At 37.7% G+C, this 72,089-nt stretch overlaps 3 protein-coding genes across 7 annotated transcripts; 2 read left to right on the top strand and 1 right to left on the bottom strand.

The window, feature by feature from the left end:
* The first annotated feature begins 15,994 nt into the window (after window positions 1-15,994).
* LOC104249935 (uncharacterized) lies at window positions 15,995-21,404 on the top strand. 5 transcript variants are annotated; one of them, XM_009806467.2, is made up of 8 exons: window positions 15,995-16,382; window positions 17,708-17,768; window positions 17,990-18,207; window positions 18,302-18,495; window positions 18,659-18,766; window positions 18,869-20,664; window positions 20,892-20,964; window positions 21,116-21,404. In XM_009806467.2, the coding sequence occupies exons 3-8, from the start codon at window positions 18,081-18,083 to the stop codon at window positions 21,200-21,202; spliced, it is 2,385 nt and encodes a 794-aa protein (XP_009804769.1). In that variant the 5' UTR covers window positions 15,995-16,382; window positions 17,708-17,768; window positions 17,990-18,080; the 3' UTR covers window positions 21,203-21,404. The 5 variants fall into 5 exon arrangements, with proteins under 5 accessions (XP_009804769.1, XP_070021379.1, XP_070021378.1 ...); XM_070165278.1 differs by having other exon boundaries at window positions 18,034-18,207; window positions 21,150-21,404; XM_070165277.1 differs by having other exon boundaries at window positions 15,996-16,382; window positions 21,150-21,404.
* A 908-nt stretch (window positions 21,405-22,312) lies between these two features.
* LOC104249936 (dehydration-responsive element-binding protein 2F) lies at window positions 22,313-25,077 on the top strand. Its single transcript, XM_009806469.2, has 2 exons — window positions 22,313-22,366; window positions 24,071-25,077. Exon 2 carries the CDS (start codon window positions 24,165-24,167, stop codon window positions 25,026-25,028), a length of 864 nt encoding a protein of 287 aa, XP_009804771.1. The 5' UTR covers window positions 22,313-22,366; window positions 24,071-24,164; the 3' UTR covers window positions 25,029-25,077.
* A 963-nt stretch (window positions 25,078-26,040) lies between these two features.
* Window positions 26,041-29,565, bottom strand: LOC104249937 (adenylosuccinate synthetase, chloroplastic). The gene is made up of 4 exons (XM_009806470.2): window positions 29,137-29,565; window positions 27,697-28,389; window positions 27,197-27,508; window positions 26,041-26,691 (listed from the first exon to the last, which is right to left on the bottom strand). Exons 1-4 carry the CDS (start codon window positions 29,473-29,475, stop codon window positions 26,521-26,523), a joined length of 1,515 nt encoding a protein of 504 aa, XP_009804772.1. The 5' UTR covers window positions 29,476-29,565; the 3' UTR covers window positions 26,041-26,520.
* Between the last annotated feature and the right edge of the window lie 42,524 nt (window positions 29,566-72,089).

The raw sequence follows: 72,089 nt of genomic DNA on the forward strand, positions 1-72,089 counted from the left end.
TGGATAAGTTTTCACAAGTCTTTCTAAGACTTAACTTTAAGTCATTATTAAGTTATTCATAGGTAGCAACCTAGAATTATGATTACTTAGTCATTTTCTAGGCTTTGTGGCTTCTTGCCACGTTTAGGGGGGATTAATTTATTAATTATTTATTTACTTATTAGTTAACTGGGTAATGTCCTGTTACCCAGTAATTAATCAATGACCCGCATAATTTAAAAATTACCACAAATTACTTAAAATTATATTTATTTTTAAAATACTTCATATATACTTTATATATTATACTACCATGGTTATATGGTACCTTGCATGGTACTAGTTCATAATCATCGGATTTTATCGCTCTGCCCGTATTTTATTCCAAATTGGCCACTTTAAACGAAACTCGTTTTCTTAATCCGTGTACCCCTTTCACCCTTCATAACACTTATTTATCGCTTGTTATAAATAGCGTAAGTACGTTAACGTCAAGATGATCTCATCCCCGAGTCTACGTCGGTTAACAAAAAATAAAATTTTAACATACGAAAATGCGAGATGTAACAATTGTCGATAGGTTGACCAAGTCGGCACACTTCAGTCCGGTGGTGACTACGTACTATTCAGAGAGATTGGCCCAGATTTACATTCATGAGATTGTTCGATTGCATGGTATGCCTGTTTTGATCATATCAGATATAGGCCCTCAATTTACTTCGCATTTTTTAGGGGCAGTACAGAGTGAGATGGGGACTCAGGTAGAGCTCAGCATAGCCTTTCATCCGTAGACCGATGGGCAGTCGGAGCGGACGGTTCAGATCTTGGAGGATATGCTCAGAGCATGTGTGATAAACTTCGGAGGGCAGTGGGATCAATTCTTTCCTTTGGCCGAGTTTGCGTATAACAAAAGTTATCAGTCCAGCATCGAGATGGCTCCATTTGAGGCTTTGTATGGTCGGCGATGACGTTCGCCCATCGGGTGGTTTGAGCCCGGTGAGGCTAAGTTATATGGTACTGATTTGGTGAGAGATGCTTTGGAAAAGGTAAAGTTGATGCTGGAGCGACTTCGCACAGCATAGTCCAGACAGAAGAGTTACGTGGAACAGAAGGCACGTGATTTATCATTTATGGTGGGCAAGAAGGTTCTCTTGAAAGTCTCGTAAGTGAAGGGAATCATGAGGTTCGGGAAGAAGGGCAAGTTGAGCCCAAGGTTCATAGATCCATTTGAAGTGTTGAGGCGAGTTGGGGAGGTTGCTTATGAGCATGATTTGCCTTCCACTCTATCGAGAGTTCATCCGGTTTTTCATGTGTCTATGCTCCGGAAGTATCATGCCAACAGGTCGTATATGTTAGAATATAGCACGGTTCAGCTAGATGAGAGCCTGGGTTATAAGGAGGAGTTGTCATTGTTGACAGGCAGGTTTGCCAGTTGAGGTCCAAGAAGATTTCTGTAGTAAAGGTTCAGTAGAGGGGTCAACCAGTCTAGGAGGTGACTTGGGAAACTGAGGAGGACATGCAAAGCAGATATCCACACCTATTCAGCACTCCAGGTATGATTCTTGACCCGTTCGAGGATGAACATTTGTTTAAAAGGTGGAAAATGTAATGACCCGACCAGTCGTTTTGCTTTCTAGATCTCTGTTACCCTAATTAAGACTCCTCGTATGTGCTTTTACTGTTTTATGACCTGCGGGAATGATTAGTTCGGGTTGAAATCAGAATACTTAGTTCCTTAATATTGGCTTAAAATGGTTAAGTTTGACTTGAGTCAACATTTTGAGTAAACGACTTCGGAATCGAGAATTGACGGTCCCAAGAGGTTCGTATGATGATTTTGGACTTGGACGTATGTTCGGATTGGGTTTCGGATGGCCCGGGAGTGTTTTAGCGCTTAATATCGAAAGTTGGAGCATTGAAGGTTTTCAAGTTCTTTAAGTTTGGTTTGGAGCAGGTTTTGGTATTATCAAGGTCTGTTTGGAATTTCGAGCTTTGGAATAGTTCCGTATGGTGATTTAAGACTTGCACGCAAAATTTAGCATCATTCCGAGTAGTCTAAGTATGTTTCGGCGCGTTCGAAGCTAGTTGAGAAGTTTGAAGTTCATAACTTAATTCTATTTGATTTTGCGGTGCGATTCTTAGTTTTGATGTTGTTTTACACATTTCGAGAGTTCGAGCAGGTTTGTATTATATTTTTGGACTTGTTGGTGCATTTGGATGGGGTCTCGGGTGGCTCGGGAGAGTTTCAAACTGCCCGGAGCTAAGTCCAAAATGATATCACTGCTGGTTCTAGTTTCCTTCTTCGCAATCGCGAGGGAGGAGCCGCATTCGCGAAGGAGGAAATGGGGGACTGGAAATTTGTGCTACGCGTTCGTGATAGCCAGTCCACGTTCGCGAAGGTCTGGGACCTATGGCCTTTGCGTTCGCGTGAATGGACCCGCGTTAGCGTAGAGAAGGCTGGAGCTGGGTGGCACACTGTGTCTCTTCGTGTTCGTGAATGAAGCCCTCGCGTTCGCTTAGGGAAGGTCAGGAGAGTCTTCACGTTCGTGATGGTCAAAATTTTCTGGGCCTGGGATGTTGTCTTCACGATCGCGAGACCTCTTCCGCGATCGCGAAGAAGGAATACCTAGGTAGAGACTTGTTTTAGAAATGGGACTTAGGCTATTTTCTCTCATTTTTCATTTCCTTGGCCAATTTTGAAGCTTCTTGGAGATGGTTTTTTACCTAGCTATTGAAGGTAAGTAATTCCCACCCAATGTAAGTTAAATACATAGATTATGGGTAGATTTTAACATGTAAAATGTAAAAATTATAGGAGATTGTTGAAAAACTTAGGCTTTGATAAAAATGGGATTTAACCATGAAAATGATTATGGAATTGGGTGAAAATTATATATTTGAGTTGGTGAGGTTATGGATAATATTTATCTTTGAAAATTTCTGGAATCCGAGTACGTGGGCATGGGGGTGAATTTTAAGAATCTTCCAATTTGGGGTTGGGTAATTACTCTAATAGCTAAATTATGAACTTGTGAGTGTATATTGATTAATTTATATAATATTTGGCTAGCTTCGGATTGTTCGGCACCAAGTTAAGACTTTAGAATGAATTCGTGGGCCAAAAAGTGAACTTTGATACGAGGTAAGTCTTTTGCCAAACCTTGTAAGAGGGAACTCATCCCATAGGTATTTTAAATTACTATTTGCTTCTAATTGTGGGGGCTACGCACGTACGAGGTGACTAGAGTCCATGCGTAGCTACTAATCATGCTTAAGTCTGGTTAGTTTTAGGACCCAAATCATGAAATTCTTGTATTGTTTTCACTCTACTTGTTAGTTTAAGTGCTTAAATTATATTGAAACTTGATAAAGGATTCGCAAAGATCGAATTTCACTTACTTCGAGATAATTTTGTATCCAACTATATAAAGGTGGGTGTGGATCTATGAATAGGAGACATTGTACTAGTATCTACAAGCCCTAAATTAACAATAGGCTCTCCGAGCACGGTAAAAATTCGTCCCGGAGTCGCTCCCCTGACCGGCTACTTGACCGTTAATAGAAATTGTGCTTCCTTGTGTATTAGTCTTGTGATAGCTTTTAAATCGGATGTTCATAAAGTATTCTCTCTTCTTATGGAGCAGACCGAACACCTCGGCAGTACAATAGATGCATCTATAGTTCATGACGCTCGACCCTTGGTAGTGTACAAATTATTCTGGATCGGATCGTACGACCTCAGCATAAATCGTGCATGAATATGATTGGAGCCTGATTGCAGTTGATATTATATTTATGACTTGACAGGTAATAATTTTTTTATTGGCCCGAAATTGTTGGAGTTAGTATGTGTTAGTTGGAGATCTTTAAATTGACTGTTAGTTAAAGAATCGTTCATTCACTACTTGCTATTGTGTTATTATTATTCGCATATTCCATGCCTATTTAGAATTTTTGTATTTTATTTGTTGGCTCATCGTAAGTGTCGATGTCGACCCATTGTCACTACTTCTTCTATGTTAGACTGGATACTTACTAGGTACATGTTGTTTATGTACTCACACTATACTTCTACTCTAATCATGCAGGATCTAAGGCAGGTTCATCTAGTAGTCATCCATGCGCGCACCCCCGTTACCCCGAGGCATAGTGGTGAGCTGCTTTCTGGGTCCGTTCTGCAGCACCCACAGTCTCTCTTTTGTATTTATTTTTTGTCTATCTTATTTCGGACAGTAGCATAGGTGTTTTGTATATTTTACTAGTTGCTTATACACTTGTGACACCGGATCTTGATTATATGCTAGAAGACACTTTATGATTTTGGGTATTTATTTCTTGTATCTTTTTCTTTCATAGGTTCACGCTTTACTTTACTATAGTATTTCACTTCTCATTCACTTAGTAAATTAAAATCAACTACTTTGAAATTATTAAAAAGAATAAATACATAGTTAATTCACTGTTGGCTTGCCTAGCGGCAATGTTGGGTGCCATCACGGACTATAGGAAAAATTGGACCGTGAAAATAGATAATATTCAAAATTACAAAAGTATAAGATATTATTACATTGTTTATATTAATATCGTCATTGTTCGAAACAATTCCTATATAATAGATGAAATCTGAATCTGCATGCACTTTGCTATACAATTTCTCATGTAATGCTACAAACATTAAAATTATTTAAACTCATGTGCTTTGCTGATTATTTGTCACAAAAAAGTTGTTGCAAACAAATCTGTCATTTAAAAATTTGAAGGGTCATTTTTTAAAGTTTTATATAATATTCTATTATTATTACTACCATGATCTGTTGTCTCACAACTGTAATTAAATTTAGAAAGAAGTATTTAACAAAATAGGTACAAATTAGTAGACTTTATTCAAAAACAAGTTCTTACTTTTCATTATGCTCAAACCTAATAAAATTGAAAAAAGAAAAAGAAAACTCAGATTCTAAGATTAAATAAATCCTATAAAAAAGTTCTTCTCTAAAATCCCAAGAGAAAAGTAGTACAACAGAGAGCCTAAAATCATGATATCCTTTTAACTAGTAAATCACATTTTTTTTTGTGTAGATGGAAAATCGGATCTGAAATTGAAACACTCAAAGTAAAAGGAAAAAACTGATAAAGTAGTTCTTGGGGGAGAAGAGGGGGAGAAATTCGATCTGAAATTGGAACATTCAAGGTAGATGGAAAAAATTGATGAAGTAGTTCTTGGAAGAAGTTTAAATGAACAATAACGACACGTACAAAAAAATTTATCATGAAATCGGAAATTTTGAAAAGAGATGGAAAGGAGATGAAGGAAAAATTTACCAACCTAGTTGAGTAGATGAATCAAACTTACAAAAATCCTTCAAAATTATGCTGTTAAATAGAAGTAAAGGAGATAAAAGTGACTAGGAGCAAAGGAGATGAAAGTGACATAAAGGTCTAGAGTGTTGGGGCTTCATATGGATGCAAGGAAATAAAAGTGACAGTTTTAGAATAGTATATATATATATATATATATATATATATATATATATATATATATATATATATATATATATATAAAATGCTAGGGTATAATGCCAAGTATACCCTTGATCGACCAACTTCTCATTTCTATATAATAGATTTTTTTTTCAAAAATATGTTCTTACTTTTTTATTGTGCTCAAACATAATAAAATTAAAAAAAAACTCAGATTCTAAGATAAAATAAACCCAATAATAAAGTTCTACCCTAAAATATCAAGAGAAAAGTAGTACAACAGAGAGCCTAAAATCATGATATACCTTTAACAAGTAGCATATCACACTTTCTGCATTGAGTAGACGGAAAATTGGATCTGAAATTGGAACACTCAAAGTAAATGAAAATAACTGATAAAGTAGTTCTTGGGGAAAAAAAGTGGGAGAAATTCGGATCTGAAATTGGAACATTTAAAGTAGATGAAAAAACTGATAAATTAATTCTTGAAAGAAGTTTAAATGAATAATAACGGCACATACGAAGATTTTCATCATGAAATCGGAAATTTTGAAAAGAGTTGGAAAGGTAAGAACATATTTTTAAAATTGCATCTGAAATTGGAACACTCAAAGTAAATGAAAAAAACTGATAAAGTAGTTTTGGGGGGAAATATGTGACGGCCCGACTAGTTGTTTTGAGTATCTGCACTTCGCTTGGTATATAAAAGGGCTCGAGTATCTCCTCATGTTGTATTATGACTTGCATAAATCGTTGGTATTGGTTTTCAAGTTATCCGGAAGCAATTTGGAAGAATGAACTTCAAGATTTAAGTTCTACGTTGGAAGAGTTGACCGAATTTGACTTTTTAGCATTTGACCTCGGAATGGAGTTTCGTCAGTTTCGTTAGCTTCGTTGGGTGATTTTGGACTTAGTAACGTATCCGGATTGTGATTTGAAGGTTCACAGCCGAATATGACTCGAAATGGCGAAAATTGGATTTTTGGGAAGTTTGACCGGGAGTGGACTTTTTGATATCGGGGTCAAATTCCGATTCTGAAAGTTAGAACAGGTTCGTAATGTCAAATGTGACTTGTGTGCAAATTTTGAGGTCAATCGGAGGTGATTTGATAGGTTTCGGCATCGGTTGTGGAAGTTGAAGTTCAAAGTTCATTAATTTCGGCTTGAGGTGTGATTCATCATTTTGAGGTTGCCGTGTGTGATTTGAAGCTTCGAGTAGGTTTGTCTTTTCATATAGAACTTGTCTACAAAGTTTGGTGCCATTCAGAGTTGATTTGATAGGGTTCAGATACTCGATTGTGATTCTAGAAGTTCTTCAAGTTTAAGTTTGACTTTCAAGCGTTTTGGCATCCGATTCGTGGTTTTAGAAGTTATTTTGATGATTTGAGCGCGTGAGCAAGTTCGTGTTGTATTTTTAGACTTGTGTGTATATTTGGTTTGGAGCCCCGAGGGCTCGAGTGAGTTTCAGATTGGTTTCGGAATAATTTTTCATAGTTTTTGATAGCTGGTACTGGTATCATCGCATTTGCGATGTATTGGTCGCAAATGCGACAACCGCAATTGCGAAGCAGCCATCACATTTGCGAAGTTTGGGTTGCTGGGCAGAGTTTGCATTTGCGAAGGACTCCGCCGCATTTGCGAAACTCCTTCCTTTGCATTTGCGATGATTTTGTCGCAAATGCGACCTTAGCTGGAATCTGTCATGTTCGCAATTGCGATAGTTTTCCCGCATTTGCGAACTCCCTGTCGCAAATGCGACATCTCCAGCCTGTTAAGTGCTGAGGATTCCGGGTTTTTGCTTCATTCTTCATATTTTTGAACCCTAGCTTCGAGGTGAGGCGATTTTGAGAGGGGATTTTCATGCCAAATCATTGAGTGAGTATCTTTAATCAATTTTCAATTAAATCTCATGATTTTATACAAGATTTAGCATCAAATTCATGGGGAAACTATAGAAAAATTTGGGGATTTTGTCAAAGTTTTGAAAAATAAAAATTTGAGATTTAGGAGTCGTATAAGACTCGGATTTGAAAAAAAAAATATATATTTGGACTCGTGGGGCTATGGGTAGTCAAGACCTACCTTTGGACCCGGGTTTTGACCAAGCTGGTCGGGGGTTTGACTTTTGTTGACTTTTTAGAAATTGAATGAAAATCATAGCTTTATTAATTGGAATTATTTTTTCTTGCATTGTGTGGTATATTCAAGTCGTCATTGGCTAGATTGAATTGAGCGGAGGCGAATTTGTAGAGGAAAAGGCTAAGGTGAGTGTTGAGTTAGCCGAACCGAGGTAAGTGTTTTGCCTAGCTTTGTTGAGAAAATTTTCCTCCTATTTGCCATTGTTTGCTACATGCGGGGGTGATACATATATGAGATGACGAGCGTATATGTATGTGCCAGGGTTAATCATGCTCGGGGGGTCGATTATGCTATATTTGTGTTTGTAGAATTTTGTGACATTCTGTTAAATGCCTTACTTGACTCTTAGGTATTAAGGACATAATATTAAGTGGTAAGTATCAAGACTTAGTTTGTTGTAACTTGATAAAACTTGATGGAAATTGTAAGAATGCATTAATGTGTCTAATCCGGCCATCTCTATGCGAAATCATTACTACATAGTAATAAGTGATATTTTTGAGATGCTAGACTCTATATTTGTGTTGCGGATTATTTATGAGATTTGTGAAAGTATTTGAATAATAAGGTTCTTAAGGGTTGTTGAACCATTGTTGACTTGGAAAGTTGTTATTGAGAATTGTTTGGAATATCCGTTAAAACACTCCCCTTGATATTATTTATGCTTTCTACCTTGCTTGTCCTTGTTTTATATATGCTTGGTAAGGAAGAGTGTAAAGCACGAAGGGTGATGCCGTTCCATTATTTATATATTATCATGTGAGGGAGAGTGTAAAGCGCGAAGGATGATGCCGTGCCACATTATTGAGAGTAAAAGCACGAAGGGTGATGTCGTGCCATATTATTGAGAGTAAAAGCACGAAGGGTGATGCCGTGGTACATTATTGAGAGTAAAAGCATGAAGGGTGATGCCGACCATATTATTGAGAGCAAAACACGAAGGGTGATGTCGTGCCACATCATTGAGAGTAAAAACACGAAGGGTGATGTCGTACCATATTATTGAGAGTAAAAGCACGGCGGTTGATGTCGTTCCATATCATTTGAGAGTAAAACATGAAGGGTGATGTCGTGCCATTTCATTTATATTATTATGCTTGTATGTTATGGTGAGGTCATGGCATGAAGGGTGTTTCCGCGCAAGGACGAGGGACATGCATTATGATGTGATATCTGTTTTCCATGTATACATTTGTGCCCTTACCTTGAGCTGCTATTATTGTATTTACGTGTTTTGTGTAACTTGTTGTTATTGTCCTTTACTTGACCTTTATCTCAATTGTTGTTGCACTGTCCATGTCTTTTACTTGCTTAACTTGCGAATGTTGTGTCTACTTCCTAATTTTATAATTATACTCATGTTATATCTATTCTGTTGCGCTTTAGTCTAAGTTTTTCACCATGCTAGCCATTCATGCCCTCACTTGTTAACTTACGAAGATCATGTGAGTCCGTCTTAATTGTTATAATTGTACTTAGGCCTCCAATATGCTAGTCAATTGAAGTTGATATTCCTTACTTTCCAGTTGTTGTTATTACTCATGTGCCCTCCGTTTAGTTCTTTATTTGTTGCTCACACGTATATCCTTATCCACTGTTGTTACTTGCGTATTCCCTACTTTGTAATTCCTGTTATTTTGTTTATGTCATATGGTTGGTTCTATTATATGTTTATTTGGAAGGATGAGTTGAACACACGAAGGGTGTTGCCGTGCTAGTTGAATTGTTACATAAAAAACTTATTTATACATGGTAAGGATGAGATACAAGCACGAAGGGTGTTATCGTGCCACGTGCCTTAATATTTTTGGATATACTTCTCGTACTAGGAAATATCGTAAATATTCTACTATGACTCCTTTTTGTAATTGTGGATTATTTCGCCGAGTTGTATGTGATATTCTTATCTTTTATGCTTTGAACTGTTTTTACTGTTAAACTAATGTACAGGTTATAATAATAAGCATCTTTTAACTCAAAACCTCGTCACTACTTTGACGAGGTTAGACAAAATACTTACCAGTATATGGGGTTGGTTGTACTGATACTTCACTTCTGCACGTCCCATGCAGATTTCGGAGCGGAACTGCTAGTGATATCGGGTGCTGATTCAGAAGATGTTCGTGCGTTTGGGTATAGCTGCCACTTATCCTTGGTAGTTTAGATTATTGTTAATCTATTTATATAATCTCCAAACAGAACGTGTATTTATTTATATCAGTTTTAAAATTCCAAATCTTAGGAGCTCATAACTTGTACTACCAGTTCTTGGATAAATTTGTGAAAGTTCAAATAAATTCTAACTTCCTTTTTTTTATAAGTTATTTGGTTTGTTTCTTTTGGTTAATTGGATAACCTAGCGGGTCAAGTTAGGTGCCATCACAACCAGAGATTTTTGGGTCGTGACAAGGTGGTATCAGAGCACTAGGTTTGTAGGTTCTACGAGTCATGAGCAAGTGTCTAGTAGAGTCCTGCGGATCAGTATGATGACGTCCATATCTATCCTCGGGAGGCTACAGGGCATTTAGGAAAAATTTCCCTTCCTTCTTTTCTTATTGTGCTGCTTTTCTTCAGCTTGAAATCTATGACTTTGACTCTTCCCGATCGCTTATATGTGATGTCGTGCGCTCAGTATTCGCTATGTGACGGCGATCGGTGATGTTGTATAAGGATTATGATGGGCTATGGCTGCTTGATTATCATCGCAATGTGCTGCCCGGCCTCAGAAGCAGATGCAATGTTAAATCTTCTAGTCGTTCGTTTGTGGTAGGAGGCAGGTTTATATGTCTGGTTGGTGAGCACAGATTTGGATAGACTGGTTGGTGGATAGGCTATTGTGATTAGGGTGAGTTCATGACCAGGTGTCGATTTGAGTATAATCGGTGGGCCATCTTCTGCATGATTAGCTTGGATCGTGTTGTCTTGTATGAAGTTTCCATTCAGTGGGGTGCATAGGTCATCATTTCAGAGCATTTGGGGAATGTTGCTTGGCTATTGCAATAATGAGTAAGCGTGTGGGCAGAATCTTCGGTGTGTTCTATGGCTTCAAGCTAAGTGGTGGAGGATGCTAATGACAATCAGATTGTAGGATCATGGGCCGTATCAGTTTTCGGACCGAGAGCTTTCATGGTTATTTCTTTGAATGGGCACCTGCTGGTGAAGCATGGGTTGCTCAATGAATATTAGCTGCATATTGGAGATTAGAATAAGATGAGTGGATTTAAGGACTTTTGAAATTGTCTACGGAGCAGTGAATGGTAATCAGATTCGCGATATTTCCTTGTCAAGAAAGGTCTACAAGTCAATGTTGGGGTGATGCAAGAAATGGCTTCGGATTTCCAGGAGGTTCCCTCAGGGCGGGCCTATTTGATTGAGTTGTTTTCGGGTTGGCAGTCTGCGTAACTCAGTTGAGTTAGAGGCGATTGGTTCTTATTCCTCGATTATGTGTTAATGAGTTCCAAAGAATTTATCATGGTTATGACCACGGTCGGAGCTGATGTTTTCTACAGGTATAGAGACTATATTGCATGTTGTGGTGTCTTCCTGGATTGAGTTAAATGAAAGATTCCCGGTTGATGAGGTGTTCAATTTGCTTATGGTTTAGTGTTGACTATGAGATTTTCGTAGTATTGCGAGTAGCATGTTATAGGCGATGCGCCATGAGGGGTTGAAATTTGCAGGTGTAAGGTTGCAAATAGTTTCGGAGGGAAGGATATGAGTTCTCGATGGCACCAACGATTTCGGGTGTTTAAGGTTTTGCTGGCATTATGTGTTCTTATCAGAGTAGAGTTCGCTTGTTGGCAGGTGCCATGTGTTTTGGTTTACGGGTGTTTCTCCGTGAGTTGATGGAGTATGAATTACGCGTCAACTATTTGAGTAGTAGTGTTGATATTGGGTGTGAAAATTCTAGTATTCATGAGGCTCAGAGGTTGAATGTTCTTGTTGGCGGACTATCCCTTGATTGCGAGTTATGAAGGAATGAATAAGATTGGTTGATTAATAGTAGGTGTTATAGAATGGTTGCAACAGAATTTTGGAAGGTTTACTACATGTTAGAGGAAAATCGAAATTTGGTTTGGGGATTATTTTGAGCCTAATGAGAGTGTGTACTTTGTATCGGATCAGACCTATTTGTTTTGCGCAGTTGTTACCATGTGTATATCATCAGATGGAATGGATGTCATTCGTGCCTTGGTTTATGTCGTGTGTTTCTCTCTCATACTATGATGTGTTCTGAGGTTTACATGATTCTTCGCACGTATATTATGATTCAGTTTAGACTTCATGGAGATATGGGCGAGGTGGCCTTTGTGATGTTGATTTGCATATTGCACCATAGTTTTGCTTGTCCTTCTCAGTATTGTTTGTTCCTAATGATTTTCCCCATAGTTATATTTTTATGCACTCTATTGTGCTTGATGCTGATGCACATGTGATTAGTGAGCCGAGTATTATGGCTCGAAGGGTAACCTATGTGGATTGATATGATGGGATAGGGTTGCACGCCGCAACGGTAACGTGATGAAAAAATGACTCCTTATTTCTATTTGGTGTATTTTGCTTTCACTTTGTTGAGGATAGTTCATAGTAAAATGTTAAAATTTCCTTGCCTGCTTAACTTGCTTAGTAGTTTTCTTATTTATTTCTCTTACTGTTATTTGTTTTGTCTGAATTATTACTTGTTAGTATTCGGAACCGGGTTGTGTGTTGCTCCATATGTTTATTGTTGATACTTGTCGGTGTGACTGCTTGTATTGGCTAAGATGAGGTTTCTAGACCTGAGGTTTGCGCTGTTGTATTGGGACAAGGAAGGTTTGGAAGAATAACACTATGATTTGTTGAGGATTTGGACAATGGCCCTGGTCGGGCAAGCGAATTTCTTGGCTTATTAATCAAATGAGTGGTTAAGCGGTTATGCATTTTTCTTTCGTCAGCAGTAGGGGTATGAGGGTTTTGAACGAGGTTCTAATTAGTATGAGGTTTTCTACCGGCACCGGACTCGTGTTTGGGCAGTATTAGTGGTCATCAGTTCTTGTGGTAAGTGTCTAAGTGATAGGGTATATCATGTGATTACATCTTGTGTTATGATTGAGACTTGATACGGCTTGTTCAGACTTATACAGTGTGTGGCTGTGGGATTCGGGTCTTGCAATGAATTCTGAGTAGTAGAGATGGAGTTCTAAGATTTTAGGACCAAAGTTGAAATAAGGATCTCTAATGGTGTTGTGTTGGCGGGCTTATGTGGAGCAGGGTGACTTGGGATCACCCTCGGGTTTAAGCTTAGTAAGGTTACACCGCGATTGGATGGCTTTGGAATGACTCCTACACGTTCAAGGACGAACGTGAGTTTAAGTGGTGGAGGATGTGATGACCCGACTGGTCGTTTTGAGTATCTGCACTTCGCTTGGCATTTAAAAGGGCTCGAGTATCTCCACATGATGTATTATGACTTGCATAAATCGTCGGTATTGGTTTTCAAATTATCCGAAAGCAATTTGGAAGAATGAACTTCAAGATTTAAGTTCTAAGTTGGAAGAGTTGATCAAGTTTGACTTTTTAGCATTTGACCTCGGAATGGAGTTTCGTCAGTTCCGTTAGCTTCGTTGGGTATTTTGGACTTAGGAGCATGTCCGGATTGTGATTTGAAGGTTTGTAGTTGAATTTGACTCGCAATGGCGAAAGTTGGATTTTTGGGAAGTTTGACCGGGAGTGGACTTTTTGATATTGGGATCGGATTCTGATTTCGGAAGTTTTAATAGGTCCATAATGTCAAATGTGACTTGTGTGCGAATTTTGAGGTCAATCGGAGGTGATTTGATAGGTTTTGGCATCGATTGTGGAAGTTGAAGATTAAAAGTTCATTGATTTCGACTTAAGGTGTGATTCATCGTTTCGAGGTTGCCATGTGTGATTTGAAGCTCTGAGTAGGTTCGTCTTGTCATATGGAACTTGTCTGCAAAGTTTGGCGCTATTCGGAGTTGATTTGGTAGGGTTCGGATGCTCGGTTGTGATTCTAGAAGTTCTTGAAGTTTAAGTTTGATTTTCATGCATTTTGGCATCCGATTCCTGGTTTTAGAAGTTATTTTGATGATTTGAGCGCACGAGCGAGTTCGTGTTATGTTTTTAGACTTGTGTGTATATTTGGTTTGGAGCCCCGAGGGCTCGGGGTGAGTTTTGGATTGGTTTCGAAATGATTATTCATAGTTTTTGATAGTTGGTACTGGTATCATCGCATTTGCGATGTATTGGTCGCAAATGCGATAGCCGCAATTGCGAAGCAGCCATCGCATTTGTGAAGTCTGGGCTGCTGGGCAGAGTTCGCATTTGCGAAGGACTCCGCCACATTTGCGAAACTCCTTCCTTCGTATTTGCGATGATTTTGTCGCAAATTTGACCTTAGCAGGAATCTGTCATGTTCACAATTGCGATAGTTTTCCCGCATTTGCGAACCCCCTATCTCAAATGCGACATCTGTAGCCTGTTAAGTGTTGAGAATTCCCGGCTTTTGCTTCATTCTTCATATTTTTGAACCCTAGCTTCGAGGTGAGGCGATTTTGAGAGGAGATTTTCATGCCAAATCATTGGGTAAGTATCTTTAATCAATTTTCAATTAAATTTTATGATTTTATACAAGATTTAGCATCAAATTCATGGGAAAACTATGGAAAAATTTGGAGATTTTGTCTAAGTTTTGAAAAATAAAAATTTGAGATTTAAGAGTCGAATAAGATTCGGATTTGAAAACAAAATACATATTTGGACTCGTGGGGCTATGGTTAGTCAAGACCTACCTTTGGACCCGGGTTTTGACCGAGCGGGCCCGGGGTTTGACTTTTGTTAACTTTTTAGAAATTGAATGAAAATCATAGCTTAACTTGCGAATGTCGTGTCTACTTCCTGCTTTTATAATTATACTCATGTTATATCTATTCTATTGCGCTTTAGTCTAAGTCTTTCACCATGCTAGTCATTCATGCCCTTACTTGTTAACTTGCGAAGATCATGTGAGTCCGTCTTAATTGTTATAATTGTACTTAGGCCTCCAATATGCTAGTCAATTGAAGTTGATATTCCTTGCTTTCCAGTTGTTGTTATTACTCATGTGCCCTCCGTTTAGTTCTTTATTTGTTGCCCACACGTATATCCTTGTCCACTGTTGTTACTTGCGTATTCTCTACTTTGTAATTTATGTTATTTTGTTTCTGTCATATGGTTGGTTCTATTGTACGTTTATTTGGAAGAATGAGTTGAACGCACGAAGGGTATTGCCGTGCTAGTTGAATTGTTACATAAAACTTATTTATACATGGTGAGGATGAGATAGAAGCACGAAGGGTGTTACCGTGCCACGTGACTTGATATTTTGGATATACTTCTCGTACCAGGAAATATCGTACATCTTCTACTATGGTTCCTTTTTGTAATTGTGGATTGTTTCGCCGAGTTGTATGTGATATTCTTATCTGTTATGCTTTGAACTGCTTTTACTGTTAAACTAATGTACAAGTTATAATAATAAGCATCTTTTAACTCAAAACTCCATCACTACTTCGACGAGGTTAGACAAAATATTTACCAGTACATGGGGTAGGTTGTACTGATACTGCACTTCTGCACGTCCCGTGCAGATTTTGGAGCGGAGCTGCTGCTGATGTCGGGTGCTGATTTAGAAGATGTTCGTGTGTTTGGATATAGCTGCCACTTGTCCTTGGTAGTTTAGATTATTGTTAATCTGTTTATGTAACCTCCAAACAGAACGTGTATTTATTTGTATCAGTTTTAAAATTTCAAATCTTAGGAGCTCATGACTTGTACTACCAGTTTTTGGGTAAATTTGTAAAAGTTCAAATAAATTCTAACTTCCTTTTTCTATAAGTTATTTGGCTTGTTTCTTTTGGTTAATTGGCTTACATAGCAGGTCAAGTTAGGTGACATCACGACCAGTGGTTTTTGAATTGTGACAAAATAAGTGGGAGAAATAACATCAAAGTAGATGGAAAAGCTGATAAAGTAGTTCTTGGAAAAAGTTTAAATAAACAATAACAACACCTACGAAGATTTTTAGTATGAAATTGGAAAATTTGAAAAGAGATGGAAAGGAGAAGGGAAAAATTTATCAACCTAGTTGAGTAGATGTATCAAACTTACAGAAATCTTTCAAAATTATGTTGTTAAAGGGGAGTAAAGGAGATGAAAGTGAGTGGGAGCAAAGGGATGAAAGTGACGGAAAATTCTAGGGTGTTGGAAATGAAAATGACAGTTTTAGAATAGTGTAGATATGTATGTATAAAATAAGAAAAAAAAATAACAGAGTATAATGGCAAGTATACATTTGGTCGACCAACTTCTCATTTCTATATAATAGAAAAAATTAGCTTAGGACCAAAAATTTCCCTTTTTTACAAACATGAAGGATAGCTTATGTTCAGTGTCATACATTAATGGCCAAAATGCATTTTGCCCAATACATTAGGGACTATTTTTTTTCTTTTAATTTTAAAATTTAATTTATGAATGCAATCAACTGGTTGCCGTAGCCGATCGGTTATTACCCCTTTGAAACTTGGGAACGAGGATCCGACCCAACGACCCGAAGCCCACTTCTCTCCCAAATGTTTCTTTTTTCTTTTTTCAGTTTAATACTTTTCCTTCTCGTTTTTATTTTCCTGCTTCGGTAATTTGGAAAGATTTGAACGCTTGAATGGGAGCACTGCAACTTTGGAACAAAGTGAGCATCCGATTTTGCCCCTCTCGCGGCACAGAGACACTAATTGAAACTGAAGGTTGTGAAAAAATCTAATCTTTTGTTCTTTCTATTTGTATTTCAATTTTATACTATTGCAATTTGAATCAATTGACAAACTGGGGAAATGAACTTGAGTAGCTTCAATTTTTATATTAGGCTATCGTTAAATTCATTTCAAATTAATTTTTCCAGAATATCTCTGCGTGTATCTGTCTGCATGTGCGTATACATTTTGAAATTGAAACAGTAAAGCATTTAAGTAATTAGTTCTTCAGCGTTTTACAGAAGCAGCTTATGGTATGGATTTTGTGTAGCGACAACTGAGATGTGTCTTACTATTTCTATCTGAGTTCTTATGTTATTTATATTGCTAAACATGAAATGATCCAGCTTTATTTACTTTCATACTCTTCCAAGCTAAATGTTCATATACTCATGTTCCTTTCTTTTGTTGTCCCAATTAATTTTTGCCTTCCCGAGAGGGGTTTGAGAACTTTTTATGACGGTAGCTTCCGGTTCAACTTGCATGTACCTCGACTATTCCACCCGATACCTGCTATCTCCCACCAGTATAGGTACCGAGTAACTCTGCCCATCGAGGCTTGGTCAAGTGGGAAGATATCACCTAGTATTTTTCGCTTCAGCTAGGATTTGAACCCATGACCTCATGGTTTTCCTCCCACTTCACTGACCAGGCCACTACCTTGGGTGCTTGAGAACATATTATTTTGAACTTTTTTCCGTTTGAATGTTATCTTTTTCTTTGTTCAATATGTACTTGAATGTTTTTTGCATATAACTATAATGGATAATCCATTGCAATCTGGCTTGACTTAGACAAGCAGAGTAGGATCTTATGCTATGGTGAGGGGTGACCGGCATTTCTATCTAGTATCTAGTGCTACGACTAGTATGTTAGAGACAGTCACAATTTATTTCTACATCTACCCTAATAATATTCCTTGATTTAATATTAAAAAGATGTATCCAGTTCTGATTTTCAGTGGTCATACTAAATTAAAGCACGAACTTCAGTTTTGAGAAGAAAGGACTAGTGGAGAAGTATGATTTAATCAACATAATGTCATTTTCTAATGCTTCTTTCTTTCTTTCCCTAAAGCTCATAATTCACTGATTACAAGGTTGATGCAACTTATAGAGGTGAGTATTTACTATTTATCGAGTGAAAGGAAGCTATTGAAAAAGTAGCACCGGTAGGACGAGGAGGAAATCTTCGACCCAAGAAGTTGTAGAATTATGTATTGTATCATTGCTTTGATTTTAACCTATTGGCCAGCTCGAATTGTTAGGTTTGAGTTTTCTAGTAAATACTCACTGACTTACACAATTTTATGTTACCAGTTTCAGATTTTGAATAGGCTTTGTTGGGGGAGCTGGCATCTAAAGTCTAAAGAAATCAAGAGTAAGTGTTTATATCCTATTTTCGCTTGCTCAAGGAATTCTTTGATTAAGTTTACCTGTTATGTTTGCCTTTCCTCAACGAAGCCCCCATGTATTTTGGCCTTGTTTGAGGCCTTTAGATTAAGTTTTATTATTATCCATTTGAAAAAAATTACGAATGGATGTCATTTGGATATTAAGTTAATGGGTGCGAGCATCTAATATAATTGTTACTTTTGTCAGTTATGAACTCATCGCACTGTCATCCTCTATCTCATGTCAAACAGCTTCATGAGCAAAGTATGAGGTAGCTGGGAATTGATGTAGCGAATTTATGGTCTCTGAAGCACTGCAACAGTCTTTCATGGCTACCAAACGTTCCTGTACATCATCTCTACCCTGGATTTGGGTGATTGAAGCACTAGCAAGCTTCAATGAAATAGATACATCTTTACTCATCAGTATGTGTGAATTTACAATTGCTTTATTTTGTGGAAGCCGTTGTTAAATTGTGGGCATCAGAATTTTTTGACACTAATAGTTCATGCATAACAGATTTGGTTAAGAGGACTCCTGACATTTCCGATCTGGGGAGAAATGCTAAGGAAATGGTTTCCTTGAGAGTTTTAGAGAGCTTATTTGTCCAAAGAAACCCGAATGCAAATAATGTTGCTTCAGTTCCAGGTGCCGAAATTGAACTTGATCCATCAAAGAGCTGTGAAGATGTCCTTCACCGAATATTGTTGGAGGTAATGAATTCTGTCTTTTACTTATCTATGGTGGACTATTGATTCAGTTATTTGAAAGATCTAAGCAAGGGACCCATTTACAAGGGAAATGGTCTCCTTAAGCGTTTTAAGTTCTCCTGATTTACACATGCTTAGTTGTGTATTTGCATGTAAATATTACTAGATTTCTGCATCAGATATAAAAACAGCAGCGCCTGAGATGTTGAAATGGGATGTTCGGTCATTCATTATGAAAAAGAGATCTCTCCTGCCGAAGTGTCTTTTGAAACAAGTAAGCTAGTTTTAATAATGTTTTGAATTTGAGAAGTTGGAACATATTGAAAATTCTCTGTCTTATTATCTGGAATTTACTTTATTTTCTGTTGATAAACAGCTTAAAGATAACATTGTAGATTCTACCAGTCCTCTTTCTGGATCCTTGAAAGAAAGAAGTCGATTGGAGTTCGGGAATCACTCCAGAGATAGTGATCCTGTTGATGCTGTTGATTCTGATGGCTTTAAGCAGGGACATGAAGTAGGAGGCACAAATACCCAACATGTTGCACCAACTAGGAACTCGGATGCTTTTACCCAGGCCGATAAAAATACAACATACCCAGTATATTCCCACAGTGTGGGGTCTGGGAAGGGTAGTATGTACGCTGACCTTACCGATAAAAATGGCAAGACAAAAAGTCAGCTTGGAAGAGCTCTGGTGCGTGCTAAGCGGAGTATCGATGCCTCCACTGCTCATGAAGTAGAAGTCAATGAAACTGAAGCCATATCAGAGAACAGTTCTGATCCTTGTGCTAAGGCTGCCAAGAAGTTGAAGCAGTTTGTCTTTAGTCCCATTCGAAACACAGTTCCTGATTTGCTATTGTCTGGGAGAGATGCATTCCCAGCAGAATCATCTGGAGGAAGTCAACCTATTGTTCAAAATGGGAACTCGAAAGATGAAGCTCAAGTTGGGGCCTTCGAAGCAAATGGAGGCCTGAACGATGGTTGTGCTGAGCATGCTGCATCAAGAAGTGGTTTACATGGAAGTGACTCTAATCACAATGAGTTCTTGCCTCAAAGAATGAGCACAGACAACAAGTTCCAAAATATTGGACGTAGCAGCAATGGTTGTACTGAACTTGGAACATCCAGTGGCTCTGGCTCATGCCAGGTGGTGATGCAACAAGATTCTCGCACTCATGGATCCAAACATGACCTGGAGTTTAATCTTCCACAAGATTTGCAACATGGTGAGCCTTCAAAAGTAGCCAAAGAGAATATTGAGCAAAGTCATGAATTTGAGTTCTCTAATGATACTGATGAGTATCACGATGAGAGCACTGCTCTTGCTTCACGGAAGAATGATTTCTTGAGCTCGCAATATGCTCAGGGTGAAGATTTTTTGGCAGCTGCTGATTGTAATGAGCTTAATCTTTGTGTGAAGTGTAATGTAGGGGGGAAATTATTTGTCTGTAGTTCTGACACCTGCCCATTAATGCTTCATGAAAGTTGCTTGGGTTCTGTACCCAACTTTGATTACAAAGGGAACTTCTACTGCCCCTTTTGTGCATATTCTCGAGCAATTTCTGAATACCTGGACGGTAAGAAGAAGGTCTCACTTGCTAGGAAACATTTGGCTGCATTTATTGGCTTGGGAGCTGGACAACAATCAAAGAAGTTGCTACCTAAATCACAAGGAATGAAGCCGCATCAATCTCGAGAGGATAAGAATGAGCAATTATGCCACAATGAGAATGGGAGGAGTTCCTTGAATGAGGTTACAGAAGCAGGAAGTGCTCCAGTCGACAGGAATTCCGTTGGAGTTCAAATCATGCAGACGGGTTCACCTCAACCAGAGGCTTCTGCACCTGAACAATGCTTGGTAGCTGGTCAACAACCTGAAGGATCAGAACTTGGATGTCATAGATCTAAGCAGAATCAGTCCAGAGAGGAAGAAGAGTTGTGTCATAATGGGAATGGAAACAAGAATTCTTTGAAGAAGGCTGATGAAGCGGGAAGTGGTCCTGTTAATATAAATTCTACGAATGCTGAACTCATGCAGATGTATCCACCTCAACCACCTGTTTCTCATGAACCTGTGTGTCAAGGAAGTTCTTCTATAGAAGAAAATTCTGAAGAAGATGATATTGGTTCCAGATATCGTGTACAATTTAGGAATCCAGAGAAGAAGCAGTAAGTCTGATGCACTTCCCAAAGAATGCAAATCATATGGTCACTCCACGCTTTCTTTCAAATGTGCCATGCATTTTACGTATATTTTCCAGTTTCTGCATTTTTGGTTTTCCTATCTCTTTTTGCATTGAATCAAAGCATTTTGTTAATCATTATTATCAGGCAGTTGATTGTGTTTTGGTTATAACTTCTATCTCTGATTTTTTGCTGTTCATTTTTATTTGCAGTACCTTTCCCATAACACCTCAATTGAGGAGGAGGAAGGTCCAATGGACAAAGATAGAGGAGGAAACGTTAAAGGTAGACGCATCTTCTTTCTGTCTAAATTTTGCTTGTTTTCTGCTCATGCTAGTTTTCTCGTTGAAAAACTGGTAAGAAGGCACCCCAGTTATTTTCTAATATAAGGGGGATTCACCCCCCACCCCCACCCTCTCTCTCTCTCTCTGTGTAGTCATACTTTGCCCTTGGCTATCTTCTGGTACTAGTCTTTGCCATTGCTGCTGCAGGAGGGAGTACAACGATTCTCACATTTTCCTGATAGATGGAAGCAGATTTTGGAATTTGGATGTGATGTTTTCCTGAAAGGTCGGACCACTGGGGACCTTAAAGATAAGTGGAGGAACATGAGCAGAGCAAAGGAGAGAGCAACGTAAAGGTTTCTTTCTTAAATGGACTCTGTATATGTGTACAGTTGTCTAATATTTTCGGCTACTTATATTGAACAGCGGACGTTTTTCATAGCTCTGTTATTGCTTAGCTACAGCCATGCCACAACAATGCTTGCTAATTAACCTCATTATCTACCTTGAGTGGAAGGGGGGGGGGGGCAGATTTAAGCTTAGACTTTGATGCTTGTTGAGTTTCTTTAGATGAAGCCAAAATGATTTTCTCTTTATATGAATATGATGCTAAGCTGAAGGGGTGAAAGTAAGAGACACTCAATAGTATCTGTGTTGGGGGCTAAGAATAGCTCGTTGTTCAATTGTTGTAATCCTTTTTGGTGTAAATTGGACGGATAGATGACTGTAAAACCCTGTTACGGTTCATTTGTATCTTTTGTATCGATAGCTAGGGTCTTTTCTGTTGTTTTGCTCTCTCTTTGGATGTAATCACAACACTTTGTTTTTGACATCAATAATGCTTCCGAAAAAATACTTAAACATTGTGCTCGTAAATTTCTGTAGCTGTTATTACAACCTTGTTTAGCAAGTTCAACAATATTTTAACTGGTCTGTATACCACTATTCTATGAAATTAAATATTCACTTAATTTCTTTGAATTACGAATATGGACATTGACCGATTAAGAACTCAACTAGTAGCGATCATGTGTAGTGAAATTAAAAACAGAGTCACGGTTACCATGAAGTTTGAACGCGATAATTACTATAAGAAGTTAGTTATAAGTTCAATTCAAAGGCAGAAGACCAGAAAGAATAAATACAGTGAAAAAGAATAACACAATTGTATCCTAGAGGTGCCCTTGTCATATCTAATAAAGACTTTTAATTTAACAGAATTGTCAGCACAACCAAGTCGAATTTGTAAGTCTATATTTGTCGTATTCTTATATATCATCTGCAGTTTCTTTTACACGTATCTACTACATGGTGATGACGAATAGCAGTCTCACACTGTCATGAAATGCCGAGAATGCAAAGGGGAACATAAGCCCGTGTTTCTCCTTTTATTACTCTCACAGGTAAACTACTACTACATGTTACTACTATTCTACTTCAACTAGTTCTTTTTCTGTCTACCGTTGTCAGCTTGTCGTCCATTTACTGGATCAGATCAATTCCTTGCCCTTTCCTTCTCTATGAGAACAGTGGCAAAAGCCAAATTTTTTTAATAAAGATTAAAAAATGTACGAGAGTCCTCCTTCCTCTCCGAACCAGCCATGAATCCTGACAAAAAGAAAAAACAAGAATAGCACGCCAAAGATTCAAACCTCAAATCTACCTAAAATAATTTTTGAGCTATTTTTTGCCACTATATTAGAAGCGTCCTTATATTAAGTAGATTCAAATTTATATATGTAAAACAAAATAACTTGCATTATCGACGAAAGAAATTCAATTGAACCCCTTTAGTATCGTGCAACTCCGCCCCGTCCCAAAGTCCAACCCTCTTTGCAGCTGCCTGCACAATTGGTAGAGTTGGATTTTCACAGTGTGTTTCAATTCCCAGCAGTATACACACTATCAAGTTGTGTACGTATGCATTGCATGGGATAAAGATGAAGACAAAAAGTCTCGAGAATCAGGCCTTTATGTCAGGAAAACATGTGAATTAGAGGGCTCGTGATTGTCAAAAAATTTTGTGAGGTGCTTTTCTTAATTGCTTAGTGACTCGATCACTGGCTAGTCTTTCTTCTTCTTCTACATCTTCGATCTGTGAATGTCTGTGACTATATGAGAGTAGACCATTAATAGAGAATCCAAGGAAGTGAGGTGTCATTCTGCATTCAAAGCAATTTGTTTTCATGTCTTCAATTCCATGTGCTAATCTTAGTTTAAAAGATCATATATACTAGTTGCAGAGGCGGATCCAGAATTTCAAGTTTATAAGTTGTTGCAGGGACCTCAAGTTAATAAAATAATATAATTGAGTTCAGGGTCAACTATTTATAGAGTTTGGATAGAAGCTACTGATTTCACGTGAACTCTTAGCTTACATGGTCTCAATGGGGCGGAGCTAGAGTACAACTTACGGGTTCGGCCTAACTCAATGACTTTGGTCCAAACTTTGTATTTGTCTAAAATTCATTGATTATGTATAAATTATTAATTTAGAACCCAATAACTTAAGATGACTAAAAAAATTGACTGATAAACTTAAAATTCTAGCTCCGCCTCTTAACTCAATACCAAGAGAGCCTATAAAAGTGTATATGCAAATCTTGATTTCATCTTCTAATAAATGCATGCATGCATATGGTGCATTACACAAACCACTGGCTTATACATCATATGTTGCTAGCTCCATATAATGTTAGAAAAATTGAAGAAACAAAGCAGCAGTAGAGTAGTAGCAGCAGCAGCAGCTACAAATAAAAGAATGGAAAGGGAAAATAAATTAAACAATGGAAGCATTTAGAACTAAGAATAATGTGACTTGACATTATATTCAGCGTACACTATTAGACCAACGGTCACATGAGCTCTTATAAGACTTTCTACAAACGTGAAAACATTTAAATCAAACTACAAATTCTACCTATACATATCCCCCGCGCCTTTCACTCTCTCCTCACACTCAACACTAAGCAAAAATACACTCTTCACTTCTCTTCACTAAGCTGCCTCTCTCTTTATTGGTGACTCTTCCCCATGACACCATGCTAGCTTTCTTGTAATTGTCACTCTTACTAATAGAAGTCGTGATCTTGACATTGGCCTTCCAGTACGGCACGGATAATCCAGAGTCTAGCACACTAAGTGGGCTTTTGGTTGGCAGAAAGTAATCACACAGACGTCAGTTGCGCTTTGCATCCTGACATGGACAACTACAAAAGAAATCCACTAAAACCATGGAAGAAGGGCCCAGCAAGAGGAAAAGGGGGCCCACAAAATGCATTATGCGAATACCGAGGCGTTCGACAAAGAACATGGGGAAAATGGGTAGCAGAAATCAGAGAGCCTAAGAAGAGAACTAGACTCTGGTTAGGATCTTTTGCAACAGCTGAAGAAGCTGCTATGGCTTATGATGAAGCAGCTCGGAGATTATATGGTCCTGATGCTTACCTTAATTTACCACACATGAGAGCTAATTTCAATCCATTAAACAAATCACAAAAGTTCAAATGGTTTTCCTCAACCAACTTTGTTTCATCATTCCCTAATTGTACTACTGGTTTGCTCAACTTAAGTGCTCAACCTAATGTTCATGTAATTCACCAAAGACTTCAAGAACTCAAGAAAATAGAGGCATCGTCTTCAAGTTCATCAATCAGTGATCCCAAGAATGAAATATACAACTTTAGTAAACAACCCCACTTGACAATTCCACAAGTCAAGGAAAAGGAAGTTGAATTTTCATCACAAAATAAATCAGTAGTTCAAGAAAAGCCTCAGATTGATCTGAATGAATTTCTTCAACAACTTGGAATACTGAAAAGAGACGATGATAAGGCGGATAAAAGTCATGATCATAGCATCAGTTGTTTCACTGAGTCAGAAGTTTCATTGAAAGATGACAGTTCAGTTGCTAATTTCTTTGCTGATGCAAGTTACAATTGGGATACATTGGGTGCAATAACAGGGATAGATGATCATGATCAGGCAGAAGAGACTAGTAGCTTTATTGATGCTTATAATGTGAATGATGAGCTTATGTTTCCTTCTTCAATATGGAACTTCTGAAAAAAATTGAGTTATTTTTGCAGACACCAGGGAAATCTCCTTTTCTGTATGGGTGCATGGGATTGAGAAGACTAATGTATAATGGATTAAGAGGATATTGTCTGATGTTAGTAGAAATAGGTATAGACATATTGCACTAATATTATTATACCTACTAAAACTCTCCTTGACAGTAATTTTTATAAGATTTTATATTATATACATGGATAGTATAAAAAACTTTTTTACATGATCAGTGTTATTTAATCGATTATAAACAGTTATTTATTGAACTTCTAGGTTATTAAATTCACTTACTTATGGACAGTTTGGTGCGCAAAGTGTTTCGTATTTACGCAGGGTCGGCGGAAGGGCCACACTCCAGAAGGTGTGATGTAGGCAGCTTACCCTAATGCAAGCATGAGTGGCTGATTCTACGGCTCGAACCCGTGACCTATAGGTCACACGAAAATAACATTATTAACTTCGCTTACTATAAAGAATTATAAGTTATTGCATGTTATCTTAACCTAACGATAAAATAATAGGGGATAAAAGTATAGAAGTTAAATTCTTTTGAAATGGATCCTGCCCACAGGTCTGTAAAACAATTGCTAACGCATGAAGAAAGAGAAGCAATGGAAGTCCTCATGGGTGCAATCAATGTGAGCCAATTATAAACCGAGATGACATAATTTTAGTTTATTATTTTCTGTCTACTATAAAATAAATTGCCAGATCAAAGAATTCTCAACAAAAAGACCTTTGTTATTGTATTTCAAACAAATAGGGCAGAAAACCAACACAAGTAGTTCAAAATAGAGCGCCCCTTATCACGTGGAACTCAAATTAAATTTCTCTTTTATGGGAATCAAGTTCAAATGTTCAATTAACTTCATGTTCATTCGACTGTTTGAATGATGCTCCATCCATCTCAAAAAAGAACGATACTATCCACGATAATCAGTCACAAATGAACGCAACAACCCAGTGGCATCACAGTTTTTGCAATATGAATTCAAGAATCATGAAATATGGAAGACCAAGACATGAATATTGCAATACTGAAGGGTTGACTAAGTGATGTTCGTCAACATACAGAACAAGAAGAGGAAAGAAAGCTCAACTTTCATGAATTTAATAAGTTACAGTACTGGAATATGCAGCAACAGGCAGAGTTGAAGCTAAAATGGAACTTGACCATATAAGCACAGAACTGTTGCATCCAACTGAAATTAAAATCTTGATCATCGTTGCAGACTTGCAGCTAATCCTCTTATTTGAGGAGGCATGAAACCCAAGCAACCCGGTGCCAATTCAATTCTTACCTGATTTTTCCTTCCGAGGCTCAAACAAAATCCCGAAAGGGCCAAAAAAGGGGTGGGGTGATATCTAGTTTTACATTAGGCAATGACATCAGATTGATAATCCTGGATGTTACTACAAGCTTAGCCTAAGGTTTACCAGCAATTTGAAGAATAGGATTACAACAATATGACGAAAAAAACTAAAATCACTTGTAGATAAGGGCGTCACGACCAGGCCCAACACCAATGTAATGGACAGGTACCCCAACAAGCTCCTCTATCCTTTCAACATATTCACGCGCAGCCTTGGGCAAGTCCGAATACTTTCTGACAGAAGAAATATCACTTTGCCACCCGGGCATAACTTCATATTCCACCTATGTAGATTGAATGAACCAAATAAATTCAGAATACAAGAAAGTACAAAATGGTAATAAGAAACATGCAACCGGGGGATAAAGAAGATTCAATGTGCGTACTGAAGGTCTCGGGGATATGAACAGCCAATAGGGAAAAATCATGAAATATTAGAGAAAAAGACAAAAACGGAAGGAAACAAAGTATAATAAAACCCAGAAAATTCATTTTCTACCACCTTCCAATCATAGGGTAGAGGAAACCAAACTGGAGTTAATTCCTCACTAAAAACAAATCTTTCATGAAAAAGATTTTAGCGAATTCAATGTGTTAACATGACTCCATTTCCCTAAAACATTCACATGAAAGTTGGAACTAATAATCTAGGATTCCAAACACCAAGAAATATAGAGAAAAAAGGCCTAATGTGTCCAGACAGTCTTTGAGTAGTTGCACTCACTTCACTTCTGGCCCACAAAATCATCACACAAAAGGATGTCGAAGAAGAAAAAGAGAAGAACTTACCTTTATTTGCTCAAGAAGACGAAGATCAGAAGGAAAAGAGTTTAATGTTGAACCATCAGGATGCCGGTAAGTAACACCCAACTGAATTTCTGATAGATCTGACAGAACATCTAGTTTTGTTAGGTTTAGAAAAGCAAATCCATTTATCTGACAGCAGAATCTCAGTGCAACTATGTCTAGCCAACCACAGCGACGCGGGCGTCCAGTAGTTGTGCCAAACTCCTGCCCAGCAAAACGAAGAAGGTCACCACCTTTGCCCATAATTTCTGTTGGGAATGGACCAGAACCAACTCTTGTGGTATATGCCTTAACCTGCAGGAAAAGCATAAGTTAAAAATGCACAATATTTGGCTGCTCTGCGCTTAAAACACAATAAAGGGAGATTGAAGGACCATGCAGTGAATTGGTTCCTAAGAGCTAGTTGAACATCCATGAGAATGATTCATTCTTCAGTATAAAAGGAGAAAAAAAATATTTTAAGAAAAATCAAGTTTGCTTACCACACCAACAAGATCACCGACAACTCTAGGAGCAATGCCAAGACCTGTGCAGATTCCACCGGCTGATGGACTCGATGAAGTCACAAAAGGGTATGTTCCAAAATCGATATCCAACATTGTTGCCTGACCCCCTTCAACCAAAATCTTCTTTTTCTGAGATATAGCATCATTCATGAAGTGCACAGTATCTGTAATAAAGGGTTCCAACCTCTCAGCAAATTTCTTGTAGCGTTCCACTTCTTCCCTGAGCATGTCAGGGCCATAGTTAAAGCCTTGGAACCTTGAAGCTGCATCTGATAGTAAAAGATCAAGCTGCTGGGGGAATGTATCCATATGTCTTAGATCACTTACCCTTATACCATTTCGAATAACCTTGCTTGAATAGCAAGGCCCGATGCCTCTCTTGGTTGTGCCAATAAAGGATTTAGCTAGCTCAGCTTCTCTAAGCCCATCTACTTCTTGGTGAAAATCAAATAACAAGTGAGCACGATCAGACACCAAGATCCTTCCTTGGCAAGAGACTCCATTAGATTCAAGATTATCAATTTCTTTAAATAGTCCTGGTAGATGCACCACGACTCCGCTACCAATAACACATACCGTTTCCTCATTGAGAATCCCTGAAGGGACAAGGTGCAGAGCAAACTTCTTCCCCTCAGAATTGTAAATAGTGTGCCCAGCATTGGCTCCTCCCTAACAGCAAGAAACATATTGAAGAGCTCAGCTAGTTAACAAGTTTATCTATCCCAGGCAATAATCTGAAGTGGAATGATAGGATGGTCACAAAAACAAAAGCAAATACCAAGTTTAAGACCAATTGGAATTGGAAAAAAATACATAAACATTCTACAAAAATATTTGATCTAAATATTAATGAAAATTCCATAATAATGGAGAGACTCTAGAATCAAAATATAGAATTTGAAACAGCTCTACAGAAACTACGATTAAGTTTCAGTATGCATCTTTTGGAGACCTCCTGTATCCTAATTCACCCACTTACTGAAACAAAATATATCTCATGGAAATTCCAATCAAGCACTGTTCTTGATATGGCCTAAAAATCACTCCAAGACTTTAGCTTTACAGACTAAAGTCTCAGTGTTACTCAACCAGCTATAACAGTAACTCTTTAGGAACATAAACTCAAATTCCCTATGTCCTCTCCTTTTGAGTATGCTCCAAAAAGAATGATACCTTGTTATATTTAGAAACAATTTAATTTTAAAATTTAGATTTTGCCATTTATGAGATAATTTAAGGTCACACAAATGTTACGACTTGTTTTAGAGCCAAGTTTCAAAAATCTTTCTTTTAATATGTTCAAAAAAAAAAATGGCACCTTTTTAAATATAAAAATAAGTTAACTTTAAAATTTGGATTTTGCAATGATTTATAGTCACGGTGAAACTAGGCAAACAAGCTCACATAAATATATACCTGACAACGAGCAACAATATCGAAATGCTTAGCCAAAATATCAACTAGCTTTCCTTTTCCTTCATCGCCCCATTGGCAACCCAAGACGCCTGATACCTGACTCAGTGACTCAATTCGAGTCAACCCCGAGTCGCTGACTCCCTGATGCTCCACTACCGAAGCAAGCGGCTTTGTTGAACAAACTATAATTGAAGGAGCCTTATTCTTTTTCTGAAGCTGAAGGAGCCTACAGCTGTAGCTCCCACTGTAACCGAGGGCCCCACTCCGGTGAGTTGACTTCGTCGAGGTGGTGATTGGGTTGGAGTCGAGCCTCAGGGTTGAGATGTTCATGGTGGTCATGGCTGCGGCGGCGGCGTACGGTGGCGCTGTGCTCGGAAAAAACGAATATATGCGGAGAGACGGAAGGAGGAGGAAAAGAAGCTTTTCAAGGGTTTAAGAAAAAAAAAAAGTTGAGAATATTTTAGGTGGGACCAATTGTTGTAAGTCGCATCAGATACGTCGCATGAGTAAAATTTACAAGGAGAATGATAATAATGGTCCTTAATAGGAAGAGTCCCTAAAATATGTAAAACGGAAATTGGAAAAGGTTTAAAAATATCATTCTGTTATGAAATAAAAGCAATTTAGTAAAACATGAACAAGAAATAAAAGCAATTTAGTAAAACATGAACAAGAAATAAAAGCAATTTAGTAAAACATGAACAAGAAATAGAGATAGAGAGAAGGAAGAGATTTTCTTCTTCAATTGTGTGTATTTTCCTATCTATTACAAGGCCTTTATATAGGCATGAAAAGTGAAGAAAATATGTCATGGAATATGTCATTGAACATAGAAAATATGTCATTGAATATGTCATTAACCATTTGAGAGAAAGATCATGGAGGAAGAGTAGACATCCACCATATTTTGATTTTTATCATAACACTCCCCCTTGGATGTCCATAAATAATGTGCCTCGTTAAAACCTTATTAGGAAAAAACCCTATGGGAAAAAAAATCCTAATGAATGAAAAAGAGTACACATATTTAGAAATACGCCTTTTGGTTGCCTCGTTAAAAACCTTGCAAGGAAAACCCAATGGGACAAAACCTTGTAAGGGAAAAAGAGTACAACGCGTATTAACTCCCCCTGATGAGATCATCAGTTCACATCGTTGAGCCTTCGTATCCCAATCTTGTACACTAGTTTCTTGAAGGTTGACGCCGGTAGATATTTGGTGAACAAATCAGCCATATTATCACTTGAACGGATCCGTTGCACATTAATATCACCATTCTTTTGAAGATCATGTGTGAACAATAATTTAGGTGAAATGTGCTTTGTCCTAACTCCTTTATGAATCCTCCCTTTAATTGGGCTATGCATGTTGTATTTTCTTCATACAAAACTTTGGGTAGTTTATCACACTTCAAACCACATTTGTCTCGAATAAGATGTATAGTAGACCTCAACCATACACATTCTCGACTTGCTTCATGAATAGCAATTATCTCAGCATGATTAAAAGAAGTAGCCACGATTGATTGCTTAGTCGATCGCCAAGATATGACAGTGCCACACATGTAAACACATAACATGTTTGAGATCAAGCCTTGTGTGTGTCAGATAAATACCCCACATCGACATAACCAATAAGATCAGTATTGCAATCATTGCCATAAAATAAGTTCACACCGGTAATCCCCCTTAGATAACGCAATATGTGCTTGATTTCATTCCAATTTCTCCTTGAGCGGAGCTATATCTTTCTAAGACATTAACTGAAAAAGTTATGTCATGCCTTGTAGTGTTAGCAAGATATATTAGCGCACCAATTGCATTAAGATATGGTACTTTAGGATCAAGAAGCTCTTCATTATTTTCATGAGGTCAGAGTGGATCTTTATTTATATCGAGTAATCTCACAACCATCGGGGTACTTAATGGATGTGCTTTATCCACATAGAAGCTCTTTAAAATCTTTTTAGTGTATGCTGATTGAAGGACAAAAATTCTATCTTTCATATATTCAATTTGTAGACCAAGACAAAATTTTGTCTTTCCAAGATCTTTCATTTCAAATTCTTTCTTTAAACAGTCTACTGCTTTAGGAAGCTCTCCGGGAGTTCTAATGATATTTGAATCATCAACATACATGGCGATTATAACAAATTCAAATCCATATCCTTTTATAAGGACACAAGGACAAATTGAATTATTCTTATACCCTTCTTTCAACAAGTATTCTCTCGGGCGATTATACCACATGGGCCCTGATTGTTTCAATCCGTATAAGGATTTTTGAAGCTTTATTTAATAAATTTCTTGGAAACCTTAATATGCTCCAAGACAATTTAAATCTTTCAATGATATCCACTATACGCATATCAAGTTTTTCATATATTGCCAGATTAAAACCTGAAGTGACTATATCCACTATAAGAGAACATGTCTCCATATAATCAATGTGAGGATATTTACTAATTTTCTTGTGCCACAAGTCGTCTTTATGTCTATCGACTTGAACCTTTCGCACAAGAACACATTTATACCTCAATTGACTTTATACTTTCAGGTGTTGGACTATCCGTCCAACTTCACATTTTTCAAGTGAAGTCAATTTCATTGCGTATTTTTTATTTGGCCAATCTTTTATCCGTCCAAATTTCATGACAGATTTGATCTCAAGATCCTCGTCAATATTAATCATATTGAGCGCTACATTATATTAACAATATCGTCGACAATCATTTTATGTCGGTTCCATTATTACCCAATAAAGACATAACTTATTGAGATCTCTTTATTTCATTATTTTCAGGTACCTGAGCCTCTCCCATGAGGTCTTATGAAGTGTTATGTCGTGGTGCTCTTCTAGGGCACTTGCCTCCTTATTATGACCATTTTGAATATTTGCCCCTCTCCTTCTTCAAGGAGTTTTATCTTTGGAACCGATTGGTCTGTTACACTTCATGCGTGCCATAGACTCTGTCCCTCATGGACTTTATTCTATTTGGAGCATTAGCAGCTGAAATATGACATTTAGCTTTGGGTCAGCAAATGCGTCTGGCAATAATTTGTAAATGAATTATCACTTGAACTTCAAGTTTATATTTTCTTGTACGAGGATCTATATGTATTCATAATAATTCATTTCACGTATCACTTTCTCAGCTGCCCATTTTCTCCCCCTAATGTTGGGATCACCAACACATTTCCCAACCATCTTTGGGAACTCATCTTTGTGCATTTTGGTGGCATAATTAAATCATATAGCACATCCATATTTCTATATAGAAATTATTTGGTTCCTGACCCTGAACCGATTGTGATAGGGAGAAATTTTTATAACTTGGCTAGATGCGTACAAGTGCTGCTGTATATTAAATAATAAATCTCATACCAAATTTTGTTTTTGGAAGTTTTGTTCTCATAACCAATGATTTAGCTATAATTGGAGGCATACAATTTCTGCTAAACCAACTTGGATTTAAACCAGTATTATTAAGATAAATCATCATAATTTATATTCTGGAATTGTGCTCTAATAATTTGAGCAAGCAATCTTGCAAAAACCAAACTGCAAGTTGATAACAAATGCACATGTGACCATAAAATAGATGCATCTATTAAAATCATATAATAGTAAACGGTCCACATAGCAGGTGACTGGGCTCATATATATATATATATATCACCTTTTATTCCTTCTAGAAATCAAAGGATTCAATCCCAACCTTTAACTGGTATATCATGAGAATAAGCAGCACAAGAGAATTCTTGAAGAATCTTCTATTCTTCAATATGTGTCAATGTAATTCTTAATTAATTTTTCGCATCATAATTGAACCGATATGGTCAACCGGTCATGCCAATTAATATTTATTTTAGTAAATCTCTAGTTTACTTGTGGCATATGATTCCAGCATCATGCTTATATTTGTGTAGTACAAATAGAAAGAAGATCGGGTAACCTTTCATATTTACCCGGTATGATTATAGAAATATGAAGATATTCAATCTTCCTTTCATTTATAGTCTCAATATGCCAATCACTTTGACTTATATATTTGAAACTCAAAAAGTTTCTTTTGAGACTTTACAATATCAATGTCATGAATAAGTTTATTCATCCGGGTAGTAACAAATTAGTTTTTCCGGAGTTCTTAACAACTTTTGTACTACAAGATCTTTTATCATACCATTCATATGGTAAATGTCTCCTTCACGGAGAAAATTATATCATAATAAATTGTCATGGTCAAAATCATCATAAGCAAAATCATTTTCTTGCTTTAATTTTGCCTTTAATAACTTTTATAAGGCATGACAAAATAATATTTGGCATATCACATGTACGCGACCAATGACATATTCATGTAACCACACAATAATATTTATTCTCTTTATTTTACTCAAACCTCCCTTAGAGGTGAGTTGTGTGGTATTCATATAATCATGAATTGCATGTCTTTATTCATTGCTTTTATCACATATTGCCACATTCAACTTTAGGAATGGGTTTGCATTCTCAATGCTTATCATAAGTCACATTCTCTTCAAGGAATGGATCATAATCAGCGACGTGCTTTATTATTTTCATACCAATTTGATGGTAAGCATTGCCTTCACATTTTGAAGGACTATTTTGAGAACCCTTATTGTTCTCCTTTTATAATCATAGTGATGATTATTATTATTTTGATATTTGGAACGCCCACGGGGCGCGTGGGGAGTTTTCTCCAATTAAAGGACAGTCGAAACGGGATTTATTTAATTATTTAAGAGTCGCCACCTGGGAATTTTAAGGCGTCCCAAGTCACCAATTTCAATCCCTGAATCGAGGAGAATATGACTCTGTTTATTATTCTGCGAACCAGAAATCCTGAGTAAGGAATTCTGTTAATCCGGAAGAAGGTGTTAGGCATTTCCGAATTCCGTGGTTCTAGCACGGTCGCTTAACTGTTTTTATTATTGGCTTAATTATCTTGATTTTTATTAAATACTTTTTGTTACATGATTTTTCTACCGCTTTTACTTATTGTAGTTAAGAACCCTTCTTTGAATCGAATTACGCGTACGTATATTCGTGTTATTAATTAAAAAAAAATGCGGAATTGTGTCACGCATACGTGTACACAATAACTTTTGATAATATATTTATTGAGCAATCATTTTTCGAAATTGTGTCGAATCAAGAATATTTGTTTTTCTGAATAGTGAATCGTACATCTCGGTTTTTTATGAAATTGATTTAACGCCTTTGGAAAAATCCTTTTTATTAAATATTTGTTCGAAATTGCGCGTACGCATAATCCGAATTTAGCTTTAAAAAATATAATCAGGGTACGCGAACGTATCCCTAATTGCGCGACATATTTGTAATGATATTAGGGATTTTTCCATAAATTGTTTTATTATATTATGAGAAATCTTCATTTTAGATATCCTTAATTCTTGAAAAAGAATTCACAATTTTTGAATGTTGCCCATTGATTATAATTTCCGCATATAACATGTTTATCCCCAACTATTCAAATTCAAAGAACAGAATAAAAATATGATTAATACTATTTTTAAACAAATATGACATATATATATATATGCCAAAGAATAAATTGCATATGAAACTGAAAATAAATGATTCATAAAGGAAGGAAATATTTTCCGAGAATTTTCATTATTTATTTAATGCAAATTCTACTTCTAATTATCATTGATATGAAGTGTGGCAATTTATGCTTATACATCTTTTTTCATTCTTATATGCTTGCTTTTAATCTAATAGGCCTAATTACTTGGTTAATTTGTTTTATGAAGGCAAATAGGCATCTAGTTTATAGGAAAGGAGTTATTATACAAGTTAATTCAATAAAATTACCTTACATGCAGCTTAACTGTATATCGTATTCATAACGTTTTAACATTGTAATAAGCTACATCATATCGCCTTTCGCCCACTTTTATACACACATCTGTTATCTTATCAACAACACCATCTTAACCTTATGTAACAATAAATATCACTACTGTAGTTTTCTTGGCACTTCTACATCACTTCTTACTTAACCAACATCAAAATTTAAATAATGACCAACATTCATACCATATTCCCTACTTCGACAATTTAATATGATTAAACTAATGAGATAATGAGCTAATGTTATTACAAATCTTTATACGAACTTTCAAAGTAAGACAATTAGCTCATAGCTATCAAATTGAATTCACTACTAATTAACTAACATAAAATAAAAATGAAATTTAAATTGATGAACTTGGACAAATAGAAAACAGAATTTCAATTCAAACTTCATTGATGAGTCATGTTGAATCTCTTTCCAACTTAAAATTTTAAAGACATGTACCTGAAAATGGAGGTAGAAGAAATGAATTTCAACAGTGACAGCAGCAGCAAAGCAGCAAAATATACCAGTATTCCCACAGATTTGAGCAATAATGAGACCCAAGGAAAACAAATGCACAATAGCAGTATTCTTATGAGAAATTTCAGATTTGAACCACAAATTGCCACTAAAAACAGACCCGGATAGATTCTAGAAAAGTAACATTTTTTAGATTTTTCAGTTTCTTTCCTGTTTTGGACTTCTTGTTTCTGATTTTTCTGTTTTTGTTGCTGTATATCTGTGTGTGTGTGTGACTGCCCTCTTGTTCCTTCCAAACTCTCCTAAAAATTCTCTAGGGTCTTAAAAACTGATTAAAAGACTCCCCTTTAAGGTCTATCCAGCTCCTGTATTTATACAGGGCTGGTTCTATACTAATTAGTATTGGAGGGACCCTTTATCCCTTTAACAACCAGAAAGTTTCCATTGAAACTTCTTTTTAATACTTTATGTGATCCTAACATGATTTTCAGCAGCCCCATTATCCCTTGTTCCCCTTTAATACTTAAATATAGCCATTTTCACTACATTATAATACACTAGCCTTAACACCCTGTTTTTTACTGTTTCATTCCCAAAAGTGCCCCTGAAACCCTGATGTTATTACTGAAAAATCAGAACCTACAGCAAAACAGATTCTAAAATCTGTACAAACTTAGTTATTCCAACTATAACCAATCCTATTAACCTCTTAATACAATTGTATCTGACCAACTTTTGTAAACTTGAATCCAAACTTGACATTACAACAATATTTCACTGAATTCAGAACTAACAACATATTACTGAAATTATCAAAACAATTCAGACTGGACCTAACACTGAACTAGAATCAAACACACACAGGATCATTGTCAATACTGACAATGTCCTGAAACCTTAATGTTCAGACAATAACATATATACAACCTTTATTTTGACAGATTCATATAAACCAGGATGATTTAACTAACGAGTATTAGTTAAAAATGATTATCTACAATATCTGTCAACAAACAGTACATAATAATAGAAACAGATAATTTCAATCAGTATTATGAGAATTCGTAATATAATTAATCGACGAACTTAATCGAGTCGATTACACACATTGTAACTAAGCACAATCAATAGAAACAATTCACATTCGGATCAAGTAGATAGGTAGGAGACAGAAATGACAGAATTGATCAAAACAAATATGAAAAAATCAAAAAGCTATTGACACAGACAACAATATACTCAGAATACACAAAATAATAGAAAATAATACCTCTGAATTTTAATCAGACTCGACCTCAACTTGGATTTCGGATTTTTTGTTTGAAATCAAACTGACCTTAGTCGAAGTATTTTCCACTGAAAATACTTCGACTAAGGTCGATTAAACCTCAATCTTCATCATAATCTGAACAGAATCCGGAAGTTTGGTATTTTTAGGGTTCTTAAAAACTCGATTTGGGATTTAACCATTTCTGGTCAGATTCGAGAAGAACCAAACATGACACAATGGTGAGGGTAGCCTAGGGGTCATTTGGTGTTAGTTTGAAACGGATCTGAGTCTGTTCTTGTTTGGTCCGAACCTTCAAAAGAAGATTCGAGAAGTTCCGAACTGATTCGAACCAAACTAACTTCAGATCTATAACAAGGGTTGTTAGGGGAAGCCATGGTGTTAATTTGGGGCTGATTGGTTTAAATCAGGTTTTCAGGCCAACCTTCGATTTAAGATTCGAAGAGTTGGGGCCTGATTTGAAGGAAACTAAGGTTGGATTCGTGTAGGGGAGGTTCAGGAGGTCCTAGGGTGTTAAGGTGGTGACCGGCGGCGTTGATGCCGCCGGGTTTCAGGCGGTGGAATCCTAGGGCGGCTAGGGTTAGGAGTGGGGGCTTGGGGACGATGATGAACAGTGTAGGATGGGGGGGTGTTTAGTTAGGGGCCGGGTAAGGCTTGGGGACTTATATAGGGGTGGGGTGGATTGATGTTATCCGTCCGATCAAGTAAGATTAAGGGCCAGGATTAATCCACTAATCCGAACGACGTCGTTTGGTATAAGTTCAGGGTCGGCCTGTATTGGGTCAAAGGGTCGGGTTACGGGTTTCGGGTAAGGGTAGGAGATCTCGTCCGTTGATTGGATTTGATCGAACGGCCCTTGATAAGGGGTGATCAAACGACGTCGTTTGATTCTGCTTGAATTGGACCGGACATGGGGCTGTTGGGATTGGGCTGTGAAGGGAATTAATTTGGTTGGGCCTGGATTTAAATCCAGGTCCGATTTTTATGTATATGTATTTTTATTTTATTTTTTTCATTTTTTCTAATTTAAATTTCTAATTGTAATTATAAAACAATTTTACCTTCACAAAAATATATTAATTACTCTATAACAAATATTTAACACATAGACAAAAACATCAATCATACCGTGAAACATTTAAAATAAAACCAATGCATATTTTTTGTGATTTTATTTAAATTATCTCTTAAATGCATAATTAAATCCTATATTCATGCAAATATGTATTTTATTTTATTTTTGTTCAATTATGACAAAGCAAACATTTTACGGACATAAACAAAATTTTAACATCACGCACATTCAGAAATTACACAGTAAAAGAAATTTATTTTGATTTATTTTGGAGTAGTTTTTCGTAAGGCAAAAATCACGTGCTCACAGCTGCCCCTCTTTGTGCAGAAACTCGAAGAGTTTTTGTACAAAGATAAAGTGAGCGGACACGAGCGATTTTTGCCCGTTCGAATACTCCGTGGGAAGCATTTTTTAGAAAGATTTGACCGAACCTCTGCTTCAGAGGTTTCCTACATATCCTTGGCTATAAAGGAATCAGGTCAATGTAGTTCGGGAAGTTTTGGGTAACTGGGATTACCGCGGGACTGTGATGTTACTGCTGCTTCGTGCTGCTTTTACTGCTTGCTGACCTCCTTATTACACCTTACTTTAAAGGAAATACAAAAAATTTAAACTAGATTATGGTACAGGAATTGTAAAAATCTTATCTAGATCATGCCCTTGCGTTTCTTGTTGTCTTGATATCTTGGTGACTCTTGGGCATTTGGCTTATTCCGTATTCTTTTTCATTATGTCCCGTATTTTCTTTTGGGACTCTTGTTGTTTCTTGCTGGGGATTCTGTTGGACTCCTCTGCTTTATTGATTCTAAATGTGCTTCTTTCATATGAGCGAGCTTTTGATTTCATCACTTCGATTTCATTCCCTCGTTCTTCAGGTGGGTGCCTTGACTGTTTCTTTTCTTTCTTCATCTTCATTCTCCAGGTGGACGCCTGACTTCTTTAATTCTTTATCCTCATTCTCCAAGTGGACGCCTGACTTCTTTAATTCTCTGTCCTCATTCTCCAGGTGGGTGCCTTGACTGTTTCTTTTCTTTCTTCATCCTCATTCTCCAGGTGGACGCCTGACTTCTTCAATTCTTCATCCTCATTCTCCAGGTGGACGCCTGACTTCGTCAATTCTTTGTCCTCATTCTCTAGGTGGACGCCTGACTCGTTCAATTTTCATCCTCATTCTCCAGGTGGACGCCTGACTTCTTCTTTTCTCATCCTCATTCTCCAGGTGGACGCCTGACTTCTTCTCATTCTCATTCTCCAGGTGGACGCCTGACTCCTTCAATTTCTTTATCCTCATTCTCCAGGTGGACGCCTGACTTCTTCAATTCTTCATCCTCATTCTCCAGGTGGACGCCTGACTTCGTCAATTCTTTGTCCTCATTCTCCAGGTGGACGCCTGACTTCTTTAATTCTCATCCTCATTCTCCAGGTGGACGCCTGACTTCTTCTTTCTTCATCCTCATTCTCCAGGTGGACGCCTGACTTCTTCTTCTCTTTATCCTCATTCTCTAGGTGGACGCCTGACTTCTTTAATTCTCTGTCCTCATTCTCCAGGTGGACGCCTGACTTCTTCAATTCTTTATCCTCATTCTCCAGGTGGACGCCTGACTTCTTCAATTCTTCATCCTCATTCTCCAAGTGGACGCCTGACTTCGTCAATTCTTTGTCCTCATTCTCCAGGTGGACGCCTGACTTCTTTAATTCTCATCCTCATTCTCCAGGTGGACGCCTGACTTCTTTTATTTCTTCATCTTCATTCTCCAGGTGGACGCCTGACTTCTTTAATTCTTCATCCTCATTCTCCAGGTGGACGCCTGACGTCTTTAATTCTTCATCCTCATTCTCCAGGTGGACGCTTGACTTTTTTAATTCTCTGTCCTCATTCTCCAGGTGGACGCCTGACTTCTTTAATTCTCTGTCCTCATTCTCCAGGTGGACGCCTGACTTCTTCAATTCTCTATCCTCATTCTCCAGGTGGACGCCTGACTTCTTCAATTCTTCATCCTCATTCTCCAGGTGGACGCTTGACTTCGTCAATTCTTTGTCCTCATTCTCCAGGTGGACGCCTGACTTCTTTAATTCTTCATCCTCATTCTCCAGGTGGACGCCTGACTTCTTTAATTCTTCATCCTCATTCTCTAGGTGGACGCCTGACTTTTTTAATTCTCTGTCCTCATTCTCCAGGTGGACGCCTGGCTTCTTTAATTCTCTGTCCTCATTCTCCAGGTGGACGCCTGACTTCTTCAATTCTCTATCCTCATTCTCCAGGTGGACGCCTGACTTCTTCAATTCTCTGTCCTCATTCTCCAGGTGGACGCCTGACTTCTTCAATTCTCTGTCCTCATTCTCCAGGTGGACGCCTGACTTCTTCAATTCTCTGTCCTCATTCTCCAGGTGGACGTCTGACTCCTTCAATTTTCTGTCCTCATTCTCCAGGTGGACGCCTGACTTCTTCTTTTCTCATCCTCATTCTCCAGGTGGACGCCTGACTTCTTCTCATCCTCATTCTCCATGAATTTGATGTACCAAAAGATCCGAATCTCCCATGACTAAGATTTCTCGGATACCCATATCGGCGGCTAGCCTTAACCCTAAAATGCAAGCTTTATATTCAGCCATATTATTGGTGCAATAAAATCGTAGTTGAGCCGTAACAGGATAGTGATGCCCTGTTTCAGAAATGATTACAGCTCCTATTCCGACTCTTTTCATGTTAGCAGCTCCATCAAAGAAAAGTTTCCAACCAGGTTTTTCAATTTGCTCCACCTCGTTGATATGCATTGTTTCTTTATCGGGAAAATAAGTCTTCAACGGCTCATATTCCTCATCGACCGGGTTTTCGGCTAAATGATCGGCCAATGCTTGAGCCTTCATTGCAGTTCGAGTCACATAGATGATGTCGAATTCTGTGAGCAATATCTGCCACTTTGCAAGTCTTCCTGTTGGCATAGGCTTTTGAAAAATGTATTTCAATGGATCCAACCGAGAAATGAGGTAAGTAGTATAGGATGACAAATAGTGTTTCAATTTTTGAGCTACCCATGTTAGGGCGCAACATGTCTTTTCCAGATGAGTATACTTAACCTCATAAGCTGTGAACTTCTTGCTAAGGTAGTAGATGGCTTGTTCTTTTCTGCCAGTGAGGTCATGTTTCCCCAATACACAACCAAATGAATTTTCCAAAACCGTTAAGTAAAGAATCAAAGGTCTTCCTGGTTCTGGCGGGACCAACACGGGTGGGTTTGACAAGTACCCTTTTATTTCATCGAACGCTTCTTGACACTCATCTGTCCATTTGACTGCAGCATCCTTTTTTAACAATTTGAAAATTGGCTCACAGGTTGTTGTGAGCTGAGCAATGAACCTGCTGATATAATTTAACCTCCCCAACAAACTCATTACTTCAGTTTTGTTTTTTGGAGGTGGCAGTTCTTGGATGGCTTTAATTTTTGACGGATCTAGTTCGATGCCTCGTCGACTGACTATGAATCCCAGCAACTTTCCAGATGGAACTCCAAATGCGCACTTGGCAGGGTTAAGCTTGAGGTTGTACCTGCGAAGTCTTAAGAAGAACTTCCTCAAATCCCCAACGTGGTCGGCCTGATGCTTTGATTTTATGATCACATCGTCCACGTATACCTCAATCTCCTTGTGTATCATATCATGAAACACTGTGGTCATTGCTCTCATATAGGTTGCTCCGGCGTTCTTTAAACCGAATGGCATTACCCGGTAGCAATAAGTTCCCCATGGTGTGATGAATGCCGTCTTTTCTGCATCTTCTTCATCCATTAGAATTTGATGATACCCGGCATAACAATCCACGAAAGACCCTATATCATGCTTGGCACAATTGTCGATCAAAATATGTATATTGGGTAATGGGAAATTATCCTTTGGACTTGCTTTGTTGAGATTGCGATAGTCGACGCATACTCTAATTTTGCCATCTTTCTTTGGCACAGGAACGACATTAGCCAACCAAACAGGATATCGAGTAACTCGAATGACCTTTGCTTCCAATTGTTTGGTGATTTCTTCCTTAATTCTCATACTCATATCAGGCTTGAATTTTCTCAGTCTCTGCTTAACAGGAGGCACCGTTGGATCGGTGGGCAATTTGTGGACCACTAAATCAGTGCTCAAGCCTGGCATGTCGTCATACGACCATGCAAATACATCTTTGAATTCTATGAGTGCTTTAATTAACTCTTCTCGGATCTTTGGTTCCAGATGGACACTTATTTTAGTTTCCCGGACATTACTCGTGTCCCCTATATTGACGTCCTCGGTATCACTCAAGTTAGGTTTGATTTTTTCCTCAAAGTGAATTAACTCTTTACTAATCTCTTCAAAAACCTCATCTTCATCATATTCTGATTCATAATCACAATATATTTCTTGAATTAATATTTCGGAACCAGATTGATTTTTAAGACTGGGCTGAGGATTCCTCATGCATGCCATATCACTAGAGCCAGCGTAAAAGGAACTGTACAAGAAAAGAAGAAAAAGAAAAGAAAGCTATTAGGAATGATAATAAAAAGGAAACTGCTTTTTATTGGATGATGAAAGATAACAAGGTTTTGCACACTTCAAACCAACTGTAAGGTAAACTTCGGGATTACAACCTTGAAATAACCCAAAACAAACTGAAAGAAAATCAAAATAAACTACCAAGACTCCTTTCGAATTGGGAGAGGAGTGGCTTTCCAATTATTGAGCTTTGTTTCTGGCCCAACGAATTGAACTTCTGCGTTGCTACACCCTTCTCCGCTTTCCAACATATTCACATCACTAAACAATTTCTCGAACCTTTCAATTAATTCCTCCTCAGGATTGACCCGGGATTTAGGAATTGTTGTTACCGGGCGATTTTTAGCGCCGGTCTTGACAAAAGACTTTGACAGATGTGGGACTGGTTTTGGAAGAACCCATGTTTGGTGTTTCAGCTTCCTGGCCCTTATCACGTCATTGGCAGTGGGTATGAACCCTAAACCGAATGTTCCCCAGTTCTCGGGGAGAGATACTGGTTGTACAATTCCTTGCAGAGATAAGCCCAGACCTTTGCCGGGTATAAAGCCATTCTTTAACATTTCATAAGCTACCATGACTGATGCAGAGGATATCTTTGGATTCGGAAGGTATTTCCCTTCTGGAATTTTCTCTACTGACACCGTGTCGGACACTTGGTATACCCATGGTCCTTGGTCAATTTCTGTTCCCTCGACCGGTACAATGGTACTGTTGTGAGCATTTAAACTTTCTTCTCCATGCACGACTATTTCTTGATGATCCCATTCAAACTTGACAGCCTGATGTAGTGTTGACGGGACTGCTTTAGCAGCATGGATCCATGGTCGACCCAACAACAAGTTGTAAGAAACAGTTATGTCCAACACTTGGAATTCCATTGTGAATTCAACTGGCCCTATAGTTAGTTCCAACACTATGTCGCCAAATGAATCTCTGCTTCCACCGTCAAATCCTCGTACGCAGATACTATTTTTCTGGATCCTTTCCTCTTTAATTTTTAATTTGTTTAAAGTGGAGAGAGGGCATATGTTTGCACTGGACCCATTGTCAACCAATACCCGGGTTACTACGGAGTTTTCACATTTCACGGTGAGGTAAAGAGCTTTGTTGTGCTCGGTACCTTCCACAGGTAATTCATCATCAGCAAATGTAATTCTGTTTGTCTCAAAGATTCTGTTGGCTATTTTGCCCAAATGATTTACAGAGATCTTTTCAGGAACATGAGCTTCATTCAGGATTTTCATCAACGCCAGACGGTGTTCCTCTGAATGGATCAGTAATGACAACAATGAAATTTGAGCGGGGGTTTTCTTTAATTGATCCACAACAGAATAATCATGGAGCTTCATTTTTCTTAAAAACTCCTCCGCCTCTTCTTCCGTCACAGCTTTCTTTGTTGATATTGGATTGTTTTTAGTTTTTCTCAACTCTTCGGGAGTAAAACATCTTCCCGAACGAGTCAAGCCTTGCACCTCACACACTTCTTCCTTGATTTCTTTGCCCTTGTACATTACGGTCAACCGTTCATAGTTCCATGGGATGGTTTTGTTGTTGATGATTGGCAGCTGAATTACAGGTGCAATAATAACCCGATCTGTACGTGCTCCTTCCACGAATACAACGGGTTTGTTAGCAACCCCTGGTTCTATCACCTTCGGCCTCTCTTGTTTTGCGGCAACTTTGCTCGATGACCCCTCGTCGACTATCATAGACGGTTCATCACCATTTTTGTTCTGTTTAGATACCGGCTTCTCCTCCATTAACTGCTTATCTGGCTTGGTTTCATAAGATTTGATCATCATGACAGTTTGTGACGGCTTCTTTGTCTCCCCATCAGCTTGTATGATTTCTATCATGTTAGCCTCTTGATGGGCTGGCATTGGATTTCTATTGATATTTGGAGCTTCGGGGGTTTGAACCTCGATTTTGTTAGTATCAATCAGCTCTTGTATTGCATTTTTCAAATGCCAACATTTCTCCGTATCATGGCCTGGTGCACCGGAGCAATATTCACAGCTAATGGTGTAATCCAGATTCTTTGGTGGAGGATTGGGTAGTTTGGATTGTATTGGTCTCAGCATGTCTAGCTGTCTCAACCTGTGGAACAGACTAGTGTAAGACTCTCCCAATGGAGTGTAAGTTTTCTTTTTCTGTTCCCTTTCTCCCCTGAATGCTGGCCTAGGCCTGAAACCTGGTCCGGGATAGGCTCGTGGGTAAGTATTTGGTGTGACAGGAGCACGCCAATTGGTGTGAACAGGTGGCTGATTGTATGCTTGAGCATGGTTAATGGCAAAATGAGGCTCTGAAGGGTGATAGTAGTGTTGGGATGAATCATGGTGGTAAGCTGATTGGCGAGGTCGTTGTTGATTATAGTAAAGTGGTGAACCTCTGGGTCCCGGCCAAATTCCTGAATCAACTACTGCTGTTTCCTCCCTTTTCTTTCTTCCGATTCCTCCTACCCCGCCTTGAATGGCTTGAGTAGTTGCCTTAATTGCTGAATAGCTCATGATTTTATTTGTCTTGAGGCCTTCTTCCACCATACCTCCCATCTTCACTACTTCGTTGAATGATTTCCCAACCGCTGAAACCAAATGGGCATAGTAAGTTGGATCCAAAGCTTGGAGGAAGTAGTCTACCATTTCGCTCTCCTTCATAGGAGGATCTACTCTTGCTGCCTGTTCTCTCCACCGAAAACCATACTCTCTGAAACTTTCATTGTGTTTCTTCTCAAATTTGGTCAAAGATAATCGATCTGGGATGATTTCCAGATTGTATTGGAAATGGTATGCGAATGCCTGTGCCAGGTCATCCCAGGTGTACCATCTTCCATGGTCCTGGCGTGTATACCACTCCAAAGCTGATCCGCTTAGACTTTGACTGAAGTAAGCCATCAATAATTCATCCTTTCCCCCAGCTCCTCGCATCTTGCTACAGAAACCCCTTAAGTGGGCTACTGGGTCGCCGTGCCCGCTGTATAGGTCAAATTTGGGCATCTTGAAGCCAAATGGCAATTGTACATTAGGGAATAAGCATAAATCTTTGTATGCTACACTGACTTGCCCACCTAATCCCCGCATGTCTTGGAATGATTGTTCTAGACTTTTGACCTTCCGGAACATCTCTTCTTGCTCAACATTTTTGGCTGGCTTGTCAATTTCGGTTGGGAGATCAAAATGAGGAGTGGTTGAATGAATTTCGGAGGCTTTGAGGGTGGGCTCCGGAGGGTAATATTGGTTGTCCTGGGCCTGGAATGTAGGCTCACTAGGAGATTTGTGAAATGTAGCAGGGGGAGGTGCTACGAAAACAGGAGTCATAGGTGGAGGAAGGTACGGAACTGGTTTTGGAGGTGGAGACTGTGGTGTCTGAGAGGTGGTGCCTCGGTAGTGCTGATAAATGGGGAAACTTGGGGATAATTCAGTGGTGATATTATCCTGAGTTTGGATCATTGATGGAGCAGGGTTATTTGGGTAAGATGGGGGTAACTGTCCTGTAGACCAAGCTTGGTACATTTCAGCCATTTGCTGCTTGAGCTTAAGCATCTCTTCTTTCATTTTCCCGACATCCATCTCTTCTATCTCCATACCTGTGTCAACATCTGGGATAGACATACTTTCGGGTATTGGTCCTTTTGATCTTGTGTGATAGTGATAATATGCCAGTATACTCTTTAGAGAAACTAACTGCTTGAATTCTGAAAATGAACAAACTTGTTAGTTTTGAGAGTTTAACACATATATAATCACACGTTGAGATGCAATGCTCCTAGACAAATAATCCCTTTCTATTATGCATTCGCTCGGTTGCTTGTGTCGTCCCAGCTTTCTTGAAATTTTTATTGTTATTCATTTTATATATATCTTTTATCGTGGTGGTCGAATCTGAGAGATTGCCTACGTATCATGCTCTTACATGAATCAAACCTTTGCGTAGTTTGGACCCAAGGCAATCATTTTTATTCATTACACAAAGATGGAATTACATTTGAAAACTTTAAGAAAATGGCTTGAAAACAACACACTTAAATCAAAATAAAAGATATAATTCATAACATCTCACAACATGCCCCACTTTCCATTTTTGTTGTCAAATATTGGATTATCTGCTCAATGTGGTGCTTGACCCGGATGACCTCCCAGTGTACGATACATCCTTTCCAACTCTATTGCTAGATGACGAGCAAAAGTGGGCGCATGCTCTGTAAACGCTTCATAATCCATTCCTTGGCAGTTTACATAACTTTGAGATGTGAAGACTGCCAGGTCGTGGACTTGTGCCCTGAAACCTTGGAGACGTTGGTCTTGGTCTTGTAATTGCTGCTGACGAGTGGTGGCTATATCTCTGACGCGATTTTCACGTTCTAGAGCTGATTCTAATAGAGCTCGGAGTCTGGCCTGCTCTAATCTTGCTTGCGATCTTTCCTTGTCGAGGTCTTCTTGCTGATATTCTATGTTGCATCTTCTTGTCTCTTCTAGTTGTGCACGAAGCTGGTCTTCTGATCGCATCCAATAGTCTTTTTCCTTCTTGAATTGAGCCTTGTCTTTTTTGGATTGCCTATCTTGGCGTTCCTTGTTAGATCTGGCTTCTTCGTTTAATTGTTGGATCCTTTCTTTTGCTTTGCTCAATTCCCTTTTGTTTTCCGCAAGAATGGAATCATAATCTTGCATCTTTTCAAAGAGATTGGCGATGGTTTTTTGATCCTTCCAGCTCCTCTTTGGCGTTTCAGAAACTCTTTTCATTTTTTGGAATCGAGCATGAAGATTTTCATTCTCACAAGCTAGACTCTTTTTCTCGCCTTCGGCTTCTTGTTCTTGCAAATCTTTCTCCAAACTGAGGCTTCTTAGATTTTCTTTTAGGGCATGGATAGTTGCTTTGTACCCTTTTTCTTTTTCTCCCCAGATCAACCGCTCTTGGATTTTATCATTGAAGTTTTGAACATGGGGTCTTTTTGTTGGCCTTTTTAGCTCAGGTTCTGGTATATCATCCACGCGAGACCGCTTTTCGAACCACCTTGCATATCCAGGATTTATCTCACCCTTGGTAGTGTCTAGGACTTGAGTATCACTTTTCAAGTATCGACACCCATTCCACATTTGCTGAAGTAAAGCTTCGGGAATAGTGGCTTCTGGGTGTAATTCGATTACTTGCGTACTCAAATCTTCCTCATCAGGAACTATTTGATATCTCCCTAGTTGCCTTAAAACTCTTAGTGGTGCATACGGCTGAATGCTTCTCAATCCCATTAGTAGTAGATAACTATTTGAGGTTGACATATGTATTACTTCTCTCATCGGGAGCCATCCCAGAGTCCATTCAATTTGATTTGCAGTTAAAGCCTTTAGATGAGATACCCATGCTTCTATCCCTTCTGGAGCTTGATAATCTTTTGTTCTTTCCTCATAGCTCTCGATGCAATTAGCTTTGTTCGACCCATACTGTATGATCTTGGGCTGTTGTTGGAGATGTTCAATCACCCACATTTGCAACAAAATTTTGCATCCTTCGAAAACTTTCGCTCCTGATTTGCATAAAGTCAAAGCCCGATAAATATCTGATAGAATGATGGGGACAAGGGTGTGATTTTCTTTAGTGGTGAGGATTTGCACAACTTTTGCGGTGCGAATATCAATTGTTCGCTCTTTATTTGGGAAGACCATGACTCCTAGAAAAGCCACCATGAAAGCAAATCGACGGTGCATCTGCCAAGTGTCTTTGTTTTGCTTATTAGTAAGGCCTTTCTCATGAATTTCGAACCCATCTGATTTTCCAAACCTGGAATACAAAAAATTGAAGGAACAACATCCATTGATGACATTGCTTTTCCTGATTTGACTGCTGATGTTCAGAAGACCGAAGAATCGATGTATTGAAGGAGCCTTTGTGAATATCAAGCTTTGATTTCTTAAACTTCCGTCAAAACCAACATAGCCAGCTATCTCCTCTAATGTAGGAGTAAGCTCGAAGTCAGAGAAACGAAAAACATTGTGAACAGGATCCCAGAACGTTACTAATGCCGTAATCAGATCATCCCGAGGCTCAACTTTCATAATGTCCGTAAGATTTCCCAAATGCTTGACGACCCATTTTTGACCGTCTTTGCCTAAATCATACCACCACATTTGAAGCTGACATAGAAATTCCTCCGTACTTGTGGATGAGGGGCTTTGTGTAGTGCTCATTTTGTATCTGAAATTTAATTTTAATAAAGTTAAAATTTATACTAAAAATCATTTTCGAAATTTTTTCTTTTATTTTAAAAAAAAAAATTTTAAAACTATATTTTTTCGAAATTTTTAAAGCAACCCATTTTATTCCTTGCTTCTCACCATGATTTTATTTAAGCTGGTCAACAAGCATGTTTGAGGCGAATGAATGCACAAATAACAAGTAGGATGCATCATGATGGTCTTTTAATTTTTGGTTCACCTGTCCTAGACAGACCCAACCCCTGTGTTGAGTCTCCAAGGCCAAATGCATATGATGCAAATATTCGTTCCTACTAGGGATCCGGTACATGGCTGAGTTATTCTAAGTGTAAAACCTTAGGTTGATTGTTCTAAACCTGGCTTACCCAAACGGACAGTTTGAGCCGAAGCGGGGGTAATGTACCGGGAGCACGAAAGTCTGCCCGGCCTAGTTACTTGTCCCAACTCCGTCTTATTTGGTATGACTTTAACAGAAAGGTGGGTCACGCGCACGTGTACACCATAAATTCAGAAGACTCAGAAAGAAGGGGGTTTCGTAGCAGTTGTATATATTCACAATTCAAATAATATTAAAGCGGTAAAAAAAAACATTTAGCATATTAGCATATAAACAGTTGAAAATTATATAGTAAGTAAAGCCAATAAAACAGATATTTTAAGCTCGAATTCTTTAAACACTGAACCAATGGTTCTGGGTTATAGTAACAATCCTCTAATCCCCAGCAGAGTCGCCAGAGCTGTCGCACCTCCTTTTCGCCGCGCCCGCGGGGCGCGTGGGGAGTTTTCTCCAATTAAAGGACAGTCGAAACGGGATTTATTTAATTATTTAAGAGTCGCCACCTGGGAATTTTAAGGCGTCCCAAGTCACCAATTTCAATCCCTGAATCGAGGAGAATATGACTCTGTTTATTATTCTGCGAACCAGAAATCCTGAGTAAGGAATTCTGTTAATCCGGAAGAAGGTGTTAGGCATTTCCGAATTCCGTGGTTCTAGCACGGTCGCTTAACTGTTTTTATTATTGGCTTAATTATCTTGATTTTTATTAAATACTTTTTGTTACATGATTTTTCTACCGCTTTTACTTATTGTAGTTAAGAACCCTTCTTTGAATCGAATTACGCGTACGTATATTCGTGTTATTAATTAAAAAAAAATGCGGAATTGTGTCACGCATACGTGTACACAATAACTTTTGATAATATATTTATTGAGCAATCATTTTTCGAAATTGTGTCGAATCAAGAATATTTGTTTTTCTGAATAGTGAACCGTACATCTCGGTTTTTTATGAAATTGATTTAACGCCTTTGGAAAAATCCTTTTTATTAAATATTTGTTCGAAATTGCGCGTACGCATAATCCGAATTTAGCTTTAAAAAATATAATCAGGGTACGCGAACGTATCCCTAATTGCGCGACATATTTGTAATGATATTAGGGATTTTTCCATAAATTGTTTTATTATATTATGAGAAATCTTCATTTTAGATATCCTTAATTCTTGAAAAAGAATTCACAATTTTTGAATGTTGCCCATTGATTATAATTTCCGCATATAACATGTTTATCCAAGACTATTCAAATTCAAAGAACAGAATAAAAATATGATTAATACTATTTTTAAACAAATATGACATATATATATATGCCAAAGAATAAATTGCATATGAAACTGAAAATAAATGATTCATAAAGGAAGGAAATATTTTCCGAGAATTTTCATTATTTATTTAATGCAAATTCTACTTCTAATTATCATTGATAGGAAGTGTGGCAATTTATGCTTATACATTTCTTTTCATTCTTATGCTTGCTTTTAATCTAATAGGCATAATTACTTGGTTAATTTGTTTTATGAAGGCAAATAGGCATCTAGTTTATAGGAAAGGAGTTATTATACAAGTTAATTCAATAAAATTACCTTACATGCAGCTTAACTGTATATCGTATTCATAACGTTTTAACATTGTAATAAGCTACATCATATCGCCTTTCGCCCACTTTTATACACACATCTGTTATCTTATCAACAACACCATCTTAACCTTATGTAACAATAAATATCACTACTGTAGTTTTCTTGGCACTTCTACATCACTTCTTACTTAACCAACATCAAAATTTAAATAATGACCAACATTCATACCATATTCCCTACTTCGACAATTTAATATGATTAAACTAATGAGATAATGAGCTAATGTTATTACAAATCTTTATACGAACTTTCAAAGTAAGACAATTAGCTCATAGCTATCAAATTGAATTCACTACTAATTAACTAACATAAAATAAAAATGAAATTTAAATTGATGAACTTGGACAAATAGAAAACAGAATTTCAATTCAAACTTCATTGATGAGTCATGTTGAATCTCTTTCCAACTTAAAATTTTAAAGACATGTACCTGAAAATGGAGGTAGAAGAAATGAATTTCAACAGTGACAGCAGCAGCAAAGCAGCAAAATATACCAGTATTCCCACAGATTTGAGCAATAATGAGACCCAAGGAAAACAAATGCACAATAGCAGTATTCTTATGAGAAATTTCAGATTTGAACCACAAATTGCCGCTAAAAACAGACCCGGACAGATTCTAGAAAAGTAACATTTTTCAGATTTTTCAGTTTCTTTCCTGTTTTGGACTTCTTGTTTCTGATTTTTCTGTTTTTGTTGCTGTATATCTGTGTGTGTGTGTGACTGCCCTCTTGTTCCTTCCAAACTCTCCTAAAAATTCTCTAGGGTCTTAAAAACTGATTAAAAGACTCCCCTTTAAGGTCTGTCCAGCTCCTGTATTTATACAGGGCTGGTTCTATACTAATTAGTATTGGAGGGACCCTTTATCCCTTTAACAACCAGAAAGTTTCCATTGAAACTTCTTTTTAATACTTTATGTGATCCTAACATGATTTTCAGCAGCCCCATTATCCCTTGTTCCCCCTTTATTACTTAAATATAGCCATTAACATTACATTATAATACACTAGCATTAACACCCTGTTTTTTACTGTTTCATTCCCAAAAGTGCCCCTGAAACCCTGATGTTATTACTGAAAAATCAGAACCTACAGCAAAACAGATTCTAAAATCTGTACAAACTTAGTTATTCCAGCTATAACCAATCCTATTAACCTCTTAATACAATTGTATCTGACCAACTTTTGTAAACTTGAATCCAAACTTGACATTACAGCAATATTTCACTGAATTCAGAACTAACAACATATTACTGAAATTATCAAAACAATTCAGACTGGACCTAACACTGAACTAGAATCAAACACACACAGGATCATTGTCAATACTGACAATGTCCTGAAACCTTAATGTTCAGACAATAACATATATACAACCTTTATTTTGACAGATTCATATAAACCAGGATGATTTAACTAACGAGTATTAGTTAAAAATGATTATCTACAATATCTGTCAACAAACAGTACATAATAATAGAAACAGATAATTTCAATCAGTATTATGAGAATTCGTAATATAATTAATCGACGAACTTAATCGAGTCGATTACACACATTGTAACTAAGCACAATCAATAGAAACAATTCACATTCGGATCAAGTAGATAGGTAGGAGACAGAAATGACAGAATTGATCAAAACAAATATGAAAAAATCAAAAAGCTATTGACACAAACAACAATATACTCAGAATACACAAAATAATAGAAAATAATACCTCTGAATTTTAATCAGACTCGACCTCAACTTGGATTTCGGATTTTTTGTTTGAAATCAAACTGACCTTAGTCGAAGTATTTTCCACTGAAAATACTTCGACTAAGGTCGATTAAACCTCAATCTTCATCATAATCTGAACAGAATCCGGAAGTTTGGTATTTTTAGGGTTCTTAAAAACTCGATTTGGGATTTAACCATTTCTGGTCAGATTCGAGAAGAACCAAACATGACACAATGGTGAGGGTAGCCTAGGGGTCATTTGGTGTTAGTTTGAAACGGATCTGAGTCTGTTCTTGTTTGGTCCGAACCTTCAAAAGAAGATTCGAGAAGTTCCGAACTGATTCGAACCAAACTAACTTCAGATCTATAACAAGGGTTGTTAGGGGAAGCCATGGTGTTAATTTGGGGCTGATTGGTTTAAATCAGGTTTTCAGGCCAACCTTCGATTTAAGATTCGAAGAGTTGGGGCCTGATTTGAAGGAAACTAAGGTTGGATTCGTGTAGGGGAGGTTCAGGAGGTCCTAGGGTGTTAAGGTGGTGACCGGCGGCGTTGATGCCGCCGGGTTTCAGGCGGTGGAATCCTAGGGCGGCTAGGGTTAGGAGTGGGGGCTTGGGGACGATGATGAACAATGTAGGATGGGGGGGGTGTTTAGTTAGGGGCCGGGTAAGGCTTGGGGACTTATATAGGGGTGAGGTGGATTGATGTTATCCGTCCGATCAAGTAAGATTAAGGGCCAGGATTAATCCACTAATCCGAACGACGTCGTTTGGTCTAAGTTCAGGGTCGGCCTGTATTGGGTCAAAGGGTCGGGTTACGGGTTTCGGGTAAGGGTAGGAGATCTCGTCCGTTGATTGGATTTGATCGAACGGCCCTTAATAAGGGGTGATCAAATGACGTCGTTTGATTCTGCTTGAATTGGACCAGACATGGGGCTGTTGGGATTGGGCTGTGAAGGGAATTAATTTGGTTGGGCCTGGATTTAAATCCAGGCCCGATTTTTATGTATATGTATTTTTATTTTATTTTTTTCATTTTTTCTAATTTAAATTTCTAATTGTAATTATAAAACAATTTTACCTTCACAAAAATATATTAATTACTCTATAACAATTATTTAACACATAGACAAAAACATCAATCACACCGTGAAACATTTAAAATAAAACCAATGCATATTTTTGTGATTTTATTTAAATTATCTCTTAAATGCATAATTAAATCCTATATTCATGCAAATATGTATTTTATTTTATTTTTGTTCAATTATGACAAAGCAAACATTTTACGGACATAAACAAATTTTTAACATCACGCACATTCAGAAATTACACAGTAAAAGAAATTTATTTTGATTTATTTTGGAGTAGTTTTTCGTAAGGCAAAAATCACGTGCTCACAATTATTATTTTGATATTTGGAACGCCCACGTTCATTGTTCAACCAATTGTCTTCATTGAAACTTATTATGCATTGTTATCACATTCACTTCAAGAATGAAACATATCAAGTGGGACAATTTTCATGCCTTTTCATGAAAAATATATTATTTTTCTTTAGTCATCATTATATCATCAATATGGTACATTGGGACTCAAACTCAATGTCTTACCAATATAAAGGCATGTTAGGCCATAATAAATTGGGACTCAAACCCAACTCTTATCATTATGGAGCATCAGGACTTGATCCCCATGTCTTACCCTCAATCAATGGCATAATAGGCTAAACAATATTGAGATTGATTCTCAAGCCTTAATTTCAATCACATGCCAAGAAAGTTATGTCACACCTCCTTTTTACGCACCCGAGAGGGCGCAGGGGAGTTTTTTCCAATTAAAGGACAACCGAAACGGGATTGGTTTATTTATTTCAGAGTCGCCACTTGGGAGATTTAGGGTGTCCCAAGTCACCAATTTTAATCCCGAATCGAGGAAAAGAATGACTCTATATTATGGTCTGCGTACCAGAAATCCGGATAAGGAATTCTGTTAACCCGGGAGAAGGTGTTAGGCATTCCCGAGTTCCGTGGTTCTAGCACGGTCGCTCAATTGTTATATTCGGCTTGATTATCTGATTTTATACAAGTATGAACTTATGTGCCAATTTTATCTTTTAACCGCTTTTATCATTCACTGTTATTTTTATAGGACTTGCAACGTCGTGAAAACATATCTCGAACCACGTTACATCAATGCACCCGTGGTTATTGATATATCTCGACTCGGTTGAGATTTGGATTTGGGTCACATAAATGTGCACCCGAATTAAGAAAAATAAATTATTTAAGACGCGCCTAAAGCAACTAACGTATGGTTGTTTTGGGGAAGGCCGTAAAATTTGCTAAACGGCATGTCCCGAATTCTAAGTATTTTTAATATATATGCATTTAGAGGGCCCCGCAGCTTCTACATTTTTGTTTGTCGAGGCTCGTCTCATTTATTATTAAAAGGAATTTACAACGTCATGGAAATGCATCTCGGGCCACGCCACAATCAATGCGCCCGTAACTAAAGACATATTTCGACTCCGTTGAGATTTGGATTTGGGTCACATAAATGTGCACCCGAGTTTAGGGAGATAACATTATTAAAGGCGCGCCTAAAGCAACTAGCGCATTATTATTTTTTGGGTAGGGCCGTGAAATTTGCTAAACGGCCCGTCCCGGAATCTAAGTATTTAATACATATATTTTGTGAGGGCCCCGCAATTTGTACATTTTTTATTTTTGGCGAAGCTTGTCCCTTTTTTTTATTTTTTTATTATTATTATTATTTTTTATTATGTTTTTTTTTTTAAAAGGATGCCATTTTTACGCCTTTAACAATACTAAACCTTACGGCTTCTTTACAACTACAATCTCATAACTTGTCAAGATTTGATAAAAGAAGTTAAGCGAATGAGTGTTTCGGGCGTAGTAACAACACGTACTAATATTAATCTTGTCCAAACAAACTAAGACAATGAAGGGACGAGCGAATCAACGTCAAACTGTGTCTTAGGACTACTACTACAACTAAATCAAATGACGTCAAGTAAACAATAATAACATAACACAAAAATGAACTAAAATGCATACGGTGAAACATAAGCAGAATCTCAATTGATATATTGCAACTTCAAACATTGAACGTAAAATTTCTTTAATCCAATACATCGAGGCTTACTAACCTGAATAAACAGAAATGCATAGAGCCATGGACCGAACCTCAACATCGACTTCAACGAACAAACTCGACGCGCCGGACCTCGACGAACAAAGACGACCTCAACGGACTGAATAAACAGAAATGCATAGAGCCATGGACCGAACCTCAACATCGACTTCAACGAACAAACTCGACGCGCCGGACCTCGACGAACAAAGACGACCTCAACGGACTGCACGACAACAGTGAAAGAACCACGATAACATGAGCTGAAGCAGTGGTGGTCGCGTTTGGACGGTGGGGTTGCGGGCAGTGGTTGACGGGCCTGTTTGGTGATGGTTTTTGTTGGTTCCACAGGTGGTTTTTAGGCGATGGGGGAGGTGACAGACTGGTGGTTTTCGGACGTGAGGCTGGTGAAGCTGGGACGGGCAGCGTTGGTGGTCGACGGTGGTGTTGAGCTGGGTTGTTTGGTCGTCGGCTTGACAATGACAACGAGCAGGAGCTCGTGGGCTGGGGAGGGCAAAACAGTGGTGATTTGGGTGATGACGACGATGGTTTCGACTGGGAAGGTGAGGACGGTGGTCTGTCGATGGTTATGGCATTTTGACAGTGGTCGGCGATGGAGGAGTTGGGTGGTCGTTCATGGAGTGTTGATGGTGGGGGGCTGTTCGGAGGTTGACGATGGTGGGGCTGCCGGGGAAGGTGACGGGTTGAGGAGGAGTGAGCTCGGACGTGTCGATGGAGGTAGTTGTTTGGACAGGAGGGGGAGGAGGTTGCCGGTGGCTTTCGACGCTGGGGGGGGGGCAGTAGGTTTTTCTTACTTTCTTCTTTGAAGAAGAAAGAGGAACAGTAGTCCGTTTTCAAAATTCTCCAAAGTCCTCCTCCTCAAACGTGTTTGTCCGTGTTTTTGTAATACAATGCCCATGAAAATGAGCCCCACGCGTGGTGGGGTTCGAGGCATATGTCCCCCACGCGTGGTGGGGTTCCCCACGTGTCCTGGACACGGTTTATTATGGGCTAGGTCCGAAAATTAGGCCTAAAACCGGGTAGTTTGAACCCGAATATTATTCTTTTGCCCGGACCCGAGAAATAGAAAACGACGTTGCTTAACTAGTCCTATATAAGCAAAATAACTACCAAAATAAGACTAGTATTTAACAAAACTATATCTTTTTAAATATTTTTTAAGGATTTAAAATAGCTACAAAATATTAATAAAACTATTTTTGTAATTTTCGTTTTTAAATATTAAGATAAAATATGGGGTAATATTTTTGTATTTTTTCCAAATTAAAATGACTATATTAATAAAACTATTTTTGTAATTTCGTTTTTTTAATAAAGACAAAAATGTGAAGTGATATTTTGTATTTTTCAAAATTATAATGACTGCAAACATTAATAGAACTATATTTTTTTTTTGTAATTTTCGGATTTATATAAAGTACCAAAATAAAGTACAATTTTTCAAGTTTATGAGAGATACATAAACTAAAATTTATATATATATTTTTTTGAAATTTTCTTTTTGCAACGAAATAAAGTAAAAATAGTCAAAATAGCTATATTAGTCCTAAATTAAATATTTAAGCTAAGAATGTAAAAATTCCCGGGGAGGGTCAAAAATCACGTGCTTACAGCTGCCCCTCTTTGACTGGAAACACGAAGAGTTTTCCGACAAAGAACGACTAGACGTGTTTTTGACCCGACCATTACTTGGACGGACTACACTTAAGGAAAGGAAGGGAATGTGACCGAGCCCTGGTATCTGAGCTGCCTACATATCCTTGGTTATACAGGAATCAGGCCACGTGTAGTTCGGGAATGAGAGAGATGGTAGAGTGTACCGAGGTGAAGAGCCGATCGAGGTGCCGTTCCGTTGAGGTTCCGGTCCGCGGTCCTGTCATTACAACACAAAAATGAAAACTGAAAAAGACTAACTAAGCCTATCAGCTACTAGTTACAAGGATTCCTATCTTTAAGTCTTCTGAAACTTGGTCTTGAGTCTTGAATGGTGCTTCATACAGACTTTGGATTTGAACCTTGATACTTGCTAGTTGTAGGCGCTAGTTCTTGAGCAGATCACATTTGTTCTCCACATCCGTGCTTCGGATTCATTCATTTTTCTCTTTTTCTTTTCTTCTTTTTTTTTCTTTTTGTTTTTGTGACTAGCTTTTGTTGACCCTCTCAGACTGTTGACTCGCATTCTTGGGGCGAGATTCTTGTTGCTTCTATCTTGGATTGAGTGCTGGGGATTTTTGTTGTGGCTTTCTGCCTTCCAATGGGTTACGGCTTGACTTTGAACGATCCCGCTGTTCTACAGGCGGACCCCTAACTTCTTCAATCTTTGACATATAACAATCTTCTGCTCTACAGGCAGGCCCCTGACAATCAAAACAAACAAAACAAACAAAATTTCCTAACCCAGTTTGCACTGGGAAGGTTTGTGAGTCGTTAGCAAAATCGTAGCCCACTGATACTACTGGTGCAGTGCTGAGAGTTAACTAAACACTAGATTAGGATGTATTCCCTTGTTATGCAGGTGGGTGCCTAACTTCAATGCTTGAAATGTAAGGACTGAAATGTATTCCTCTCGTTATACAGGTGGGCGCCTGGCTTTAGGAAAATGACTCTTTTTCAAAATGTTTTTTTTAGCATCTTAGGAGAAAGATTCATCGGACTAAGATTTTGATCCTAGGAGAAGGTTCGTCAGACTAGGTCTCTATCTTAGGAGAAAAATTCGTCAGACTAAGATTTTGATCCTAGGAGAAGGTTCATCAGACTAGGTCATTTTTTGTTTTTGGTATCTTAGGAGAAAGATTCATCAGACTAAGATTTTGATCCTAGGAGAAGGTTCGTCAGACTAGGTCTCTATCTTAGGAGAAAAATTCGCCAGACTAAGATTTTGATCCTAGGAGAAGGTTCATCAGACTAGGTCATTTTTTGTTTTTTGGTTATCTTAGGAGAAAGATTCATCAGACTAAGATTTGGATCCTAGGAGAAGGTTCGTCAGACTAGGTCTCTATCTTAGGAGAAAAATTCGTCAGACTAAGATTTTGATCCTAGGAGAAGGTTCATCAGACTAGGTCTTGTTTGTTTTTGGTATCTTAGGAGAAAGATTCATCAGACTAAGATTTTGATCCTAGGAGAAAGTTCGTCAGACTAGGTCTCTATCTTAGGAGAAAAATTCATCAGACTAAGATTTTGATCCTAGGAGAAGGTTCATCAGACTAGGTCTTGGTTTTTTTGGTATCTTAGGAGAATAACAACCACTTAGGAGGAAATGCATCTCCTATTGGATACAATAAACTTAGGAAGTGCGTCTCCTATTGGTACAATGGATCTAGGAAGTGCGTCTCCTATTGGTAAAACTTAACTTAGGAAGTGCGTCTCCTATCGGTGAAACTTTTTAGGAAGTGCGTCTCCTATTGGTGAACTTAACTTAGGAAGTGCGTCTCCTATTGGTGAAATTAACTTAGGAAGTGCGTCTCCTACTGGTAAAACTTGTCTTAAGAAGTGCGTCTCCTACTGGTACAATGGATCTAGGAAGTGCGTCTCCTATGGGTAAAAATAAACTTTAGGAGGAAATACATCTCCTATGGGTAAAGACGTGGAATGTATGCCTCTATTATCTGGGCGGGCTCCCAATTTCAACACTTGAAATAAAAAGACTGAATGTATGCCTCTGTTATCTGGGCGGGCTCCCAATTTCAACACTTAAAATAAAAGACTGAATGTATGCCTCTATTATCTGGGCGGGCTCCCAATTTCAACACTTAAAATAAAAGACTGAATGTATGCCTCTATTATCTGGGCGGGCTCCCAACTTCGACACTTGAAAATAAAAAGACTGAATTTATGCCTCTGTTATCTGGGCGGGCTCCCAATTTCAACACTTAAAAGTAAAGACTGAAACCAACATATCCTATTTGAGGGCGGATGAACCCAACATATCCTATTTGAGGGCGGATTAACCCAACAGATCCTATTTGAGGGCGGATGAACCCAACAGATCCTATTTGAGGGCGGATTAACCCAACATATCCTATTTGAGGGCGGATTAACCCAACAGATCCTATTTGAGGGCGGATGAACCCAACATATCCTATTTGAGGGCGGATGAACCCAACATATCCTATTTGAGGGCGGATGAACCCAACATATCCTATTTGAGGGCGGATGAACCCAACAGATCCTATTTGAGGGCGGATGAACCCAACAGATCCTATTTGAGGGCGGATTAACCCAACATATCCTATTTGAGGGCGGATTAACCCAACAGATCCTATTTGAGGGCGGATGAACCCAACAGATCCTATTTGAGGGCGGATTAACCCAACATATCCTATTTGAGGGCGGATGAACCCAACATATCCTATTTGAGGGCGGATGAACCCAACAGATCCTATTTGAGGGCGGATAAACCCGACATATCCTATTTGAGGGCGGATGAACCCAACATATCCTATTTGAGGGCGGATGAACCCAACAGATCCTATTTGAGGGCGGATTAACCCAACATATCCTATTTGAGGGCGGATTAACCCGACAGATCCTATTTGAGGGCGGATTAACCCAACATATCCTATTTGAGGGCGGATGAACCCAACATCTCCTTAAGACTTGAAAATGTCTTACCTCGAATACTTGCTGGGGATTGGGATGAATTTTCATTTTCTACCTTCCCCATTTTTTATTATTCTTTTTTATTTATTTATTTATTTATTATTATTATTATTATTATTAGCTTCCTCCTTTGAAGTCTAACCGCTGAGGATACCGACTTTCCAACCTTGTGTTGGACCCCTTGCAACTGCTAGGGATAACACTGTTGAGGAATTATTTACTTACCTGTTGGGGGTAAAATGTTATCAGCTGGGGGTACCTGACTTCCAGAAAATTTTCTAAATGGAAGGAAAATTTTCTGCCCCAGTTTGATAATATCCCTTGTGGCATGCGTTTCTGCCTCAATGCCATTTCCCTTACCTGTTTCAAATCAAACAAAATTGTTAGTTTAAAACATGGTGGTTGGTTGTGATACTCCTGCTGGGATGGTGTTCCCTTTCTCCCTCCTTGCTCTGTGTTCCACAACTTGTTGGGGATGATATTATGTGCTGGGGATAATCCCTTCCTGCTAGGGATATCCATCTTCTTTTGTGGCATAGCTCGGAAACTGGCATTTTCCCGACCTTTTAGTCTAGTATGGATTTCGCCAAATCATGCTCACTGCTCTCCTTGCTCTGTTCACGGGCCTTGTCTTTGAGGTTTATAACCTTGGTTTTGGCAAGGATATCCCTCTTGATGCTCGTCAATCCTTTTGTCAATTCCCTTTGCTGGGGATATCTTTTTTGACACTGGCCTCGCGCTTGTTCCTCGCTGACTATACCATTTGGATATACTAGTCAGATCTCATCTTGGAAAGCTGATGGCATATTTTGAAGTCATTTCATACTTGTTCTGACCGGACAGACTCTATTGGGGAAATTTTTTATGAAAGGAGAAAGATAACAGAAACAAAATAAAAGACAAAGGAAACGATGACTCTTTTACAAAAGAAACTATAAATAAAACCCTATATCAAATGCAGATACCGACTCTAATGGCCATGACATGCGTATGTGGCCTATCCTTTACCGTCAATCACCTTTCAAGATCTTCAATTGGTGATTCCCCCTCTGATTCTTGATCTTATTCGACTTGCAATGCCAGAAGGGTTTTCACTATCAAGTCTCTCTCATTTTTGGCTTTTCTCTCAGCTTTCATCGCCTTATGGTGCCTGTGAAGGTTTTCACCGATAAGACTCTCTCATTTGTATCACTTTCCAGCTGGGGATTTGGAGTGTCGCCGGTACGACTCTTTCTGCTGGAGATTAGAGTCCTTTCTGCTGTGGAACAGAGTGTTATGTTCGCCGGTAAGACTCTTCATTTGTCTAACTTGGCATCTTTTGAAGACTGATCGGAAGGTCTTTCTTTGGACCGTAATGTAAGTTTTGGATAGGCTAGAAAGAAAAAGGTATAAAAGGCTCAAAAATGCATTAATTTTGGGTTATTAGTTACAACCTTCGGAATTAGATTTATTTACAACGAACGCAACATTTGCCCCAGTTTCTTGCTTGGGGATATTTTAATTGATTTTTTTTTCATTTTTCTAAACTATGACCGAGCCGTGAAGCGCCTACGTATCCTTTTGAGGAATCAGGTCAAACGTAGTTCCCAATTCTTCTTTTCCATTTGACTTTCTTCTTCTTTTTTCTTTTTTCTTTTTTTGTTATCACTTTTCTTTTCTTTTCTCATTTCTCCTTTCTTTTTGTCGTTTTTTCTTTCTCTCTTTTTTCTTCTATTCTTCTTTTTCCATTTTGTTGTTTTTTTTTTCTTTCTTTTCTCTTACCTGCCATGCTTGCGTATTTTATTCGTTGCTACTAATTCCGAACGAGGGGTATGAAAGAAAATAAATAAGGCTCAAAGGGCTAACGAAGGATAAAGTGTTTGGGTAGCAGAACAAAATGCCTTCGTCATTCCAGTCTTCAACACATGCCAAGTGCAAACAACACAATTAAACAATAGATTTATAGTCTCTTCCGATGGTGCCGGACTTGACAATTATATTCAACATCTGTTTGTTCATTTGTCACTTCTAAAACATCGTTGGGCGACACTCTCATTCTCATTATTGACCTTCATGCCAATTTGGCGAATCTTGCTTTTAAACGGTTTTCTTTGTGTTTTACTTGCCCCAGTTCCATATCACCCGGGCTCTGAATAATCTCAACCGTCCTTATTTCTTTAAACGTTCTGATCACCTTCTCGGGGTTTTATGATTAACTTTAAAGACTAGGCCCAAAGTGTGTGCGCATGTCATGTCCCTAGAATCGGCTTTGAACAAAATGATAAAAGGACTAACAGAAAGATAACTGGAACTAACAAAAGACCGACTTTGTATTAGACTACCGGCGAAATGGTTTGAAAAAAAAAAAACAAAAAACAAACCGGAATAAAATCCTAAACAACCTGGACAAAACTTAAACAAACCGCTATGACAAAACGGAAAGATAAGCGGAAAGACATTGACACAAAACAAAATCCGAATTACAATCTTAATAATCCGAACAAGAGAAATGACAACAAAATAAGCCACCAAATGCCTCTTTCTTGCTAACCAAGGAATGGAGCGTCCTCCCACTTTATCAAAACTGGCATCTTAGCCACTGAGCTTTGCATCAGTATTGCGAAGACCATTGCCAGCTTCAATATCAGCAACCTCCGTCAACAAGTTTCCAATAGGATTCAAGTGCTTCTATTATTAGGCCTGATCCCCGCAGACTGTATATCATGAGGTGCAAGCAAAGGATTCTGGGCGTCATTGTCCGGATTACCACAAACCAACCACCTTAAGTTTATGCTTCAAAACAAAACGGGTGCCAACATCTTTTTTTCGTTTTTTTTTCTTTTTTTTTTCTTTCGATTTTTCTTTCTTTTTTTTTCATTGCTTTTTCATTTTGCTTTTTCTATTTTTTTTCTTTTTGTTTTTCGATTTTCATTTTTTTCCTCTTTTTTTTTGTTGTGGTCGAATCTTATGGAGATTGCCTACGTATCATGACCCCGCATGAATCAGACCTTGCGTAGTTCGTGCCACTAAAAGATAAACAATAATAAACACACATTTTTTTTGGAATTTCCAACTTTCAAATTAAAACAAACTTGATTGCAAAAACAGACTTTTGACAAGAGACAACAAACGGACCCGAAAATCAAAATAATTCGCATACTCTAATCAACAATTACAAACTCAAAAACGAACGGATAGTTCCTTTCCCCGTTTGCCAAATGCAACCGGACGGTTATTTTTTGCAAATATGGCCCCTTCCAAATTTCATATAAATTTTGAGGCCGGGGAGGATTATTTTATGACACTTTACAAATTTGTCCATTCTTTTATGAAAATAACCTTTCGACAACTGAAGATACTCTAAGGCTATTTCGGCAAGAACGGTTTAAGACGCGGCCGAAGCTGGCTCGGCTTATTATGACAAAATTTGAACGGTATTCACCTGACCGTTGACTAGTTGTTTTTTTTTTCTTTTTGTTTTTCTTTTCAAATTATAATAAAACCCTGGTGTTGCAAACACGGCCCTTCAGCGCCTCGGGGACGAAGATTTTTAAGGCTGTGTGGGTCAACTGGACCAAACTCCTAAACATGACCCCAAAAGGTGGTTGTTTATGCAAAGTCAGCCTTCCGGCGTCCCTTTCGGGAACATTCGGCTATTTATGACAAACAACATCACCTGATTTATTTATGACTCTTTTTATCATTTTTCAAAAATAGAAAACTCAATATTGCAAACACGACCTTTCAACGTCTCGGGGACGAAGATTTTTAAGGCTGTGTGGGTCAACTGGACCAAATCTTAAACATGACCCAAAAGTGGCCGTTTGTGCAAAGTCAGCCTTCCGGCGTCCCTTTCGGGAACATTCGGCTATTTTTGACAAAACAGCATCACCCGACTTATTTATGAAAAAAAATTAAAATTTTGACATGTTTTTATTTATTTGTTTTTGGTTATTTTAGCAAAGGGTGGGGTTGGACCCGATGAGGGTTGCCTACGTATCTCACATCCGATGAGAATCAAACCCGCGTAGTTCGGTCGAATAAACTATTTTTGAGAAGACCCTTTTCCATTTTCTATATATATATATATATATTTTTTATTATTATTTTCACAACAAACAAATAGACTATTATTCTATTATTTTCATTTATAACAAACAAACGAATTAACGAAAAACATAAAACATTCCTTCTTTTTGAGAAGGTGGGGTTGGACCCGATGAGGGTTGCCTACGTATCTCACATCCGGTGAGAATCAAACCCGCGTAGTTCGGTCAAAAGAACTACTTTAAAAGAAAAAAGGAAGCATTTTTTTTTGATTGATTTTCCCTTTTTAAAAGAAACACTTCTAAGATATATTTTTTGAATTTTCATTTCCTCTTTTTTTTCTTTATTCTAAAGAAGAAGAAGAAAATATTTTTCGAAATTTTTTTTTTATTCTAAAGAAAAGAAGAAAATATTTTTGAATTTTGAATTTTCTAAAGAAGAATCAAAATATTTTCGGATTTTTATTTATCTATTTTATCTTTTTGAATTTTGAACTTTCTTTTGAATTTTTTTTTGGATTATATATATACTTATTTTTGGAACAAATAATAAAATCACATTCAACGCCGGACTCTTTTTATTTTTATTTCTGGCATTTTCATAGACAAACAAAATAAAATAAAATAAAACATTTTTTTTTAAAAAAAACAGACTCTTTTTCATTTTCATTTAATGGCAAAACAAACTATTTTCTTTAATATTTTTTTTAAAAAAACAGACAGAACAATGATGATTTTTTTTTATTCTTCCTTTGCTTTTAATATAACAAACTAACAAGACATTTTTTCATTTTCAAAATTTCGGCAGAGATTCGACTCTACTCGGACTTCTATACTGTTATTTTCTCCTTTTCACGATTTTCTTATATGTGGAAAATGACGACAACATACAAAATCTTTTTTGAATTTTCATGCCTTGTTTTTATATGTATTTTTATTTTTTTATATTTATTGTTATTTTCAAAATGTGGCATGGGAAACATAAGGATTTCCAAGACATCTTGGATTTCGCAAATGTTCCCCATGCGCTTTTTCCAACATATGAAGCGTGGGGGACATATGGGAATTCCAAGACTTCTTGGATTCCACAAATGTTCCCCATGTGTTTTCCCAAAAAGCAAGCGTGGGGGACATAGGGAATTCCAAGAATTCTTGGATTCCACAAATGTTCCCCATGCTTTGATTAAAATAACATCATGCTGGAAAAACGTGCGGCCTTCTTATTTAAATGTGATCAACCTAACAAGGTGTGTTATTTGTCCGCAACTATTATTGGTCCGCCAAACGACCCATTCACCCTTGAATAAGTACAACATGTAGCACATAGGATGCCAAAAGATGGTCTACTATTTTCAGGTTGCTTGTCCTAGACGGACCCAACCCCTGTGTTGAGTCCCCTAAGTCAAATGCACATGATGCAAATAAACGCTCCTACTAGGGATCCGGCATGAAGCTGAGTTATTCTAAGTTCATAACCTGGGTCGGTGTTCTAGACAGTGTACCCGAGCGGACAACTCGAGTCGAGGAGGGGGCAACTTACCGGGAACCAAAAGGCTGTCCGGCTTCGTAACTTATCCGTCCTCTTTCTTATTTCGGGTATTGACACTAACAGAATAGGGAGTCTCGACCAGCGAGCTTCTCCCCGGAGGTAAGAAGAAAAGGGTTTCGGCACAGTTTATATACAGTCCAAATAATGTCAAAGCGATAAAAGCAACATTTAGCACCTTAGGCTGTAAAAAAAACCAGATAATAAATAAAGCCAAATAATAACAATTATTTCATGCTCGAATTCTTAACCCTGAACCAGTGGTTCTGGGTTATGTAGTCCCCAGCAGAGTCGCCAGAGCTGTCACACCTCCTTTTTACGCACCCGAGAGGGCGCAGGGGAGTTTTTTCCAATTAAAGGACAGCCGAAATGGGATTGGTTTATTTATTTCAGAGTCGCCACTTGGGAGATTTAGGGTGTCCCAAGTCACCAATTTTAATCCCGAATCGAGGAAAAGAATGACTCTATATTATGGTCTGCGTACCAGAAATCCGGATAAGGAATTCTGTTAACCCGGGAGAAGGTGTTAGGCATTCCCGAGTTCCGTGGTTCTAGCACGGTCGCTCAACTGTTATATTCGGCTTGATTATCTGATTTTATACAAGTATGAACTTATGTGCCAATTTTATCTTTTAACCGCTTTTATCATTCACTGTTATTTTTATAGGACTTGCAACGTCGTGAAAACATATCTCGAACCACGTTACATCAATGCACCCGTGGTTATTGATATATCTCGACTCGGTTGAGATTTGGATTTGGGTCACATAAATGTGCACCCGAATTAAGAAAAATAAATTATTTAAGACGCGCCTAAAGCAACTAACGTATGGTTGTTTTGGGGAAGGCCGTAAAATTTGCTAAACGGCATGTCCCGAATTCTAAGTATTTTTAATATATATGCATTTAGAGGGCCCCGCAGCTTCTACATTTTTGTTTGTCGAGGCTCGTCTCATTTATTATTAAAAGGAATTTACAACGTCATGGAAATGCATCTCGGGCCACGCCACAATCAATGCGCCCGTAACTAAAGACATATTTCGACTCCGTTGAGATTTGGATTTGGGTCACATAAATGTGCACCCGAGTTTAGGGAGATAACATTATTAAAGGCGCGCCTAAAGCAACTAGCGCATTATTATTTTTTGGGTAGGGCCGTGAAATTTGCTAAACGGCCCGTCCCGGAATCTAAGTATTTAATACATATATTTTGTGAGGGCCCCGCAATTTGTACATTTTTTATTTTTGGCGAAGCTTGTCCCGTTTTTTTTTTTTTTTTTTTTTTTTTTATTTTTTTTTATTATGTTTTTTTTAAAAGGATGCCATTTTTACGCCTTTAACAATACTAAACCTTACGGCTTCTTTACAACTACAATCTCATAACTTGTCAAGATTTGATAAAAGAAGTTAAGCGAATGAGTGTTTCGGGCGTAGTAACAACACGTACTAATATTAATCTTGTCCAAACAAACTAAGACAATGAAGGGACGAGCGAATCAACGTCAAACTGTGTCTTAGGACTACTACTACAACTAAATCAAATGACGTCAAGTAAACAATAATAACATAACACAAAAATGAACTAAAATGCATACGGTGAAACATAAGCAGAATCTCAATTGATATATTGCAACTTCAAACATTGAACGTAAAATTTCTTTAATCCAATACATCGAGGCTTACTAACCTGAATAAACAGAAATGCATAGAGCCATGGACCGAACCTCAACATCGACTTCAACGAACAAACTCGACGCGCCGGACCTCGACGAACAAAGACGACCTCAACGGACTGAATAAACAGAAATGCATAGAGCCATGGACCGAACCTCAACATCGACTTCAACGAACAAACTCGACGCGCCGGACCTCGACGAACAAAGACGACCTCAACGGACTGCACGACAACAGTGAAAGAACCACGATAACATGAGCTGAAGCAGTGGTGGTCGCGTTTGGACGGTGGGGTTGCGGGCAGTGGTTGACGGGCCTGTTTGGTGATGGTTTTGGTTGGTTCCACAGGTGGTTTTTAGGCGACGGGGGAGGTGACAGACTGGTGGTTTTCGGACGTGAGGCTGGTGAAGCTGGGACGGGCAGCGTTGGTGGTCGACGGTGGTGTTGAGCTGGGTTGTTTGGTCGTCGGCTTGACAATGACGACGAGCAGGAGCTCGTGGGCTGGGGAGGGCGAAACAGTGGTGATTTGGGTGATGACGACGATGGTTTCCACTGGGAAGGTGAGGACGGTGGTCTGTCGATGGTTATGGCGTTTTGACAGTGGTCGGCGATGGAGGAGTTGGGTGGTCGTTCATGGAGTGTTGATGGTGGGGGGCTGTTCGGAGGTTGACGATGGTGGGGCTGCCGGGGAAGGTGACGGGTTGAGGAGGAGTGAGCTCGGACGTGTCGATGGAGGTAGTTGTTTGGACAGGAGGGGGAGGAGGTTGCCGGTGGCTTTCGACGCTGGGGGGGGGGCAGTAGGTTTTTCTTACTTTCTTCTTTGAAGAAGAAAGAGGAACAGTAGTCCGTTTTCAAAATTCTCCAAAGTCCTCCTCCTCAAACGTGTTTGTCCGTGTTTTTGTAATACAATGCCCATGAAAATGAGCCCCACGCGTGGTGGGGTTCGAGGCATATGTCCCCCACGCGTGGTGGGGTTCCCCACGTGTCCTGGACACGGTTTATTATGGGCTAGGTCCGAAAATTAGGCCTAAAACCGGGTAGTTTGAACCCGAATATTATTCTTTTGCCCGGACCCGAGAAATAGGAACACGTCGTTGCTTAACTAGTCCTATATAAGCAAAATAACTACCAAAATAAGACTAGTATTTAACAAAACTATATCTTTTTAAATATTTTTTAAGGATTTAAAATAGCTACAAAATATTAATAAAACTATTTTTGTAATTTTCGTTTTTAAATATTAAGATAAAATATGGGGTAATATTTTTGTATTTTTTCCAAATTAAAAAGACTATATTAATAAAACTATTTTTGTAATTTCGTTTTTTTTAATAAAGACAAAAATGTGAAGTGATATTTTGTATTTTTCAAAATTATAATGACTGCAAACATTAATAGAACTATATTTTTTTTTGTAATTTTCGAATTTATATAAAGTACCAAAATAAAGTACAATTTTTCAAGTTTATGAGAGATACATAAACTAAAATTTATATATATATTTTTTTGAAATTTTCTTTTTGCAACGATGTCTTATCCTCAATTAATGGCATAATAGGCTAAACAATATTGAGATTCATTCTCAAGCCTTAATTTCAATCACATGCCAAGAAAGTTATACACAACTAATTTGCAACTTAGCAAATCAAATTTGCTTTCTTAAATAAGTGTACAAATCTCAAATCAGCGTAAAGCTTTATTAATTATTTGTAGCATCTATATGAAATACAACCGTTTGTAGTCAGAATATTTCTTCTAAATTCTATTAGAGTTTAAAAGGATCATAAAATCATTGTCATAATATTTATTGAGTCTCTCTCAAAAATATTGTTGTTTTCGGGGTATACCCTACCTATTGGATTTGATTTAACGCCATGACTTTCCTTCACTCAATTCAACCAAGCAATTAGTGAATAAATTTATCAAAAGTACACCTAACACATATATAGTACTAATACATAAATTCAGCATTTATATTACCTGAAAAGTGACATTATAGGTAACAACTTACCAGTTGTAGCTTGTGCATCATTCATATAAAATACTTAAAAATGGTAAGTCAGTAGCAAGCATCAAGTAGGTCATGGATACTCAAAAATACCTCTTCTAGTAATCATACTAATCATTGTTTGCTTTCAAATGATACGACCATAAATTATGAAGTATACTTTCAAATAACTGGTTTGTTTTCCAAATATCAAAAAAGTACTAATTAATCAACCTAGATAAAGATGTGAAGTATTTCTTATTTTCTTCAAGATGATTTATGCTTTTAATCAGTATGACCAATTTTATTTTATTTTTTATTCCTTTTTTTGTACTATATGCAAGTGTAAAAATCCAAAAGGAAAAAAATATTCATCCAAGTAAAAGAAAATGTTTAAAGCGGCAGGACAGATTGAAGATAATTAACACATAAATATGCATAGGACAATTTATATAAAATATCCTTGGTTACCATGACATGCATCATATCAACAATTAACTGCTACTATGATTTTCACATATAGAACTTCGAAAATTTTATTCCATTCATGTGATATAAAAGATGTAATATTAATATGTGCTTATGCAATACAGGTGTAGTACGAAGTTGTGTGCATATGAGATTTTAAAGGAATGACAAGTATAAGATAATCATACCTTCTTACATTTCATTACTTACCATATGTAGTTTCTCTTTACATTTAACCATGTGATGATATGTATGGCTTCTAATTGTAATCTTTCCGGATGTAGAATTTTTTTTGTAGATATATATATATATACAATGAAATAAAAGCAATTTAGTAAAACATGAACAAGAAATAAAAGCAATTTAGTAAAACATGAACAAGAAATAGAGATAGAGAGAAGGAAGAGATTTTCTTCTTCAATTGTGTGTATTTTCCTATCTATTACAAGGCCTTTATATAGGCATGAAAAGTGAAGAAAATATGTCATGGAATATGTCATTGAACATAGAAAATATGTCATTGAATATGTCATTAACCATTTGAGAGAAAGATCATGGAGGAAGAGTAGACATCCACCATATTTTGATTTTTATCATAACACTCCCCCTTGGATGTCCATAAATAATGTGCCTCGTTAAAACCTTATTAGGAAAAAACCCTATGGGAAAACTCCTTTTTCCGACCCCGCGAAGGGCGTAGGAGTTTTTTCCAATTAAAGGACAATCGAAACGGGATTTATTTATTTATTTCAGAGTCGCCACTTGGGAGATTTAGGGTGTCCCAAGTCACCAATTTTAATCCCGAATCGAGGAAAAGAATGACTCCATATTACAGTCTGCGTACCAGAAATCCGGATAAGGAATTCTGTTAACCCGGGAGAAGGTGTTAGGCATTCCCGAATTCCGTGGTTCTAGCACGGTCGCTCAACTGTCATATTCGGCTTGATTATCTGATTTTTATACAAATATGAACTTATGTGCAAGTTTTAACTCTTTACCGCTTTTATTATTATATATTTTTTTAAAAAAATGTGAACATCGTTTAAAACATGTCTTTGGATTACGTCACATGAAATGCACCCGCAATCCGGAACACATTTTTATTCAATGTTTTAGGATTTAGATTTGGGTCGCATGAAATGCGCATCCGAGTTTAAGAAGGTAAAATTAATTAAATCGCGCCTAAAGAGTCTAGCGCGTTATTATCTTTGGGGAAGGAAGTGAAATTCACTAAACAGTCCATCCCAAATTCTAAGTATTTTTTTAAATAATTAAATAAATAAATGAGATTGGAGAATCCTGCAAATTTTTGTATTGTTTACATCTATTTATTTTTAGCGAAATCCTTCCTTATTTTAAGAATATCCTTTAATGACTACATTTTTATTATTACTAAGTTTGTCTATAAATATAAAATCAATCTCTACATTCTTAAAAATGACATATTAAATAGAAGAGAAAAACAAATATTAACAGAAAGTAATAAAAATTATAATTATAAATACAACATGGAATTGTCAAATAAATTTGTTTTTCAAAAAAAAAAACTAATTATCCCATAGTCGGATTAAAAATCATATTGTTAGATGACTTGAGCTATTAAAATTAATTATTTACAAATACTGAAAATTAGAAATAATCTTGATTACTAAACCGTATTTCTAAAAAATTAAATAATTTAACCTTAACTAACCTTGTTTTAATTCAAATCCTGTCCTAATATTTGATTCGCAAAATTAATTCATGTTTTAACTGAATTTAGCTACATGATTCTAATTAACTTAACGTTGGCGATACTAAAACCCTTATGAATAAGGAACTTAATCAATATTGCCAAACTGATTTAATAAAGCTATTTTTACGTTATTTTCTTCTATTTTAATTATTTGACAGTTTAAACAGTAATGAACATGCTTAAATATATACTACCTAATAATCTGGTTAAAGCAAAGCATTATTTAATACATCGCTACAATATGCCTAATTATGCAAAACAATGGCGATTTACAGAATAATAATACATGAAATAACCTAAATGCAATTAAATAAAAAAAAACTAAATAAAAAATTTAAACTTCCATTCTTCATTTTCAGCTTACAAAAAGCCAAAATTACAGTTGTGTACCTGATATTGCCAATATAAGAAGAAGAAAGTCAGCAACGTAATACGTAACACAGCAACAACAACAATAACCGGCAATAACCAGTCAACGAAATCCCAGTGACAGATTTTGAAAATCAAAATAAAATCCAGGAATGCCGACAACAACGGACATAAACCAAGGGAATTTTCAGATTTGAGTGGCTAATTAATGTT

This window comes from Nicotiana sylvestris, chromosome 12 (assembly GCF_000393655.2).
Source record: "Nicotiana sylvestris chromosome 12, ASM39365v2, whole genome shotgun sequence".
Taxonomy (NCBI): Eukaryota; Viridiplantae; Streptophyta; class Magnoliopsida; order Solanales; family Solanaceae; genus Nicotiana; species Nicotiana sylvestris.

Coding starts and splice junctions, on each gene's coding strand:
- LOC104249937 (XM_009806470.2), bottom strand. CDS start 29,475: ATGACCACCATGAACATCTCAACCCTGAGGCTCGACTCCAACCCAATC. Junction 28,390..29,136: donor ATATTGTTGCTCGTTGTCAG/GTATATATTTAT, acceptor TCTTGCTGTTAG/GGAGGAGCCAATGCTGGGCA. Junction 26,692..27,196: donor GTCTTCTTGAGCAAATAAAG/GTAAGTTCTTCT, acceptor CAATCTACATAG/GTGGAATATGAAGTTATGCC.
- LOC104249935 (XM_070165278.1), top strand. CDS start 18,081: ATGGTCTCTGAAGCACTGCAACAGTCTTTCATGGCTACCAAACGTTCC. Junction 18,767..18,868: donor CGAAGTGTCTTTTGAAACAA/GTAAGCTAGTTT, acceptor GTTGATAAACAG/CTTAAAGATAACATTGTAGA. Junction 20,665..20,891: donor AGGAATCCAGAGAAGAAGCA/GTAAGTCTGATG, acceptor TTTTATTTGCAG/TACCTTTCCCATAACACCTC.
- LOC104249936 (XM_009806469.2), top strand. CDS start 24,165: ATGGACAACTACAAAAGAAATCCACTAAAACCATGGAAGAAGGGCCCA.